The sequence below is a fragment of the Barbus barbus genome (genome assembly GCF_936440315.1).
Source record: "Barbus barbus genome assembly, chromosome: 13".
NCBI lineage: Eukaryota > Metazoa > Chordata > Actinopteri > Cypriniformes > Cyprinidae > Barbus > Barbus barbus.
In genome coordinates, this window is record NC_136741.1 from 6,472,522 (window position 1) to 6,544,610 (window position 72,089).

General features: G+C 38.5%; 3 protein-coding genes across 6 annotated transcripts in view; 2 read left to right on the plus strand and 1 right to left on the minus strand.

The window, feature by feature from the left end:
• Positions 1 to 2,190: 2,190 nt before the first annotated feature.
• Positions 2,191 to 36,295, minus strand: LOC306878786 (sodium channel protein type 2 subunit alpha-like; the record flags this gene model as incomplete). 4 transcript variants are annotated; one of them, XM_079431312.1, is made up of 26 exons in its annotated part: positions 2,191 to 3,386; positions 4,932 to 5,202; positions 5,297 to 5,397; positions 5,757 to 5,898; positions 6,734 to 6,787; positions 6,908 to 7,189; positions 9,089 to 9,211; positions 9,334 to 9,507; positions 9,603 to 9,757; positions 11,518 to 11,650; positions 16,326 to 16,817; positions 18,266 to 18,622; positions 18,896 to 19,069; positions 19,370 to 19,608; positions 20,228 to 20,357; positions 20,502 to 20,789; positions 23,956 to 24,231; positions 26,612 to 26,818; positions 30,727 to 30,868; positions 31,285 to 31,348; positions 31,700 to 31,948; positions 33,781 to 33,872; positions 34,099 to 34,227; positions 34,843 to 34,923; positions 35,702 to 35,844; positions 36,026 to 36,295. In XM_079431312.1, 26 exons carry the CDS (start codon positions 36,293 to 36,295, stop codon positions 2,191 to 2,193), a joined length of 5,964 nt encoding a protein of 1,987 aa, XP_079287438.1. The 4 variants fall into 4 exon arrangements, with proteins under 4 accessions (XP_079287438.1, XP_079287437.1, XP_079287436.1 ...); XM_079431311.1 differs by having other exon boundaries at positions 20,472 to 20,789; XM_079431310.1 differs by having other exon boundaries at positions 20,451 to 20,789.
• Positions 36,296 to 48,818: 12,523 nt separating this feature from the next.
• On the plus strand, positions 48,819 to 59,110 carry LOC306879103 (uncharacterized protein). Its single transcript, XM_079431812.1, has 11 exons — positions 48,819 to 48,957; positions 50,470 to 50,558; positions 52,367 to 52,513; positions 52,622 to 52,820; positions 53,090 to 53,315; positions 53,438 to 53,544; positions 53,828 to 54,049; positions 54,865 to 54,970; positions 56,112 to 56,241; positions 56,391 to 57,616; positions 58,608 to 59,110. The coding sequence occupies exons 3-11, from the start codon at positions 52,422 to 52,424 to the stop codon at positions 58,613 to 58,615; spliced, it is 2,316 nt and encodes a 771-aa protein (XP_079287938.1). The 5' UTR covers positions 48,819 to 48,957; positions 50,470 to 50,558; positions 52,367 to 52,421; the 3' UTR covers positions 58,616 to 59,110.
• A 7,775-nt stretch (positions 59,111 to 66,885) lies between these two features.
• Positions 66,886 to 72,089, plus strand: part of LOC306878884 (fidgetin-like) — a 14,932-nt gene continuing 9,728 nt past the window's right edge. The window contains exons 1-2 of the mRNA XM_079431467.1: positions 66,886 to 67,127; positions 67,962 to 68,136. Coding sequence (XP_079287593.1) covers positions 68,106 to 68,136 — 31 coding nt within the window. The 5' untranslated portion in view covers positions 66,886 to 67,127; positions 67,962 to 68,105. The remainder of the gene's footprint in view (positions 67,128 to 67,961; positions 68,137 to 72,089) is intronic.

A 72,089-nucleotide genomic window follows, 5' to 3' on the forward strand; every position in this document is an offset into this window, starting at 1 on the left:
CCAAAGTCTGTTAACGTTACGCTAGTTTCACGGAAGGGTGGACATCTGTCTCGTCTCGTATGTGCCTCATATGTGGTGTAGAACGTTTAGGGTTCAACTAACAGCTTTTGTTGCATAATATTGATTACCACTGGAAATAATTGCAATTTGCTCCTTAAATAAGCTAAAATCAAGGTTCGAATGAGGCACTTACAAACGAAGTAAACTGTGCCGGCATTTGGAGGGTTTACAGGCCAAGATGTACAGCTTATGTTTTTGATAAAACACTAACATTTAATCTTCTGTAAAAGGAAATTGCACTATGTTTTCGATATTATTCCTGTGGTTGTTGCCATTATTCCTGGTGTTGTTATGCACCTTGTGTCAGGCAAAAACATAGACAACAACTTCTGATTAGACCACTTATGTCTGTTAATATAATGATCATAAATAGAAATTTATCTACAATCAATCAGTTTTAGACATAGACCTAGCGTGAAGGAAAAAAAAAAGATATAAATAAATAAAAACTCTAGTCATTGTGGTACAACGCCCAAGGAAATCGCATCACCTCTTTTTGGTGTCTTTGATATTGTGCGAAAGTTATTGGGTTTACAGGCTTTAACAGGCGTTGTCATGACAACAGATTTGAAAGATAAAAGACAAGATTAGATAAGTGATTATATCACACTATTCTCATGTTAACACCTATAATCTATAATATGTGACCCTGGACCACAAAACCAGTCATAAGGGTAAATTTTTCTCGAAATTGAGATTTATACATGATCTGATAGAATAAATAAGCTTTCCATTGATGCATGGTTTGTTAGGATAGGACAATATTTGGCAGAGATACAACTATTTGAAAATTTGGGGGTGCAAAATAAATCTAAATATTGAGAAAATCGCCATTAAAATTGGCCATATGAAGTTCTTAGCAATGCATTTTACTAATCAAAAATTAAGTTTTTATATATTTACAGTAGGAAATTTACAAAATATCTTCATGGAACATGATCTTTACTTAATATCTTAATGATTTTTGGCATAAAAGAAAAATCTATAATTTTGACTCACACAATGTATTTTGGCTATTGCTACAAATATACCCCAGCGACTTAAGACTGGTTTTGTGCTCCAGGGTCACATATATCATATAATGTTAAAGTTTTGTGGTTTTACTATACACATGGCTGTAAACAGTGTTACATGTAATGATTAATTGCTTGGCCTCTTTTACTTCCTTTATAAGTGCCTTATAGCAACACAAAAATGTTGTCAATTTAGGTGAACATACATTGAACCCAGAACATTCATCAACGGGTTTGAGTCAAAGTACACTGACTGAGTTTGGCTCATTCTGCTATCAACTGTGAAAGAGTTTGTTCAATTAATCCATTTTCATGTTTGTGTTCAGTAAGGCAGTGCAGACATGGTCTACATCTTCATCCATAAATAATAAAAAACATTCTATGTGTGAAAGTCCTGATTAGTACAGTAGCATTCTGTTCTCAGCTTACTGAGCGATTGATTTTTTAGCACTTAGAACCTACTGGTGTGTGTGTGTGTGTGGTTTGTTCTGTATACGCTAACACTAAAATAAATGAGGTCCCGTTCATATAAATCACCACTGGATATGATCGACATTCCCCAGCCCCTTACACAGACGTGCCCTTAAATGAAGTAGTTCAGACAATCAAACCCATGAGTAGAAAAGTTCAACATGAATAAAAAAATGAGCTAACAAAAATGTGCAGGTATACAATATGCCATTCGATAAGAAAGACACCAGCGGTAGTGTTAGCACTAGCTACTGATGACTATAACAGTTTCTTTCAGTCCTCGGGATTGTGTAACAACACTCAAAACTAAAAGACAAACTCACACACCACTCTATACTTGCCATTTTGTTTCACACCAGCGTCCTTAGGGATTCAACAGTCATACTCAAGCGTGTGTGTGTGTGTGTTCGTCGTGTCGATACTGGCACTGTCCTCGAATCAACGCTTTCTGTCAACACCATAAATGCACCCTAAGGCTATGCACATAATAGTCTAGACACACGCACATACACGCACTCTGCCTCACACACACTCAGTTTGGCATTAGTTCCAAAACCGCTTGAGGTGAATTGCACCCCGGTGCTCGCGTTCCACTCTGTAAACAGTGTCTCAGTTGAAAAGAACAGTCTCTGTTTCAGTCACTCGTTCATTTTTTTCTGTCTCTTGCATCTTTTGCTTTGTCCTCCTTTTCTCTCCTCTCCTTTTCGTATTTGTCTTTCTCTGACTTGGCCACGCTGTTATAAGACGGCGGAGAGGCAGAGGAAGGAGTCATATCCGTTTTGTCCGATGCAGAGTTCTCTTGAAACTTTCCAATGACAAGCACCTCTTTCTCCGGGATGTGCACACTCCCATCTTGCAGCTGCTGTCGGTAGGCTTTGTAGGCCTTCTTAACCGTTTGCCTTATACGGTACCGTCGGAAGGCCCTCTGGATGACGACAGCCGACATTTCCTCTTGTTTCCTCCGGAGGGTTGTCGTGATTGGCTCGTAGGAGACTTTGGAGGGATTGGAGGCCATGAAACGATCCTCCATCTGTCCCCTCAGGGCATCCATCTCGCCCTCCTCTCCCAGTACCCTCAGGGTAAAGGCGAACAGGATGTCCAGGCAGTGGATGCGGTCGCCACTGACCATGGGCAGGTCCATGGCTATGAGCTGGATCTTGTTTGGCTTGGGGATGCGTAACGGAGGGTCCAGAGCATCCGCAAAGTCAGAAAGCTTGTTGTACTCCACAAACTGCGTGGCGTTGGGATCGAATCGCTCCCAGACTTCGTAGAACATTTCAAAGTCGTCCTCACTCAGCGGTTCGGCGCTCTCCTCTGTGGCTACGCTGAAGTTCTCCAAGATCACGGCGATGTACATGTTCACCACAATCAGGAAGCAGATGATGATGTAGCTCACGAAGAAAAAGATGCCGACCGAGGGGTTTCCGCAGTCGCCACGGTACATGCTGCCTGGGTGCTCTAATTCGCTGTCGCAATCCGGATCTTGTTTGTTCAGGATGGGTGCCAGGAGGCCATCCCATCCTGCTGAAGTCGTAATCTGGAACAAGCAAAGCATCGAGTTCCCGAATGTCTCAAAGTTAAACAGGTCGTCGATCCCCGCCTCCCGCTTCACATAGGCAAAGTTGGACATTCCGAAGATGGCATAGATAAACATGACCAGGAACAGGAGGAGGCCAATATTGAACAAGGCAGGAAGTGACATCATCAAAGCAAACAGGAGTGTACGAATGCCTTTGGCTCCTTTGATGAGACGAAGAATGCGGCCGATTCTGGCAAGTCGGATGACTCGGAATAACGTTGGCGATACAAAATATTTCTCAATCATCTCAGAGAGGAACATGCCTGACAAAAAACAAAACACAAGTCCAATAAGTGATCTCAGGAATCCATGAATTTTCCACACTATTTGAGCTTAAAGGGATAGTTTGCCCCAAAATCAAAATGACCCTGTAATTTACTTACTTTCAAGCCATCCTAGATGTATGTGACTTTCTTCTTTCAGATGAATACAATCGGAGTTATTTAAAAAAATGTCCTGGTTCTTCCAAGCTTTATAATGGCAGTGAATGGGAATCGAGATTTTGAAGCCCAAAAAAGTGCTCCCGTGGGGTTAATAAAGGCCTTATGAAGTGATGTGTTTGTGTAAGAATAATATCTATATTTAAAAATATAGTGTTTTATATACTATATATAATATATATATACTTTATACACTGTAATCTCTAGTTTCCGCTAACTGTTGTAGGTGTGTTCATGAGAGAGTGGCATTTCAGCGGATGACGTAGGCGAACGTGATGACGAATGCGGAATAAACAAAACACCGGTCATGAATTAGAAGTATAAAACGAGGATTTGTAAAGAAAAATGTTGGAGGATTTCGATCAAAGCCAAGAGGAGACTAGTTTTCCTTTGCTGAAAACAAAACTTGCTAGACTAGCATATTCTCATCAAAGCTTACGCTGCGCCTATGTCATCCGCTGGAACGCCACTCTCTCGTGAACCCGCGTACGACAACGGAAGCTATAGATTACATTATATAAAGCTTTAAATAAGGATATTTTTCTTACACAAATGCATCGACTCGATTCATAAGGCCATGTGGAGCACTTTTTATGATATATGAATGCAGTTTTTTGGGCTTTAAAATCTTGACCACCATTCACTGCCAGCATAAAGCTTGGAGAGCCAGGACATTTCTTAATATAACTCCAATTGTATTCGTCTGAAAGAAGAAAGTCATTTACATCTAGGATGGCTTGAGGGTGAGTAAATCATTGGGTAATTTTCATTTTTGGGTGAACTATCCCTTTAAATGTGATTTATGGTCAAAGCATACTCGACTCAAATATAGTATAGCATTTCCAGCATTACAGCAAAGGATCACTATACCAGACATTAGCCTAAACTGTCTTCTTTGGACACTTTTGTCTTTCAGATCAATTAAGGTGCGGTCACATGGGACAAAATTAAGGTGCGGTCACATGGGACAAAATTAAGGTGCGGTCACATGGGACAAAAAAACGTATTGTCTATTGCCAATAGTGTAGCAATGTTTGAAGTGCAGCTCACACAGAAGTCACGTTCAAACCATGCAGCTTTCTGTTGTTTAACACAGCGAATCCGTGTGACCAACTTGAATCCATTGTGAAATCTGTACAGGGAAATCTTTCACTCTCCAGTGAAATTACAGATCGCCTAGATTAAAAAAGAAATTACTGGATTTTGTCAGTGAAAATTCACAGAAAACCATTAAATGCAATCGCACCTTTTCTGTCAAGAAGGAACATGTACGGAATGTTTATAAAGTATGTTTCTGGCCTAAATCTTCAAAATGTTATTATAGTTTAATGATAGTAATAGTTTGTAGAACCTCAAAGACTTTCTTACCAACAATTGAGAGAATCACCACTACAAAGTCAAACACATTCCAGCCAATGGTGAAGTAGTAGTGCCGCAGGGAGATCATCTTGAGCACACATTCTCCAGTGAAGAGGATGATGAAAACCAGGTTTATCCAGTACAGAATATCATCCATGTCCGGTGTCTGGCCATCGGTTTCCACCATCATGGTCACCATGTTCAAGCAGATCAGGATCATAATCACAATGTCGAAGGCTTGTTTGGTGATAAAGTCAAAGATGAGGCCTTGAAACTTGTTCTAGAGTGAAGTACGGAGAAATTGCCATTTGGCATGTTGTATGAAATATAATGGAACTTTTTAGCGGTTAGGGGGAGCGAACTGTGTGTCATACCGTAGGCCTGGGAATTGGCTTCTGAGGCTTCTTAGATCCCAGTTTCTTCATGGCATTGTAATATTTCTTTTGTTCTTCTGTCATGAAGATATCCTGACCTCCTAGGTAAAGAGCAAATGCAGAAGGCTGGTTACAACCACATTTTCATTATGTCACAACACAAACATATTGCAACCAGGCCTCTGTTTTTCACCTCTGAACTTCAGGAAATGCCAAAGAGACAGTCCAAACCAGGTCCTATTTATCTCTCAATTCATTACCACTGTGTGCGCTTTACAAACAAAACCAGTTCAATAAGTTATCATTGTGTGCTCACTAAACAAAGCCACAGACTGTGTACATATCACATTACATCTCTTTGAAAGTAAACTGAACAAACACACAGTGGTTGATTGAGACTGCACACTGTAATTTGCACTATATTCCTTATCACTAAATTCACCTTGCTCAGTTTAAATACTTATCTTTTTCTTCTGCTGATTGAAGTTATCAATGATGACACCAATGAAGAGGTTAAGAGTAAAGAAGGAGCCGAAGATAATGAAGATGACGAAGTACAGGTACATGTAAAGGTTTGATTCATAGTCAGGCTGTTTCTCCACCTGCGGGTACAAGAAAATGTTGTGTGTTATTATATATTTGCAATCCTAATGTGCATCACAACTTACTCATCATAAGCACACTCCTGCTTAAACATTAAAAACTGCTCACAATTGTCTGTGTATTACATAGTCCATGAATGCAGCAATACCAGAGGATTTGTGAGATTTTCAATGCAAAATAATTTTTTAGCCATTTGATTAAATCACAGTTATTACTCAATTATTTACATGTCATTTAAATTAAATTATTAAATCGCAATTATTATTTGTATTAATTAGTTTCCTTTCAAACAAGAATACAGTAAATTGCCTTTTTGTGTATCTATAGTTATTAGTAAATTATTTAAAATATACAACTATAATGTTCATTAAGTCATATAATTACACATAGTATTAATTTACATAATTAGATAATGAATATATATATATTAAACAATTCTAATGTGAAAGTTATATATTATTTTTTAAAATAGTTTTGTAAATAGTCACAGTAAAACTAAATTAAAAACACTGAAATGCCCAATGAACAGATATACCCTTTGTATGGTGTTTTTTCAGTTGGAGTAAACCACAACAAATATACTGTAAATCTAAATAACCTAAATAAATTTATCCTTAGTTTAAATATTTTTTCATTTCTGGATCTCCTCCAATAAAGATAGATAGTCTAATAGTTCATGATGCTAATCCTCAAATGCCATTTTAAATTGTGTAGTCATTAAGCAGACAGTAACAAGAGAATTATGGAAAAGGGTCAAAGGTGGTTTGAATGTAATAATGCAGTCTGAATGGTTAAAAAGAAGATCTGTTAACTGCACTGAAGAGAAACCCTTACTTCACGAGAATCCACAGCTGCGTACATGATGTCCATCCACCCTTTAAATGTGGCCTTGTGAAAAAGAACAAAATCAATTTCAATAATAAATATATTGTGTGAATATGCTACAAATACAAAACCTCTTACTAAGCAAAACAAATCCTAGTCGGGCTATGCGTTCAGCTCACTCACCACTTGCAGTAGCGCCAGGTATCCAGCTCCCACATTATCGAAATTAATCTTCACGTTTTTCCAGCGCGCCGATTCATTGTTTGCAATCAGGGCAGAGCAATCAGACCTGTTATTGACCACACTGATGGGAAAAATCTCATCGCTGGTGATATTCACACAATGGTAGTATTTCCCCGCAAAAAGGTTCACCCCCATGATGCTGAAGATCAGCCAGAAGATCAAACACACTAGTAGCACATTCATGATGGAAGGTATGGCTCCCAGCAGGGCATTTACTACAACCTAGAAGAAAAGAAATATATCATGTCACACGCAAATATATTCATATATATTCACTTCTCACTCTTGCTATGGACACAAGAGCTGTGAAACTGCAATGAACTTCCTGAGCTTTTACAGTGGATGGCTTACTTGCTGGTAAAAACTAAATCCGTTCCATAGATTTAAGATAATGCAATTCTAGAAAATTACAAGATGATTTTCAGAAGGTTAAGAATAGCAAAGCTAAGTCTATTTTATCCTTCATTAAGACTGATTAGCTAAAAACGGAGTAGGCCTATTTGAAGAATGGCTAATGTGTCAATCTGCCTAATTTACTCTATAATTAATAGCTAAATATATTTAATTATCAACCTACTGCAATTTTGTTAATAGAACATAGGACTTTAACATATAAACATCTTGCAGGGACATATCTTTGAGCTACCAAAATGTGGAAAAAACAAAAAATGAAAACAGAAAAAAAACCTTGTGGAGACACGATGACGTCACAACATTTGTTTACTGCAAATGAAAAGAGACACATAACAGAGAAAGAAATGTAAGATCAAGTCACAAACACCACAAAACCACCACAGAATCATCAGAATAGATCAGAGAGCTCTCACCACAGCACATGCAGAGAGGCATGCACACTAAAGAGAAAGGTCTAAAAATACAACAGTCTACATACAATATTCATTTATTCATGTGATTAGGATGTTCTCATTAATATTCACCAACAGCATGCAACAGCTTCCCAACATTTCAAAAATGAAACAGTATTTTTGTGTGCGAGTGTGCTGTTTTTCTCAAATAGGACATGTTCTAGGATCAACTTCCTTGGTTCTGGGACAGCACTGGGGATGAACTGATCAGATTTTAGGGTTAGGGCTGATGTTAAAGAAATAGTTCACCCAAAAATAAAAATTTGCTGAAAATATATTCACCCCCAGGCCATCCAAGATATAGATGAGATCAGAAATTTAGCAGTACATAACTTGAAGTGAATGGGTGCCATCAGAATGAGAGTCTAAACAGCTGATAAAAACATCACAATAATCCACAAGAAATCCACACACCTCCAGTCCATCAATTAACATCTTGTGAAGTGAAAAGCTGCATGTTTGTAATAAACAAAACCATCATTAAGGCATTTAAACCTTAAACCTTGCTTTTGCTCAATGTATCGATAATCTATAATAACATGAATGAAAAAATGAGAAAAAATCAATGAAAAAAGTTAATCCCCCGTTGTTCTCATATCAAAATAGACAGAAATATTTGTTTTGGACTGTTTTCGCTTGTAAATGGTGCTTGATCTGTGCATATTCCTCTCTTGATTCAGATGAGATTACTTTTTCACTGGTAAAAGCATAATAGATAGAAGACCAGTATTTTAGTTGGAAGGAATGGTTTGAAGTTAAAAATGTGTTAATGATGAATTTGTTTATTACAAACATGCAGCTTTTTTGCTTCGCAAGACTGACACTTAATAACACTTAATTGATGGACTGTATCAATGTGAATTACTTGTGGATTATTGTGATGTTTTAATCAGCTGTTTGGACTCTCATTCTGACGGCACCCATTCACTGCAGAGGATCCATTGGTGAGCATGTGATGCAATGCTACATTTCTCCAAATCGGTTCCAAAGAAAAAACAAACACATCTACATCTTGGATGGCTCCAGAGCGAGTAAATCTTAACAAATTTTATTTTTTTACCAATTACATATGGATTTGCAACCACTGAAGCATAACTGTAATGTCATTTGTTACATCACTAATCTTACCAGCCAGTCGTTACTCTGTAATTTTAAGGTTTAGTTAGAAATAAGGTTAGGCATCCTGGAAACAGGTCCTAATTGGTTAAATCATGCCACACGTGTGTGTGTGTGTGTGTGTGTGTGTGTGTCTTACCCTCATTCCCTCAAAGCGTGACAATGCTCTCAAAGGTCTAAAAGCACGCAGTGTTCTCAGGGACTTAATGGCAGTTAGTTCAGAGTAACCAAGAGCATTTGCTACCAGACTCACTAACGACACCTGTAAAATAAAAACATGCAGTCAATCATGAAGGGACTGTGTTTAGACCCAGAGAATACACACTATCCACTTACACACACACACTGTACAGTTGCAAAGCAGTGTATAAGGTCCATACATACATCAACAATCAGGAAGTCAAGCCAACACCAGGCGTTGGTGAAGTATTTGACGAAGCCATAAGCAACCCACTTCAGAAGCATCTCCAAAATAAAGATGTATGTGAAGACTTTATCGGCATATTCCAACACTGTCTTTATCGTCTTGCGTTGCTCGATGTAAATGTCCTCAAAAGCCTGAACACACATACACATCAACAAATTTACTTGTTGAATGTTAATAAAAAATGATTGTGTGGGTGAGGATATTGTGTTTGTGTGTGGGTGCTCACCAATGCTCCACTGCTGAGTAATATCATAAATATGATAAAGGACTCAAACCAGTTGTGCTCTACAATGATGAAGCAGGTTTTCCTGAGAATCCACCACCTCTTCCCTTTTCCCTTCTCCACATTGACCTGACAGCACTGAAACCTCATCACACAGCCTGAACAAAAGACACAGGGAAAAGTAACAAAGTAAGTGGACAGCAGAACAATTGAGCTCAGTGAAAGTCAACACTCCTAAAACGTCCTAAAAATTCAATACTAAAAGTCTTGCTTTGGGACTATTTATGACATAAACGGGTCAAACTAGCTTTAGCTGTAGCATTTTTTTACGCTTCATGCTTTCATTCAGATCCATGTCTTCAACCCTTAAACAGGCTGTTTTGTTACTGTATTTTATGTACCCTTTAACACTTTTAATTTAGTTGAATACTAAAAGGTGATATGTGAACTTGATTGTCTTGTTAAAAAGTTTAAGGCCGGTCAGTTTCTTTTAAACATTTTCCTATGCTCACTAAAGCTACATTTATTTGATCAAATATACAGTAAAAACAGAGATATTATTACATTTTAGAATATTGTTTTCTATTCTTTAATATATCATTTTTATAATGTTTACAATGTAATATATAATGTAAGTAATGTTTTATATTTTTATATATTTTGTATTATAAAAAATGTATTTTAAATGAATTTTCAGCAGTCATTACTCTAGTCTTCACTGTCACAAAATCCTTCAGAAATTATTGTAATATGCTGATCTGGTGCCCAAAATTTTATTTTTTTATTATTAATGGTGAACAGTCAGCTGCATAATATATATATATATTTTTTCATTATTTATTATTAGGATTCTTTGATAAATGTAAAGTTCAAAAGAAGAGCATTTATTTGAAATAGGCATTTTTGTAATAATTTAACCGGTCACTTTTGATCAATTTAATGCATCTTTGATTAATAAAATATCTAATTTCTTATTTAAAACATATAAAACATTATTTCAAATAAGTATATTCGTTTGAGTATATTAGTCTTTACATACTGTAGTACATTTAAGTACTTTTTCAGAAGAACATCAAATAAATCTGGTTTCCCAAGCTGTGCTCCCCTTAAAGTTCAATGAAGTATTCACAACTAATTTAACTTCTGTAACATTGTATTTGATGGTGAAACAAGATATTCGAAGAGAAAAAATTAGCAGGGACTAATTAGAAATTGATCCCAATAAACGGCCATTCCATAACCACAATGGAGTCAAGAAGAGTTTTCAGCTGATTGTGCAGCATTAGTGCCCTCTTGACCTCAATTCACCCACAAGACCATCTAGATATATGACAACAGTAATGCTCAAATCTACTGCTATAATTGCAGTTTTCTCTAATTAATATTAACTGGAATGGAATTGGTGCGTTAACTAAGGGCAATAATTTAGAATGGCTGTATTACCTACAACAATAGCCTAAAATAAAGCCCAAATAGCTTTTAGGCTAATGATTAACATTAACCAATACTGGTTGTAGGTTAACATTAACCAGTATCTGGCACAGCCCATTGTCAGCTGGAGAACAATCATTTCAAAGGCGGAGCAAGTTATGATGTTTGAAATAACATGCACTGGTGAATAAACCCAGGAATGTGGATTAATGAGGTACATTTTGATTTCCTGTTTGTACACAAATGCACACACATTGGTTTCCATGATTTATGGGGACAGTTAATAAATGTAATGGTTTTTATACTGTACCAACTGTATTTCTATCTCCTTACCCTAACACTAACCCTCACACCAAACTGTCTGCATTTTTAGATGTATAAACTGTTTTGTCAAAATTTACTGGTATTACTATCCTTGTGGGGACATTTGGTCCCCATAGCATAGGGAATGCCAGGTAAACACACACACACACACACACACACACACCTTCTGTGAAGCAGGCCTCTGGGTCCAGGGACTCTTCCGGCTCCAGCTCCACAGACTCCGCCCCCTCTCCAGGGGGCCTGATATCCACTGTGCTCCCTTCTGAGGAACTGAGAACCGCATCAACAGGCAGCTTCTACCCAGGCATCCATGCAGCCACACAGCCAGACACAAAAAAGCAGACACACACATATACAGGCACAAGATTAGGCTTAATTGAAGCACACCATCTCATCCAGTTTTTGCAGTTATTCTCAGTCTCATGCAGTTTCAGATCATTCAAAAGTACCTACAAGCCCGTGGATTTAGAGATTGATTTGATTCATTGAATTAATTTTCTAATTAACAGCCAGGCATGAAGACAAGCGTCTCTGGCTTCACCGTATAATCTCACAGTCAGCTGTGGGTACATTTGATGTGCCTTCATTCCGTCCTCATGCATGTTTTTTTTGTTTTTCAAGGTGCATTTTTTTTCTCATCCAAGCTTGTGATCTTGTCATCAGATGTTGAGTGCTTTGAGTATTTTCATGTCCAGTGCAAATGTCAACCCCTTACCTTTCCCCGCCCCTTCCAAAACCAAATGGTTTCTATTGGATAATCCCAATACATTTGGATTGGCATGATTCAGATTATCACATGACCCCACCCCATTGAGTGCAATCCCTTGATTGACATGAAAACACAGGCTGGAAGTCCATTCCGTTAAGCAGTGGTCAAGCTTCGGTCCGCCAGTCAGTTTGAAGAGGAGGGGAGCCGCATTAGCGTTAACTAACACCAGAGCCACACGCTAAGTCTGAGACAGCATTTCATTAGCGTTGATTGGGGAAAAATGACTTTGACTGGATCTTAAAACGCAAATAGCAAGCTCTTATGAAAATATATAAACTCGTCTATGAGATTTTATATTGGATGGCATCATTTTCTAATGTTATTAACCCTTGGGACGCTTGTTCATCAGTGGTTAAAGACTATTGTGCAGAACAGTAACATACAAAAGCTTCTCGCAGAAATAAATTTGTTGATGCAGGACTCTAATTATATTTTCTGATGTTATTGTAGATCAGGGTCTGGATGCAGACTTGGACTTGCACTCTCAGACTTGCAGTCTTTTATATTTTGTTCTATTTATTGATTATTTTTGGTTTTAATCTCTCAACATTTTACAACAGTAGCCAGGTGGTGAAGACAAGAAAAAAGAAACTAAATTACAATGTCACTTGCAATCACCGCTTGCACTTTCCGCTACCTGTGACGTCACTTGCATTCGACACGAATCGTGTGCGTTGCCAATGGAGACGAGATTCTGTGGTGGTTAAACGATTAAAACTAATTTAGTACAATAACGAACAGGGTCCTGCAAGTCATCTGTACGCAATGCGTTAAGCGGTTTCCTCCCGCAGAAAACCATAAACACTTAATATGGCTTAGTTAATGTGTTAAGTGCTATTAAAATATCAAATTCAATATACAGTTTATTAATATAATGAATATGTACATAGTATTTTCCTCCCATACCGCAACATGGGATAATGTGGCATAATGGACTAAGATGATAAAGAGCAAACTCGATATGCTTCTCATCATTATTAAAATATACATAACTAATGTAAAGGCAGGTGAGCCCAGAATAAACGCAACATGCAAAATTTCACGTTAAACGTTTTTCCAGATAGAATAAACGGTCTACAGCTCTTTTATATCATTGTCTTTGTCCATTAAGCTATATTACGTGTTTTATTTAAAATGATTTTCTATGTAAGGAAAACGTTTAACGGGCAATTTAACGCATTGCGTCCTTTTAATATCACTTAATGCATTTCATGATGCACGTTCATATCTGCTGGTCTGTATCTTTGTGTCAACAAGACTTATAGGCTAATGAACTGTCTTTATCATCTTAGTCAAAGACTGCAGAATACCCTTAAGTCCCTTATTATTATTATATTATTATTAAATTTGGTCCATTATGCCACAATAAGCATTTTGCTGTATGGGAGGACAAGTGAAAGTTTGCGTATTGTGTTCATGGCCGTCTGCTTGCTTGTAGTACATTTAATAATAACTATACATCAAATTTTATCTTTTAATTGCACTTAATGTATCTTAATACATTAAGCCATATTAAGTGTTTATGGTTTTCTAGAGATTTTTCACATTGCGTTCATATTCTACTGTTCTGCCACGGATTTGCAGGTCTTGTCTTTTTCTCCTACAGATGACTTGCAGGACCCTGTTCGTTATTGTACTAAATTAGTTTTAATTGTTTAACCACCACAGCGTCTTGTCTCCATTGGCAACGCACACAATTCGCGTTGAATGCAAGTGACGTCGCAGGTAGCGGAAAGTGCAAGTGACATTGTAATTTAGTTTCTTTTTTTTTGTCTTCATCACCTGGCTACTGTTGTAAAATGTTGAGCAATTCAAACAAAAAAAATCAATAAATAGAACAAAATAAAAAAGCCTACAAGTGACGTCACTCGCGGAAGCGCAAGTGTCTGAGAGTGTCTGAGAGTGCAAGTACTGAGAGTGCAAGTTCAAGTCTGCAGCCAGACCCTATTGAAAGTACTGGGTAAAAACTAATTTCCTGACCACAGTGTATTTCTTAAAGCTACTGACCCTTCTGACGGGTTTGCTGCTGCTGAATTGATAAAACGGTCAGTTAGAGGCTAAAAAATACATAGAGGAGGATGCTGTCTAAAACTGAGCTGGAGCACTGGTTGCCGTGGCACCCAGCTAATGCGGCGCGGGGGAATGATGTAAGCATGCTGTGTGCAATTTCAGAATCTTCCAGAATGTCTCTAACATTTTAATCACAGTAGGAATATAAGAGGCTGAGCAAACCTGAACAAGCTGCCCTGACCCAGACTGAATGGATTCACTGGAGAGTCTCTAAACTTTAAATAAGCCTCTCATTAATCTGGAATAATTTTTGATGGTGAATCCAAAGCAAGTCTAATGGATGGATTAAAGTCTACAGATTGAAACGTTCTGATTTGCTTCCTAATCCCCTGTTACTCTCTGGTACTCCCTAACTTCCAGTTCATATCTTCAAATCTGATTAGGAACATATCTCATTGGCAGAGAAATATGAGGTGGCACGAGGCACAGAAGTTGTAAAGTCATGAAATATCTTTCTAAATTAACCATTGGCTTGGGTCCTGATTGCACAAACAAGTGTCATAAATGCAATTACACACCTCAGCAGATTGAGAAATGCCTTCTTATGGCCGACTGCTATGAAGACAGATTCCAACTATTGCAGAAGTTTACGGTGAAATATACTGTATGACTGAATATTTGCAGATTTATAAAAGCAAAAATATGAATATAATATTAAAAAATAATTATTTGCAACTCAAAAGCAATTGTTTATCATAAAACCCTATTTATACCAAGCTTGTAGCTGAATCGACTAACTTTCTGGGTCATTTAGGGATGGACTAATTCTAAACTGACTGCAATAATTAAAGTTTCCTGTTTTTCAAAGCTCACCTGTCCTCACACACATACACACACACACACACATGCACACTCAACTGCTTCCTATTTTCAGGTAATGTAGCTCTGAATGCTCACTGATAGCTTGTACGAAAAAATGAAACATACAAGCTAATGTAACAGAAAGATGTTCGATGGGCTATTGATGTAAAATGATGATCTTGCTCATTCCATATGACTGAAGGTACTGCAAAGAAGCCCAGTGCTACAACAGAAACACAAAGTCATGTAGAAAACAACAAACCAAAACAAAAAGGCTGACAACTGTCTCTCTTCGGTGCAAAATAGGGTTGTTTAAGAGGGAGGGAAGGGCACAGGCATTGAGAAACGAAAAACAAAAGGGCAATCTGATCCAAAAAGAGAGATAAAATGAGACAGAGACGAGAGTTTGATCTGATTTAGATGAGAAAAGGCAATCTCCATGGTTAGTGTGGGTGAGGAGGAAGGTGAGTCTCTTACAGGGCTCTCTCAGAGAAAACCTGGGGTTCGTCTGTCATAACGCTGCAATAACAGGTCACACACAGAGAGGAGATACACACTTCACATAACATGGATAATAACGTCTGCAACTTCAACACTGAACCACTTAAATTAGATATAGATATAGTTAGAAGAGGGGAGAGAGAAAAGATTAAGCACAGTGACAGTACTGCTGGAAAAACATGGAAATGTGCTGGAATACAAACACACACACACACACACAGCCAGACAAAAACACATACATACAAACACACACACACAGTTAAGCATACTCAATTTCACCCTGGGCAAGGATGCTGAATTTAGCAATTTTCTCAACAGCCTCATTCATAGTCTGGGATGCATGATGCCATGCCTGCTCAGTTGGTCGTAAATAATACACATTAGAGTGTGTAAGAGGTTGTGTGTGTGTGCAAGGCTGTGCGTGTTTATGAGAATATTGTACTGATATAAATGAGTATACTCAGCAGGTCTACCTGCTACAGTGCCCAGAGGTTTGTCTTAACTAGCTGCAGATGAACAGGGTCAAACTGCACTGAAGCCCATGGAACAGTAAACACACACACACACACACAATGGGCTGCGGCTCTGAGCAGAGAATGATGCAATGGTAATATGACTCAACACAACTGTTTGTCCCCTACAGGGAAAGAGACATTGACTTCTGATGAATTACAAACAAACCTATAACAATAAATTAAACCATTAAAAATTACTTTTTTTACATTATGTTACATAGCAACTTTCTACGACACTGAAACACAAAAATTCAGAGCTGTGTTTCATGCAGATTAAAAGTGAAATTTCTGTTTAGCCATAGAAATCCGGTTTACCTCTTTACTGCCCTCGACGTCAGACGAGTCACTACTGAAATCTTCCGTGTTCAGATTTTCAAAGTCCGATTCTCCCACCGCAATCGGTACTGTAACAGTGAGGCTGGGATTGTGTATGAACGACATGTAGTCGCCTTCCTCAATTCCATACTTTACATGACCTTCCACCCCATTACCAGGGGAGACACAGCCCTCCTTCAGATAGTCTTTAGTGAGGTCGACGGCCACCGGAGCGTGATTGGACAAGCAGTTCTCCTTGCCATCGCTGTGGAGGTCATCAAGGGGTTTCTCTTCGTCTAGAGCGCAAGGTTTGGAGCCGGCCAGGCAGAGGCTTTGGAGGAACTGCCGTAAAGTGGACTTGACCAGAGCGATACCTTTCTGTATTCTGCCCACAGCGATCTGCAGGTTGTTCATTTCGCTGTCGTCATCCGTGGCGGCCAGGTTATCGGCACTGAAAGAGCTCAACAGCAAGGCCAGGAACAGGTTCAACACCTGCCACACAATGACACACACTTTCAGAATCAGCGAGATCAAATGGCAATGAGACGAACAGATTCAACTCAGAAATGATTATGATGTGTATGGGTAAATCTCTTGAAACCTGTTAAGAACGTGTCTGGGTCAAAGGTTTTGGCTTAGGAAGACTTTTTTTTTTTTTTAAGAAATACATATTTTAATTGAACCAGCTTGCATTACATCGATTAACAGGGACAAAAACAAATTATATTTCACATACATGCTGCTATTTTAACAATTTTCAACATTGATAATAATAATAAATGTCACTTGCATCATAAAATTGTTAAAATTTAGTTTTGCATGACATTTTTTTCAGAAAACAGTTATTAAATTGCAATAATATTAAGAAGTATTACTGTTTTTACAATATTTTGATCAAATAAATGCAGCATTGGTGAACATAAGAGACTTCTCTCAAAAACATTACAAATCTTACTGACCAAAAACTGAATGGTAGTGCACATAAAAAAATAAAAAAATAAAAATAAAGCAAAAACTTTCAGGACTCATTCTCACTCCTGTGCAAAGATAAAAATAATGTTTTAATTTAAATGTGTTTGTTATTAATGTCAGTACAAATACTATATTACAGTAATACAAATATAGACTCACCATTAGGAATAATAACTACCATAAAAACCTAAACTAAACCCATGCATCATGGTAATGAGAAAATGAAAGGAAAATGCATTTAATGAAAATGCAAAAAAAAAAAAAAAATAGTTCTAAAATAGGCTTCATTTATTTTATCCACATAATAATTTCTAATATTTTTCTTTGTTGGAAGAAAATAGGAAATGTCAATAAGATTCACTCTTACAACAGGGTGAATCAGTTCTGTTTTGATTCGACTGAACAATTGTTGACTTTAATTCATGCTACAACTGTGGTCTTGGGCTTTATGCTGAAGAGCATGCACGCAATATCATGCAAAAACAAATATTTTTGCTTAACGGTGCCACTGTAGAACACCACATTCACATGTTCACTAGTGATAATGGTTAATTTATTCCATAATCGTCTGAAATATCTAAAATGTCTAAACTATCTAAACAAGTACATCAAATGACTAAAGTTGCAAAGTCCCCTGGATTAACATCCTGTCAAACAATCATAGTCCTAACCCCAAACCTTAACCATTACATACCTAAAATCAGATGGACAGGACGTTGCTGAAGTCAAAGCATTACCATTACTTTACACTCAAAATCTGATCAATTTACAGTATGTGAATGTTGTTGCAGGACCAACAAAGATGTTAATCAAGTAGCATGTCCTACTTGGCAGAATCCCATCAATCATAAACTATAAAATTGCAAAAGTAAATGTACATGAAGAATAAAAAAAGAAGACAGGAAGAAGAAAGGGAAAGTGGGAAAGCCTATCTTCCAGGTTTCTCCGTGTGGCATGATTGATCTTACCACCAGATTCCCAATGACCATGACCATCATGAAGACGATGAGACACATTGACTGCCCCGCCACTTCCATGCAGTCCCACATGGTTTCGATCCATTCGCCGCAAAGCACCCGGAACACAATCAGGAAGGAGTGGAAGAAATCGTCCATGTGCCACCGCGGCAACACACAGTCATCCGAGATCTTGCAGACATACTCACGGTAACTCCTTCCAAACAACTGCATTCCCACCACAGCGAAGATGAAGACGATGATGGCCAGGACGAGGGTTAGATTTCCCAGAGCACCAACTGAGTTACCAATGATCTTTATCAGCATGTTCAGGGTGGGCCAAGACTTTGCCAGCTTAAAGACTCTTAACTAGGAGAGAGAATGAGACAGGAAATGTTAGAAAAGAGATGTATGAAAATTTGGGTTTCTGAAATGGTATCAGCCATTCAGTCCAAAACTTGCAAAAGCATGTAGAGTACATTAAGCTTAAGTGTTGTTGTCATGTATTTTACTCAACTTGTTATGTTCATGACAATTTATAATGCAACTAACAGCATTAAACTAGAAAATGCAAAACAGAACATTTTCACTAGTGGCCTTAAAGCTTTGAACCCCATTGTACAAGAGAAGAGATTTGCTCACCAATCTAAACGACCGCAATACAGAAAGTCCCTCAACATTGGACAGGCCCAGTTCCATGAGACTCAGGCTCACGATGATGCCGTCAAAGATATTCCAGCCTTCTTGGAAGTAGTAATATGGGTCTAGAGCAATTACCTTCAGACACATCTCTGCTGTGAAGATTCCTGTGAATACCTGCACAGAGCGCAACATGAACAAATCAGCACCTAAACAATCCTACAACTACCAACGGAACTAAATATCTCAACACAAAACCGAAAATTACACAGTGCACTAATATGTGTCAAACCTGCATTCTCAATGTTTAAACAAACTATTTTAATGCATCATAAGAGTTTGCTTGAACTTAGTATTGTAATTACTACTAACTAACGGTTTTGTATTGGTTGTACTGTTTTTATACTGATTTCAATTAATCAAATCAATCTAAAAATACTGTATTAGAATAATGAGAATCTGGCATTGAAAGCTCACCAGGTTCCCAACTGACAGCACATGGTTGAACCCTTCTGTCATAGGGTAGTGCTCCATAGCCATGAAGAGGGTGTTGAGAACAATGCAGATGGTTATGGCCAGGTCTACAAACGGATCCATCACCACCATGTTCACAATCTCCTTCACCCTCAGCCAGGCTGGACAGCAGTCCCAGATCAGGTAGCTGTTGGCAAACTTGTACCAACATGGAGGACACTTCTGCCGCGATTCCTCAAGTTCTGTGAACAGAAATCATTTGATGTTTAGATCCATTAAATGCTCAAATAGCTTTCAAATCAAGGTCGAATTGCAAAAACATTGTGTGTTTGTGATGACTGAAAATTAAGTTGAGAGTGCATGTGAGGCGTTCAGAAATAATTAATTGCACTGGCATGTCAGCAGAGTCAGCAACTATGTGACTTAATGTCAGTGTTTAAAGGTCAGTAGATGAGTGTGAGAGTGTGTGAGGGTGATCTTCATTTTCATAGCTAATCATATGGAAATTGTACGATTTTTAATGATTAGATCTACAATGGAATATATAATATGAACATACTGACAGCATCTAAAACAAACACTTTTACATATATGTAACTCATTTAATACTCAAGACACAATTGAACAAATTACTAATAATTTACTTTTATCAGTATATAACAGGAACTTTGCCAGAGAAAGCCAAATTTATTTATAAATGAAATTCAAATGGGGCTAAAAATTAAAGAATATTACTTTATTTTCTTTATTCTCTTAGAAGTCACCGAGAGCAGAATGAAGCCATTATGGGAAATCAAAAAGTGTTATTGTATGTGATTTTAACACATTTGTGTGTATGTGTGACGTCAGTGTGTTTCAGACCTTCCATAGTATTTGTCAGAATGCTGGCCACACTGAGAGCTCTTTTTCTGGCTACTGTCTCATCCAGATAATCAGATGGCTGGTGTGATCCTGAACGTTTTTTACGTGCCTCAGACTCAGTGGTCGTGCCCTAGAAAGAAAAAGAAAAACACATCTTGAGGATTGAGCATATTATTGTTAACATAATAAGGTGTAATTTCATAATGCATTTCAATTACTCTACCTCAGGTAACAAACGTCCGATTGGTGATGTTGGCACAGATGTCCCGCCCACCAGGGAGACCACTCCATTGCAATCAACTGTGCAGTGCATTTTCCCATTGGCTGGGAGCATAATTCTGGGAGCAAGGCTGCAGTGACTGACTGTAGAACTTCGTCTCTCAATACAACCAGGTACAAAAAGCGATCCGCGGCGACTGTCGCTATCCTCAAACGTGCTGTGCTCATCGTCCGCAAAATCATTCTCTGAGCCGAAGTCTCGTGCTCTACCGTGAAAACTGAACAGACTCGCGCGACTGTTCCTCCTTGGGGAGAAGAGAGATCCACGAATGCTGAGAAGAGACTGAAAAAGAGATAAAAACAAAGAGAAAATGTAAAGTATGATACCGATTGACTGTTTAAGTGTCCGATAACCAGTACACAGAACAAATTTGTATTTGTTATTCCAGTCCTAATATTCCTGGATTAATAATTGAATCATTTATCACTAAACTCTGAAGGTGAATAACTTGCTTTACGACATTAGTACTGCACTGAAAAGTTGAATAATCTATGCAAGGGACATTTATATAGCTATATAGGAATCTAATTTAAATCTAATGTATGAATGTATATATATATATATATATATATATTAGTGCTGTTAATAGATTTTAAAAAATTACTAATTAATCGCACATTTTTCTGAAATTAATTGCGATTAATCCCACCTAACTTTAAAGTTTTAAATATACTTTTATATTGCAATAATTTCACATTCAATCTTCAACTTAATGTACAAACAACATCAAGACAGTATATTTTTAATATTTGTTTAATGGCTTCTTTATTTTTTTGACTGAAGGCCAGTATCACTGATACCAATTAATACTGATTTCCCTATAAAATGTTTCTCCCTAATATTTAACCATAGATTATAGCCATTCAACTTTACATTATATTTAAGCGCTATCAATTTTAACATTTATTAGACTTTAAAATTAACTTCTAATTTAAGTGAACTTAAAACAATCTTCACATAGGCCCATTATAATAAATGTCATATTTATCTACCTGTGCCCCTCAGCAGAAATATACAGAAATGGAATAAAGTTATCAAACACTAAATTCTAAACTAAATACAGATGAATCCTATGAAAACTATAAAAGTTATTGATGTCCTCTTTTTCTTTTGTTCTTGATGAACAGACATCACAGCAGCTGGTTATTAGGTTGTTTTTGGTTTCTATTTCTTTAAGAGCTGTCACTACCGAACATGATGCGGATCTGACACGCATTGTATTTTCTCTCAACTCTACCTTTTCTGACCCATTTCAGGTCGGACCATTTCAGTCTCTTCTAATGAGCTGATGAGTTGAATCGAGTGTGTTAGATGAGGGAGACAGTGCTAGGATTCTCCAGAACAGTTTTGAAAACCATTTCAGAGACATGTTCTTAATGTAACTCATATATAACATATTACATGCATGCACAGGTTTATGGCAGCTTTAATCGCCTTTTTTGGTAACTTCATGACTTACAGTGCTATGCATAAGTTTAGGCACCCATGCTAAAGTTGACTAAAAAGAGGAATAAAAAATCATCTTTTGGAAATTGAACTTAATGCCTTAATTAAAAAAATTTGGAAAAATCCAACCTTTAAGGACACCAATTTTCTTTGTGAATGAATAATGTATCGTAAATAAATAAATGTTCTTCCTTAAAATACAGGGTGCATAAGTCTGGACACCCCTATGTTAAATTCCCATAGAGGTAGGCAGATTTTTATTTTTAAAGGCCAGTTACTTCATGGATCCAGGATACTATGCATCCTGATAAAGTTCCCTTGGCTTTTGGAATTAAAATAGCCCCACATCATCACATAGCCTTCACCATACCTAGAGATTGGCATGGTTTTATTTCAGTTAGCCTAATAGCTGGTTTGATTTGCATTGAGAGATGATCTTATGGAAAGTACTCCATGCCAATCTCTAGGTATGGTGAAGGCTATGTGATGATGTGGGGCTATTTTATGCACACACATTCTTAAATTTGCTTTCTCCTTTGACATGTTCAAAATTAAATAGAAATAATTTAATAACTACCATTTCTGTCCTTTAGTGTGATGTAATGTCCTATGGTGTGACACATAAAAGAACCACAGATTTGTTTTTGTCTCAAAATATCTTTAAAAAACAGTTGAGTATTGTAATAGGTGATATACAAATGGGGAAAGAAAATATGTTAATTATAATTTCATATTAAATAAACAGCACTATATGAAAATAAGTGTCTAACAATGAAGATATCTATCTCATGCTATTTATGTATTATTAAGAGTTTTTTATTTTTGCTATGTCACACCATATGACAAATTTATGGTACAGTTCAGTAAAAATTTAAAAAATTTAATTAAAAAAAAGCAGTGAAAGAATTGACAAAGTTAATGACCCTTTATATTTTCTCAAAGATCAGACTTCACACTACATAAACATATGCATTTCTTTTTCAAAAAAGGTCTTTTACAGAAAAAGCATTTTTACTGCCTATTTGTCAACTACCCATATATATATATATATTAGTCAACATTTGAAGTGGATCAAAACCTTTTATCAAAGTTGTCCTAAAACCTAATACCAAAATGCGTTTGGTATTAGGTTTTGGTATTTGAACTCAACAACTTTGAGTTCAAATGTTGACTAATATATGTACATATAATATTAATAACAATATTAACATTGCTGTTCCTGTAAAATTGGTATGGTAGGGTCAAAAGGTCTCTAAGAAGCCTGCCTCTGACTAGCAAAAGTTGCAAGTAGCAAATTATGGTTCATGGCTGTGATATAAAATAAAGGCTATTAGCAATTTAAAAAACCCTTCAACCCCAAACTCCAAAATGCAACAACACATGAACAAAATTGTCACATGGTCTTCTAAGTTTCTCTAAGTACTACTATCTTTGTACTAAATAGATTTGTAATAACTAAATTTGTTTGTGTTTGTCATGACATCAAAATGCCTGCCCTTAGTTTTGAATTGTGCATGCTGGTGCAATAATCTGTAAAAACGAATTCATTTTGTTTCTCTAGTTTACGTTTGTTATGTCATGTGCTCATATTGTCATATTTCAAAACTGCATATGCGATTTGGTCTATATTGTGAATAATGCTGTTGGAGATTAATGTGCATCCACATGCCATAACTCTTAATGCCGTAACCCACAGGCAATAATCTATTTCTAGTGAATTCAGATTTGTTAGAATTAAATGAAACCACATCTCAACCACATTTACATTTGGATTACAGCTGTGTAATGCATCTGTGCCACCTTTAGCACTGTAATCCTCCTGTGTATAAGTGCATAACTGAACATTTTAATGAGCTAATATTTTCTGTCTCCTTATCACACTTCTTGAGTCGATTAGCACTCCGCCCACCTGACCTCAGTAACAATATAGTTGAGAAGTTAAGAATTATCTGATGAACACAGAAAGCCTTATCAAACTATTCCACAAAAAGGAAGTAGTCACCTGATTGGGAGTGGAACACTTCTTTTCATACGAGAGTCGGTTGGCATCGATAGAGAATCGAAATCCAGGCTGTCTGATGCTGTCCTCTGAGGCGGACTTATGGAACTTTCCCTGATCTGCTTTCTCTTCTTCTTCCCTTTGTTTTCTTTTCTTCCTCCTGTTCCTTCGCTCTTTAGCACTCTTGGAGCTGAGTCTGGACCCCCCAGAGGAGCTTTCCTCTGACAAGCCCCCCCTCCCGCTGTACTCCCCACTCTCTGTTGTTGCTGCCGCCGCAACCTGCCAACCAATCACAGCACAAGCTCCGTTGTCAGGGGCAACCAGGGGTAGACTTAGTTAAAGTTTGCATACCGAAAGCAGAGACAAGAGATGGAAAAACAGACTAAATTACAGGTTTTGATCGCATTGTTGACATTTGCCACTTTATTCTATTCTCACTAATAACTTTCTTTTTTCTTATAATGTCTTCTTGTCTAACTTTTGGAATCACACGTAATAAGCCCAATTACTAGTAAACAGCTCTATCTATCTATCTATCTATCTATCTATCTATCTATCTATCTATCTATCTATCTATCTATCTATCTATCTATCTATCTATCTATCTATCTATCTATCTATCTATCTATCTATCTATCTATCTATCTATCTGCCACCATTCAAAATGCATAGTTGCAATCTTGGAGTTAATCTACATCTTGCTCTTTTCGTCTTTTTCTCTGATTCTCTCGCTTACTGTCTTCCTCTTGTTTCTCTCTTTTTCATGTTTACTAGGAGAAAGGACACTCCCTCACTCGCTCTCATTATCTGTCGGTTTCCATGGCGACAGGGCAGTGTTATCCACAGCAAGTGTGGAGCTGAGAAACTTCAGACATGGTGAAGGCAGAGGAAGAGCTCAAAGATCAGGAAACGAGAACAACATAATGATCAAAACTAAAATAACGAGAACATATAATAACTGTAAATCAAAGTGAAAGTGAACTTGTCTGTGCAAGTGAACATTACGAGGGGTGAGAACCAGAAAAGCGTAAGTGACATTTCACCAACTTTACAGGAGAGCCAAAACAAAAATTTTACCATAGTTTGATCTGACTTTGTGTACTGATTTAAATTGTTTATAATAAAAATTTGTACACTCATGGATGACAGTACGTTTGCCAGTAGAAAGAGCTCATTAACAGCTTTCATTTGATATATATATCTCCATTTCACCTAAAATGTCACTTACGCCCTTCTGGTTCTCACCCCTAGTTTGTGTACAGAGCTGAGTAGATTACTTACAAATTGTAGTTTGTTACTGGTTCCAAATTACATTACAAAAATTGTAGTTAGTAACGTAATCCATTACACGTTTTAGGCTACTTTTTGATTACTTTTAGGTTACTTTTGCCCTTTATTACATTGATTTAAATAGGATAATCTTGTAGTCAAATGCTGTGTAGCTATCTGACTAATGACTGATCTCTGTGTGAATGTCTTTCTGAAGACTTTCTGAATGTAAATAAGTGGTAGGCTATTTTAGAAAGGAACATTTAAAAGATGAAATCAGGAATTAAGGAGAATCAATCAATTGTGACCAGTTCTGGCAAAATGAGTCACAGTGACCAAATCCTCAAAAATAAGTTACAAACCACAATCTCCATTAAAAGACCTTCAAAGTGCTGTATGATTTGTTCGAATGGGACGAAAAATCGAGAAAGTTTTCTGAAGGTTCCAAATCAAAATCACCTAGCAACTTCGCATCTTTTCCTCCAGTTCTTTTCTTAATACAAATTACTATATTAGTAGCTATTTTTATTTTATCTTTGTTATTATGAATAAGAACAGATGCCAAAAAACACACATCTTACATCCAAACAAAAGCAATCAAGTAAGAAAAACAAATAATCAAATGTAAAAATCCGTTTAGTGTGTTCATTAGAAATAAACCGATTATTAAAACCACAAAAGCAGTTCAATCAAGAGCAGCAAGTGGTTCCCTCTTTTCTTTTATTGCTAGATTAACATTAATGAGACAGACGGCCTATATATTAAAACCTACTGTTATGTTACACATTAGATGTTTTTCCCCAAATGTTTACTTAAGACATAACAGATTATATTTGCTTGAATACTTGTAATTCTGTGTATATGTGTATATTTATTAGGATCTCACGCTGGCAGAAATGGCTTTATGCATGCGCTTCGGATGAGAGTCAGTGCGAGAAGCGAGAAAGGGAACAAGTATTCCTCTCATAAAACATACAAATAAAGATAATTTTAGATGCTTAATTACTATCTGGAGTACTGGGATTGCTAGACGAGGACATAATTAACTAATTTTTGTGAAAACCTCAAATTTGACTAAAATCGACATTTTTCACTTTTTTGCTTGTAGCTCAAAATAAGCCTGTGCGCACTCCGACTTTTTCCAGCACGGGTCACAAATATGAATAAATAATTGCTATTGTGTGAATAATATATAATCATGTAATAATCAATAAAAAAGTAACTGTAGTCTGATTACAAGTGGTTTAAATGTAATTTAATATAATTACAAGTACTTAATTTTTGGAATCTGATTACATACTCAAGATTACATGTAATCAGTTACTACCCAGCTCTGTTTGTGTATTCTGACATGCTAGTATGAGTGTGTGTGTGTGTGTGTGTTTGCTACCTGTGCCTCTTCCTGCTGTCTCTTTAGCTGTTCTAGCATGGCTTGAAACTCTTCCTCTTTCTGTTGAGCCTCTTCTATGGTGGCCTGGTTCTGCTCATCATATGCCATGGCCACCACAGCCAGGATGAGATTCACCAGATAGAAGGAGCCCAGGAAGATCACAAGAACGAAGAAGATCATATAGGGCTTTCCAGCTGCACGCAGGGTCTGTGAGAGACAGAACACACATAAATGATTTTTTTTTTTACAAAAATGTTTTTTTGGAAAAAAGAGAATGAAAAAACAAGTGTAAGGATATTGATTAGTTAATGGAGAGATGCTGATGTTTTCTAATGCATACAGGAGAATGGGTCAAACTTCATAATGTTTTCTTTATTTTTAAAATATCCCCTATCATTTAAAAAAATTGCCCTGTGTCAGAATACGCTTGGTTCCCTCCTATATAGTAGGCGAAAACAGTATGTGTGTCATGAATCCTGGCCATGAACTTCCATTCGCTCACCACCAGAGGTCACTCACTCACCACAGGGACTCTTGCACTACACTAACTGTTGCATGCCACCTCAGACAACAATTCCCATCATCCATTGCACTGACGACACACACAGTTGATTGCACTGATCACACACCCTACATAATCTGTTTGTGTTGCAGGCGGCCATCTCCCCTGTGTGCTTCAGCACACTAAAAGAGCGAATTCTAAAGGCAGCACGGGGGTATACGGAGATCCTGCCGGTGCAGCGGTTGGTTGCGATGCAATTGTGTCCAAATACCGCTGCCACCTGGCATGGGAATCCGTCGCTCCCCTCCCGGGCTTGTAGGTACTCGTCGGCCCATGTTCATCAGGCCAAGGCACTGAAGGACCTGCACGAGGGTGGGCACGACCCAGAAGTTCTCAAAGAGCTTCGTACCGCTACTGACGTACTACTTGAATTCCTGATTGGTTGACAGCAAATTTCAAATATTAAATGTAACGATAAAATAACATTATTAACCGGTTAATGGCCATTTAAAATTTTCGATTCTGTTCCAGTCAAAATTTAGTTTGTTTCCGTTTTTTGTTTTCGTTCCTTTCGAGCCCTAGCCACGTTCGACAGGCTTTAAGTGTTGGGGGTTTGGACGGGCCCCCAACTGCACTGGCACATCAATTGCCTATAGTTGCTGGCAGTATGCCTGGCCTTGATCTGCCTCAATAGGCGTTTATGAGGCAAGCACGTACTGGTCCGCACGGACAACACTGTGACCGTTGCGTACATCAACCGACGAGGTGGTCTACACTCCCATCGCATGTCGAAACTCACCCGCCACCTTCAGAAGCATCTGAGGTCGCTTCGTGCCATTCACATTCCGGCCTTGTTCAACCGGGCAGCCGACAAGCTGTCACGAGCTGCGCTCTGTGGAGAGTGGAGACTCCATCACCAGACGGTCCAGCTGATTTGGAGACGTTTCGGACCTGCTCAGGTAGACCTGTATGCGATTCTAGAGACCGCTCATTGCCAGTTTTTTTTATAACCCTCCTTGGCAGATTCCTCTGAGGAAGGATCTACTGACTCAGAGACGGGGCACCTTATGGTACCCGCGTCCAGACTTCATGTCTGGTCCCTGGACGGGACGCGGAGGTTCTAGGTGACCTACCCCAAGAGGTAGTTGACACCATCACTTCGGCAAGAGCGCCGTCTACGAGGCATGCTTATGCCTTGAAGTGGAACCTGTTTGTCGAATGGTGTTCTTCTCGTTGAGAAGAGCCCCGGAAGTGCCTGATCAGAGTCGTGCTGTCCTTCTTGCAGCAGGGGTTGGAGCAAAGGCTGTCTCCCTCCACCCTTAAAGTCTATGTGACTCCAATTGCTGCCAACCACGACCCCGTGGAACGGAAGTCGGTGGGGAAGCATGACTTGGTCATCAGGTTCCTTAAGGGGGCGAGAAGGTTAAATCCTCCACGGCCCCCCTCTATACCCTCTTGGGACCTGTCTCTAGTGCTCAGAGCACTATAGCAGGGCCCATTTGAGCCTTTGCAGACAGTCCAGCTGAAGTTTCTTTCAATTTAGACTCTGCTCCTGCTGGCATTGGCCTCCATCAAGAGGGTAGTGGACCTGCACGCATTTTCGGTCTGCGATTCGTGCCTAGAGTTTGGGCCGGCTGACTCCCAGCTAATCCTGAGGCCCCGGCCTGGCTATGTACCCAAGGTTGCCACTACTCCCTTCAGGGACCAGATGGTGAGCCTGCAAGTGCTGCCCCCGGAGGAGGCAGACCCAGCCCTAGCTTTGCTTTGTCCCGTCCGAGCATTGAGATGCTACGTTGACAGGACACGAAGCTTCAGGACCTCAGACCAGCTCTTTGTCTGTCACAAAGGCTGGCAGAAGGGGAATGCTGTCTCCAAGCAGAGGATGGGCCACTGGATAGTGGATGCCATCACCCTGGCTTATCAGGCACAGGGTGTGCCCTGTCCCTGTCAGGTTGAGAGCCCACTCTACTAGAAGTGTTGCATCCTCCTGGGCGTTGGCTCGTGGCGCCTCGCTGGCAGATATTTGTAGAGCTGTGGGCTAGCACATTCCCCTAACACATTCGCTAGATTCTATAGCTTTCGTGTGGAACCGGTCTCCTCCTTTGTTCTCACCTCAAATGGGTAGAAGCACTGAGAGACTCCGGTTTCAAGTCGGCTTGCTAAAACTGCTCCAGAGAGTCCGTACTGTAGACCCTGTCGAGCTCCTCCATCCCCTCGGCAGCCAGACGTGGCGGAGCGTCCGGCGCCAGGCCCTCACTCGATGAATCCGTGAGAACCGGTAGAGGGCTGGGTTCCATATGTAGAGCCCTAATTGGATTCCATATGTGTAAGTCCACGGTATAGCCTCCGAGCCCGTGTTTCCCCGGCAGACGTTCTGCCATTATCCAAGAGGCTACAATCACCTCTAATCTTCCATATGCACCTAAGCGGCCATGGCTGCTGTACCACCTGAATATGCGCTGCACCTGCTGCCTACTTATACTCATGCTGTGATCAATAATCACATGCCAATATGCATTGGCTTGTTTAGTTACACTCGAAGTGGATGGGTCTCTCTAAGCGAGATCCCAATTCGCCAGTCACCCGACGTGACATCTCCGTTCCCTCCTTCAGGGAATGAGGGTTACATACGTAACCGAGACGTTCTTCATCAAACTTTGTTCCTACTCTGACAGTATGTGATATCAGATGAAGCTTTGGTTGGTCCAGTCAGTAAAGAAACTGAATTAAGTTTACCAAACTTACTTCATTCTGAGAAATTGTCATTAAAATAATCATAAATAGTAATAATTGTGGTAACTCATAAATGTGCAAGTTTTTTTGAAGAATTTATTTAAACAAACAGCACAAGTGACCCTTCACAAAGACTCGCCCCCTTAGGTACTCTTGCTACATCCGACAGGCCATAGCGCTCTCACGCCACACATCATGCTCTTGCGGAGCAAAGAGGACACTGACAATGCATCGACAGACAAAAAAGAGCAGGTTATTTTGGTATGAAAAAAGTCTCAATTTAAAAAAAATTTTCATCCCTGCAGTACCTCAGTTCAAGTGTCATGTGAAGCAATTATCTTTTCCTCTTAACTAGCCTAGTTGTAGCACAAAATAAACATGAATGAACATCAGAAGGTATCTTGTTTCAACTGCAGAGAGATGTCAATACATACCATTTTTCAAGGTCAAGTCCACTGATGTAAATCTAATCTCCTGTCTGATTTGTTTGTCGGAGAAATTAGCAGATTCGGCATTATGATTGGTCAGATCGCCTGTCAATCAAACTCCAGTGAAGAGTCAATTCCTATTTGTTTGTTTATGACATTAAACTTTTTGACCATACTCACCATGCTTTTATTTCAGCCCATGTGGATTCATTTTGTCATTATTTTGTGTCAAACTGCCTTTTATCTCATTGCATTCAATTAGCTCACAACTCAGACACAATTAAATTTGTTTTGCTATTGCGCTGGAGCTTTAAGAAACAATGGTGTGGTATAATGTTTATAAGAAATAAATAGCCATGGCCCAGACATTGTAGAAGAATATAGGGTGTCTTTTCATGTCTACAGGAGGATATTGAGACCAGATGGATGGTAAGCTGATGTCAGGGCTGTACCTGCTGGTAGAGGTTTTCCCAGAAGTCTTGTGTCATTAGTCGGAAGAGTGAGAGGAAGGCCCAGCTGAATGTGTCAAAGCTTGTGTAGCCGTAGTCAGGATTACGACCTGCTTTTATACACGTGAAGCCCTCTGGACACTGCCTGTTATTCCAAGGAATATGAAAAAATATTTTCAGTATATTCAGTGAAACAAATTAAGCAATTTAGCCCAACAAGGCACATCATATCAGTGGTTATCAACCAGGATGCCAGGGCCCACTATAGGGCCTCACCAAACTTTCAGGGGGGTCACAATAAGTCTAAAAATTAAGTTATAGTCGCATACATATTAGTTAAAATGCTACAAGTACCAGAAGTGAAAATCAGCTTAGAATAAAAAATCCTGAGAACCAAAGCATTATATACACTTAACCAATTAAAAATGAAGATGTTAGATCAAGTAAAGCCGCAATTCTTCAACTGAAAAAAAAAATTTTTCTTTATGTTGCAACATCTAATCTATCTTTATTCTTTATATTCTGTTCACTAGCATGTGAAATCTAAAAGAACATATTCACCCTGCATCGCTTGAATTTCCACATAACAAAGGATCTCTGCGGCCTGGGAGGAAATAATAATTGCCTAAAAAGGGGAAAGGCACAAGATAAATGTCAATAAACAATATAAAGATAAGAAGCTGAAAATATACACACAAAGATGTACAGTAAATATTTCTAGCCCTGAATCCTGTAGCTTGAAGTAAGTGAATTTGTCTAAACTGTCTAAAAAGGCTAGCCTTTAAACCACACTCACTGTGAGGCAACACAAATCCACACACACAAACATAAGAGTGCTTTGAGCACTAGATGACTCATTTTTCTTGGGCCAGTGGAGCATTCCTCACATCCTCAAGGACACGTACTGTCAACGAGCATCTCAATAACACACACAGAGAGAGAGAGAAAGAGAGAAGCACACGCATTCTTCACTTACTCTCATCATTAATATACTCTGTCCAGTTAAAGGTGCTGTTCAGCTCTAAACCGGTGCTATAATTCAGAGTGGCGGTCAGGTTTTCAGTGACATTGACCTCCAGAATCTTTACACACTTCTGCCGCAGGTTTCCCATGAAGAGCTGCAGTCCGATCAGAGCAAACACACTCAGACAGAACACAGTCAGGATCATCACGTCTGACAGCTTCTTCACCGATTGGATTAGAGCGCCAACGATAGTCTTCAGCCCTGAGGAACATGCAACGGTGGTCAAAAATACTCCCAAAACAATTCAACCGCAATGTGATTACAGCTACATAGATATGGACAGGCTCTTATGGTAACACTTTAGAATAAGGTCTAATACGTTAACATTACGTGGAATGATAGCTATATTAACTTTTACAACATTTAGGTTAATATAAATCCAAAAGTTTAATGATAAAGTTAGTTATTTTGTGTAAATTAACATTATTTGTCACAAACATGAATAACAATGAACAATAGTGTATTTATAAATCCTAAATACTGTAAAATATTGTTCGTTGTTAGTCCGTAATATGTAATTCACTAACTGATGTTAACAAATTGCACCTTATTATTAAAGTGTTCCTCTTTCTGTCTTCCTGATGATTTTTTTTTTAAATTGCAGGAATGGTTCACCCAGAAACTCATTATTTATTCACCCTCATGTCATTCCAAACCTGTATGTTGTTATTTGTTTCTGTTAAATACAAAAAAGGAACTTAACACAGCTCTATTCTACACAGTGAAAGTTCATAGCAAGCACAGCTGTCAAGCTCCAAAAAAAAAAAAACACACCCTGAAAGCACCATAAAAGTGTCCTATACAACTGGTGTGCTATATTTCAAACCTGACAACCGAAAAAGAAAATTCATTTAGATTTGGTGTCATCTTGAAAATCTTGTGTAGTGTATATTTAAATTAAGACTCAATTTCTGATCTGTTCTTTGCACAAAGCTATCTTAGAAAAACAGCATACAGGTTTAGTTTGGAATAATGAGGATGAATAAGGAAAAAAATGTCAGAATGTTCATTTTTGGTTGAACTATTCCATAAAATCTGACAACATTATCAATTTAACAATATAGTTACTTCAATCGTTTAAAAAATAAAATAAAAATCTAGAATAACACTACAAATTTAGAAAACATTCGGCTTTAGATATAATAAATTAGTCAAAAGAAAGCAATCAGAAGCTTTTGGTGATTAAAACATTGTTTTAAATATTAGTACGCATGTTAGTTGAATAAATGTTTGTGAAATTGCATATAAACAACATTAAAGCATGCAGTGTAAGACAGTGAGTGTGAGTGTTGCCACACACACACAGCAGGCATACAACGGGCACGGCCGACGGTGCGCATGCACATAGAACTCAGACAGCAGACAGAGGAGAAGAGAAGAGCAGAGGGTCTCAAGTTCTCTGTCTCAGGCTATAGGCTTCAGCAATGTCTCATGCAAAAAAAAACAACACAACTCAAAAATGCCCAGTTGTCTATTTCCCAAGGCATGATGGGAGACCTTTCCCAAGGTGTGATGGTCTTTGGGAAATAACAGAGCAGAGCCCGGCAGAAGGGAAACTACAGAATGTATTTTTAAAAGCCTGGAATCCCGCTTTTTACACCCGAGCGGATTCCTGCTTTCTCTGACCTCTGGGAGCGACAGAATGAGAGAGAGAGAGGCCAGCGGAGGAGGGTAAGGAGTGAGCGAGAGCTCAGATGGAGAGAGAGGCAGCCTGTGAGCTAGCCCTCACCTGGAATCACTGATATAGTTTTGAGTGCTCGTAAAACCCTGAAGGTTCTCAGTGCTGAGACATTGCCCAGATCCACAAATTCTGTTACATATCTGTAGGGAGGGGGAGGGGGGAGGGGTCACACACACACATACGCACGCACAAATACACACACACACACACGCACGCATGTTAGGACAGGACAGGGTAGCAGAGGGAAACGTCACACAGAGACACACACCTGACTGACACCTGTGTTTACGTGCACACGCATGCGCACGTCTATACACACACACACACACGCGCGTGCACACACATCCCTTACCTGGGATGACTGAGATAGTTTTCAAAGCTCTGAGCACTCTGAAAGTGCGGAGAGCTGACACATTGCCTAGGTTTACAAACTCAGTTACATACCTGTAGAATCAAATAGAGAGTTACAACAAGCGCACGCACACACTCGCTCAAACGCACACAACCGCAACCGACATGGATTCACCAGCTTTCCTTCATCAATGTGTCCAAAACTATCTGAGCAAACTCTCATTAACAGTTCAGGAAAAACAGTGTATGGTCTCATTTGTCTTATGTTTTTAATACAAAGTAATAAGCATGAGAAGCATCTGCCTTCAGAGATACTCACGCCATCAGAATGACACTGAAGTCCAGCCAGTTCCAGGGGTCTCGCAGGAAAGTGAACTTGCCCACGCAGAAGCCCCGTGCCAGGATCTTTATCAGGGACTCAAAGGTGTAGATCCCTGTGAACGTGTACCTGAATGCACACAAACAAAACTTCACTAAGAACGATAATGTTGTATGAAATTGAAACAATCGAGTGTTAAAGGCCCCATGTAATGACGCTATTATTTTGCTAAGCTGACAAACTACCTATTGGGGAAAAAAAAGTCGGGGCAAGGAATGCTGATGGGCTGAAGTTAAAAAAGATGTACTTATTCTCAAAAGTTTATTTCTATGAAACAACAAATAAGAGGAGACAAGACATATGTTAAGCTGCACAAAACAAAACAAAAAGCACCATAAGATGATTGGTCACTTTTAAAAATAAAACTATGCATTTTTGTTCCACAGAATAAAAAGTGGAAGAATTTTCATTTTAGGATAACTTATTTTATAACTTGTCATTTTCTAATTTTAAAAGTCCCAAAAAACCCTGATTTGCTACTCGGTGTTGTTAGTCAGTAACAGCTGTTATATCAATACAGTATGTATAAATAAGGGGGAGAGGACACAATCTACAGGTTACTTTTTTGGACAAAATTATATCCATACAAGTGTTTACAAGATCATCAATATGTTTAGTTCATTGTCCCAGAAGAGAAAGACTGACAATTTTGTCAAAAGATTAAACTGTAATGATGTGACTTACTCCACATTCTTGGCCCAGTCCGGGGGACTACTGAGGGTCATGAAGGCGCAGTTGGTCAAGATTGTGCACATGATCACAAAACTGAACATTGTGAGCAGCAGTCAAGGAATATACACAAGGAAGACACAGACACACACAAATATTGCATGTATACTCACCCAACTACACCTAATGTCAAGCGCACACTCACACGCACACTCTTGATATTTTCAATGCTTATGAGGAAGAAATAATTTATGGATTTGCCAGGTTTGTAGCTTCAAATATTTGAAAGATATTAAAAGTTATTTTTGAGGTGCTTGGTAGCAAACAGTTAAACTTACAGAAGTGGAATTGGTCAAAGTAATAGTAAAGTTCATACAAATGCTGTTCTTTTGAACTTTCTATTCAATAAAGAATCCAGAAAAAAACGTATCAATATCTAAAAAAACATTAAGAAGCACAACTGTATTTAGCATCAATAATAAGAAGAAATATTTCTTGAGCACCAGCATATTAGAATGATTTCTGAAAGATTATGTCATGTTACTGGAGTAACGGCTTCTAAAAAATTCAGCTTTGCCATCCCAGGAATAAATTCCATAACTAAAATAGTTAAAAAAAGAAACAGTTATTTTAAATCATAATGATATTTTACAATACTACTATTTCACTGTATTTTTGATCACATAAATGCAGCCTTAAGAGACATCTTTCATCAACATGGAGTCCAAACTTTTGAATGTTATACAGTATGTATGTTGGTCAGATTGTCAGATGTTGGTTCCTGTCTAAGTGTTCTATCAAAATAAGACAAGAATGTATGCTGCAAGTGAAAAGTCTGGAGATTAATGTATACCTTGTTTAGATGCTTACATACATCCATTCAGCTGAAAAAGGATATGAATGCACCAGGACCTTGATGGAGATTCTCCTCAATGGATTGAAGGGGCTCAAAATATACAAAGCCGGCGTAGCATTAAAGCGGAATATAGTCTTCCCACGATTCAATACTATAAAGGTCTGAAGCAGAGAAAAAAGTATTGTGGTTACAGTGCACACAATCTGCGCCTATCTCTTTTCAAATCTGTTTCACAAGGTGTTAACTACAGAGAAAGATACACATTATAACACCAGACTGAAGTCAAGCTGGCCGTCTAAATGCAAATAACAAGCTTCCCTTTTAAAATCTTCTCACACATACTTTTTGGTTGCTGTAGTAGGTGTCCAGGTCCTCCAGCGGGACGGACACAAATTCGGACGGAAGGTCTCCGTAGATAAAGGGCAGGGATTTTCCCGCCTCCAAATCGCTGTTGGGTTTAGGCCCGTTTTCGTCATCATCATCAGGCCGTCTCTCGCCTTTGGGCCGTTGGGCCGCCTCCTCTGCGATGCGGCACTCGATTGCAGCGAGAGACTCAGGCAAGAAGGGCCGGAAGCTGTCAGGTCCGGGTGGAACGAGCAGCTGAGCAGCCATATTGACATCCTGCTCTGGTAGCTGCACCAGCTAATCTCCGGTCACTCTGGGAGCTGAAGGAAGGAAATCACACATTCAGTGCACAGTGGCTGCGAGAGGAGATTGATCATTAAAGTGGAAGTTGTTCATTTTTATGAATTGAGTCAATCTGTGGCAATTTAAAACATGAAATAACCACTGTCAATTTATTTACACGATGATCAGCATCACACTGGAAACTCGGGAGAAGATTTCATATTCTAATTATTACCAATAAAGAGGGTGTTAATATTCATGCAGTGCCATTAGATGCATCTTGTGTGTGTGTGTACTTGTTTATGTTACATTTTGGGGACCAAATGTCCCCACAAGGATAGTAAAACCTGAAATTTTTGACATTGTGGGGACTGACCTGCGGTCCCCACAAGGGGAAAAAAATAGTAAAAATAGTAAATAATGTCTATATGAAAGGGTTTCTGTAAGGGATAGGTCTAGGGTTAGGGTTGGGTTAGGGCAGTGGTTCCCAAACTGGGGGTCGCGACCCCAACTAGGGGTGGCTAAAGATTTACAAGGGGTCGCCAAGCTCACTCTAGTTTGACCACAAGATGAAATTCTTGACAGTTAGTGCTACCGTTTAATATTCTGTATTATCATTAAACTTTTTCAAACTTAAACTTTATCGTTCAACTTTTTCTAAAAACAAAAATCGCAACACATAGCAATATCGAATCGCAATACTTAAACAAATCGCAATACATATATTGTATCGGCACCCAAGTATCGTGATAGTATCGAATCGGGAGGTAGGAGTATCGTCCCATCCCTAGTATAAAGGTAATAGAAGTCTATGGAAAGTCCTCACAATTCACAGAAACAAATGTGTGTGTGTGTGTGTGTGTGTGTGTGTGTTTGTTTACAGAACCGGATGGTTGTACCAGCTCTGTATGTTACAATAGAGTAGCAATGCCTGCGGGTCACCAGGCATAAATAGCCAGTCTGGCGTGCTGCCCTGAGTGCCGTGGCCAGAGCTGTAAGCACCAAACTGGGCATGTACTCAGAGCGAATCAGTTACATTCCCAGGGGCTCCATGACCCCTATGAATTCCCCATCTCCTTCAAGATTCATAGTCTTAAAGAATAGACGTATATGTAAGATATGAGGGGAAAAGAAGAAAGAGATATATAGATGAAGAAAGCATGAGGGAGGGAAAGTGATGAGTGTGAATAATGAAATGCTCATACTTTGTAGTTTGGGGTCAATATATATATCTTTATCTCTATCTATCTATCTATCTATCTATCTATCTATCTATCTATCTATCTATCTATCTATCTATCTATCTATCTATCTATCTATCTATCTATCTATCTATCTATCTATCTATCTATATATCTGTCTGTCTGTCTGTCTGTATATATTTTTTGTTGTTGTTGTTGTTGTTTAAAAGACATTAATTTTATTCAGCAAGTATGACATAAAAAAATAATGTAATAACTTTTAAACTGTTACAAAAAATCAATTCAAATAAATGTTGTTCAAAAATGTATCAAATTATTGTGCAGCACAACTGTTTTCAATGCTGATAATAAGGTTATATGGCACAAAATCTACATATTAGACTGATATCTGAAGGATCATGTGACACTGAAGACTGGAGTGATGGCTGCTAAAAGTCAGCTTTGCCATCACAGGAATATATTGATAAAACAATTATTTTAAATTGTAATAATATTTCATAATATCACTGTTTTTATTTTCAAATATTAAAAAATCTTACCAACACCAAACCACTAAACAGTAGTGTATTTTATTACATGGCAATTTGTAGTACTTAACTGTGATTGGTCACTCACAAAATTCCTCAGTCTAACTGTATAACTGACTAATTTCCTACTTAGCTTTGTTTTTTTCTCACATAATTTCAAGTCAAATCAATATTTTATTGCTGTGTAACACACACTCTGTGTCACAGAACTCACACTTGACTCCAAAACCCAGTTTTGGTATATGATTACATTCATGATTACATACATAAGTGGAACCTGAGCATGCATCTGGCTGTCTAAAAATGGATTTTGAAATTCAATCCCCCCGTCCCCCCAAAACATGCAGATTCATACATCTTAAACAAAACAATCTTACAATTCAAACTGGTGGATTCAAGTGAAAAAAAAAAATTAAGCCCTCATTCTTGTTTTCTAAACTATGGTTTCTAAGCCATGTTCAAGATGCTATAATTACAACCCATCTCCAGCTAACGTATGCCTTTTCAAATCCAAATGCTCAGGCTCAATTCTACCTTTTTTTAGATAATCCTTTTTTAAAAGTTCAAATAAAACGGACCTGAATCAAACTGAATCAATATGGTTGACAACTGTGAAAATATATATTTTTTTTACAAAAACAGTAATTGTTTTTGTTTCTAAAATTTTATAGAACTAGGATTTCTTTTTACACAAACAACAGTTGACACTGCTCCAAACCACCCACGAAGCAAAACCTTAGTCCTCATCCAACTGGAAAGGCATAGCAGTAGTTGCAATAAACATTTCACCAAGCAAACTGAAATATCAGTAGTCTCTTTTTTTAACTCACTGTAATCAGTAGTATCTTTTTAACTCACTGGATCCTGCATAGATCATGTCTGCCTTTAATGAATGAAGATGAAATGATTTGCAAAACTGTGAGTCTGTGACCAAATAAAATCTGCTATTCACTCTTTCCTTTTTCACAAATAACTACCACACTGAGAAGCAGAGGTGAAAAAACAGTTTCAAGCTTGTTTTACTAACAACCTTATACAAATCTCATGAAAATTACATGCCCAAAGTATGAATCATACCTCAAATAAATCAACACTTATAGATATAAATATATATATTGATATAATAATTTGAAAGATATTTTAAATGAAAATATTTTAAATTCACTCAAAAGCTTGCTGAAAATTTACTCAACCTCAGGCCATCCTAAGATATAGATGAATTTGCTTCTTAATCAGAACAGATTTGGAGAAATTTTGCATCACTTATTTACTATTGGATTCTCTGCAGTGAATGGGTGCCGTCAGAATGAGAGTCCAAACAACAGATAAAAACATCACAATAATTCACAATTAATCTCACCATGACTCCAATCTTGTAAAGTGAAAATCTGTGTGTTTGTTAAAAAATGAGAAAGAAATCCATTATTAAGGTGTTCTGGACAAAATACCACAATAACATCCATAATCCTTAAGAATGCTTCCTCCATGGATAATAACAGTTCCATCCCCTTTTGTGAAAACGTTCATCCCCTGTTGTCTTCTCACATCACTGACATATTTCTTTAGAACTGTTTTTACTGTTTGATGTGCATATTTCTCTGCTGATTCAGACAACATTACTTTTTCATTGAAGAAAGCAAGGAAAAGGACAGATTTTTATATTATTAACGCAAAGCTTTTCGAGTCACAAGAAGTAAACTGATGGGCTGGAGTCATGTGGATTTTATTTGTTTATTACTGTTATGTTTTTTATCAGCTGTTCAGACTCTCATTCTGACGGCACCCACTGCAGAGGATCCACTGGTGAACAAGTGATGCAATGCTAAGTTTCATCCAAATCTATTCTGATGAAGAAACAAACTCAAATAAACCTTGGCCTCAGATATATATCAATATTTTTTTATGTGAACTACAGAATTCCTTTAAGACTCAGTGTGCAATGGCCAAGTTTGAGTTGCATTAAACTGAAAAGTGCAGTTTTTCCATGCAGAACTCCTGCTAACAAGGTCTTCAAGGGTGCCCTGGTCAAATCTGGGCTAGATTTCTGTGTGCAACTGTGACTAATATTCAGCAAGCAATTGTTTGTGTGTGTGGGTCTGTGAGTGAGCACTGTGAGCTCTCTCTCTCTCTCTCTCTCTCTCTCCCTGCCATCACCCAGCCAGTTCAGCCTGTTCCCTCTGAGGACAGAGGTAAAAAACAACTCCCTCATCCATGCATCCACGCACTCATCCAATGATCCACTTATTCAACCCCCCTCCAAAAATGAGCCAACCCTCTGGGGTGCCATTACTCCCAGCCCTGCCCTAATGCACACCTGTCTCCAGGGTCAAACCAAACCTCAGAGAGGAGGTGAGGGGCATTGGCACAATTTAAATATACAGTAGGTAAAATCAAGGTTGCTACTCATCATTTTGATGAGCTGTCAAAAATCAGACAAACACTGAGAAATTCTGTAAGCTCCCCGGGACCATGATAAAACTTTTTAGATACAGATTATACCGCCATTACCATGAAAAAAGTGTCATTAAGACATGATCAAAAAATTCTAAACTAGCATAGACCGTCAGTATAAAACATGTCACCTTAGTGGATCCTGCATGCTACTTCATGTTACTACGATATTAAAAGATCCTGACACTATGTCACTGAGAAGGTGGATTAAAATATTCAAAGTCAACTCTAGGCATCCGAAAAGTGTCAGAATTTACCATCAAACCTTTCCCTCAAATGTCAAACAGGCATGCATACATATTCAGACACTGTATGTGTTTAAATGATGATTTCAGACAGATGTGGAGGAAGTGACCCTTCACACTCACACAGCATCTAAACTCATCACTTGACATTTCCTAATAAGGCTGTTGCTGTTTTCTAATCAAGAATTTACACATTTTCCTCAACTGTGCGTTAGAATCGTTCTGCTCCGTCGTGGATAATAAGGAATCACAACAGCTGCTCTCCATGGTGCTGAAACACAGGTGCGCCTGGGCTCATATCAGGTCAGCCGCCACGCGCGTCCTCCAGCGCGTCACATTCGCGCGTTATTCTTAATGCCAGTTTTTCACACACACTGACGCTGACTTGTTTAACACGACTTATTCAGTGAATTAAATAACAGCAATTTAAAAGGCTATTAACATATACACAGAAATGCATAATTCATAAAATGAGTTTTCAGTCGGTACAGGTTGCTCCTTAGGATTTCACTTATTGATTTATATGATTATTTATAATAACAACAACATTTTTAAAGAGTGCAAAGTCTAAACAACTGCCCAAGACGAGGCTCGAACTGGACTAATGTTAATTTTGGCGTTTTCTTATAAGTACTGTTTCAATAAGTTCAGATCCACATTCAACAAATACAAGGTTCCAGTCGACGGATAATGTTTAGCACGATTGTTATTTTAGGCATTGAGTGGCGACAGAAGCCCAAGGTGAGCTTGAAGGCCCTACCTTTATAGATGAGGATTCATCTCGAGCAGGGGCGAAGCAGCTGTCGCCATGTTGACGTCTCCGGTTATTTCCACCCAAACCGCAACCAACTCCGTACATGACACCATTTACACGGCCATTTCTAGAGCTTTATGTAAAAAAAAAACACCCCCCGGGGCTATAACAGCTCTGCATTTCCACCCCTGACGACACCGACTGAAGAACCGAGATTGATGTAATTCCACGTAAAGAGAAACCCACCCAAAGGGTTAAACGGTGTCTAGGCGACAGAGAAAACGTCTCTGGGAGTGCCTTTTTTCACTGACCAAAAATATCTCCAACGTAAACGCGTTTTAGATGCATTAGTGTTCGCATTAACACCGCAAATTGGCAGGTTTTGGCGTCCTCGGATTGTGTTTTTCAACCCCTTTTCGTGTAGTGGGTGTGGAAATGTGAGGGAAGGAGGGGGTCGCAATTGCTCCTCTTTTCAATGACAATCATTCTCAATATAATTAACGTGCTATGTGGAAATCATAGGACGTCCTCAAAACAAGAGCAGTCCTTCGTTTAAACAGCATCTCCCTAATTTTGATAGATCAGCCAAATTCAGCACCACCACCATCATCATCTCCACAGGCAACCAGCGGACAGAAACCCAAACATCTGTCCAGGTTTTCACAAATCCTTCATAAAATCCCTGATATGGCTAAAAGCGATAATGCCAGCGATCTAAATCCCGTTTAAAGTCGTTATAAATGGCAGGATGATCCGAATTACTGCGCAAACATATGCCTCGTGATCTTTATATGGATACGATTCATTATTTTGTTTTACGTCAATTGATTATAATCCCATTCTGTTTGATGCTGAGCAGTCAGAGGATGACCTTTAAATGAATGCATCATCATATTCTTCATTTGCCTAAAGGACACTAACTCCTAATCACCCACCTGTCTACAGACAAACAAATATCTATTTGGAGATACATATATAAGCCTATTTATATTAGCTTTACAACATTACCTTCACGATATTCACGGTCGTAATTGGATATGATGGGTTATAAGCCAAAACATGATTTTCTTTTTCCAGGCCTTTCTAGACGTTTCTTGAATTGATCTTTTACTCACCATAGCAATGCCTGTCAGGCTCGAACCTGGATGACGGTAATTTCCGGTAATTTCGGTAACTTCCGTCTATTGTGTTTTTCTCTCTCTAAACGCTGTTGTTGTCAAACAGATCGCGAGGACGCGGCGATGTTGTTATCCATTGAAACGCGCTCTCAGCTGTCGTTCGTCCCCCAAATATCACGGATGATAGTCGCTTCCGGTTATCGGTGTCTTGGGTGGTGGGAGTGACGCGTGCGCGCGCCTCACGACTCGACTCCAGACCCGCACGTGAGGCCCCGGCCGACCTCCGTTACGAAAACACAGAGGTTTAGACAGAGAAGAAATGTCTACCTATGTCAAGCTTCTTTTTATTATTATTATTATTTATTATTGGTTACGTCATAGGCATTGCACAGGTAGGCTAGTCTTTGTGGCATCAATGGTTAATTCACACTTTTTATTGAGAAAAATGCATTCTAATTAGAGGAAATTAGGCTATTACTCTAACAATTATTATTTTATTAACTTTCTAGAATAATAGCTTATTGCTCCCAACGAAAATGTTTTAAATGTTAAAAATGCATATAGCATTTTTACATATTACCTTTGCTCCAGGAATTACTTTATGCATCATATTTGTTTTACTATTTATATTTTAAAAGGGTATAGGGCATATAAATTGCTAGGTGGGGCATGTTGTCACATAATATTAAGGTGTGTTGAGTGGAAATGCTCAATAGTTTTTTTGTAGCCTTTAATGTGCCTATGCAAAAATTTACATACTTAAACACTGATAAATATTCCTTGGGAAGTATTCTCTGCATTAAAAGTGTGATAACTAGCTCTGGTCTTTCCTGTGTTTCTTTGCTTGAAATGTCAACAGAAATGTCCAATATTTGAATGTACAGCACTTCTTTTAAAAAAGATATAAAGATTTTCAGATGTTATTTTTTTAGATGCTATTTCTTAAGTTAAAATGCTGTTATTGATATTAAAATTGTGTTGATAACACATCCATTTGAAGACCAACACAATGATAACTAATAAATAGTTTTAATTTTATATGCAGATATAGCTTATTTAGCATTTACGTTTACTTTCTATATCTAAAGTTGCATCTTTTGTTACTATTTTACACTTTATTTTGTAAGTAAGCCTACGCACTCAGAATAATATTGTGTCCAATGTTTTCATGCAAATTAGTAATAAAGGGAAGAATAAACTATAGAATAAATGACCCTAAATATACTATAAAAAAATAATTACCACAGAAGAAAAGTCTATTTATATTCTCTCTGGGGACAAAAAGTTTCAAATAAGATTAAAATGATTTCTAGCCTGTTTCTATGCCTATCCAATACTGTATTTTACTTTAAAACATCTACTGTACAGGTTCAGTAAATACTATTGTGTTATATTGTATAGGGATTGAGGCCGTTAGATTATCAAATCCCTAAATTACCCAGACACAGTCAAAATGAATAATCCGTATCCATGCTTGACACTGCACCTGAGGCATGGGAGAGGCGCGCTGCTCCAAACAGTGCGCGCGTACCCTCTGCTGGCGACAAGGAGAGATGGTGGCGTTTCTCACGACACCTGCACTATCACTTGGAGCTGACTTCATTAATTGCTAAGAAACTTCGCGCGTTCTCTTCGGTTGTTCAATACATGTTTAGTATGGATAAATGCACTTTGCACGGTCTCAGTCTTAAAAATACACACTCAGAAAAGATCAGTGATTTACTGCGTTACAGTGGCTGTAGTGCCAGCGCGTCGCGCCTCCGCAGGGCTCGTGGTGATGCATGACGCATCGCGCTGGTTTTGACATTCACTGAGCTTCCCTCATTAAGAGCTCTCGCCCGCGGGTTGTCATCGAGGCACAGGGCGTACTGAAGGATCACCAGCCCGCCGTGCGGACAGAATACGGGGAAACTCTCTCAATGGAGCAGCTGAGCTGGCTACAGAAGTGTTTACCCTGCAGAAAGGATGAATAACCCGATAAATACGTTCAGTGAAAGGGTCCTGCGTTCCTCAGCCACTGTGGCCTGGACAAACTATGAACGCATTTAGAAAAATACATTTAGATGAACGTTAAACGTTTAAAAAAGGGTATTTAAAATTACAGTAAAAAATAGTTTGTTTTTCTGTTATTCTTCCATGTGGCTTTTGTGGCCCTGTGGACTTTTTGAAAGTGTTTGAAAAAAATTATGTGAAAATATATTTTTTAAATCAAATACATTTGGCCGACAGGTACTAATATTTGGCACTAGCTTAATTAGAAATTACCTATTTTTTTTAATTGTTTACAAGTGATATTTTCCTTGTATTTTTCAGCATCACATATCACGTGCTTCCTGTTTCTTCTCAAGTATGCTCTACCAATCAGGCTTGGTAAACAAGTACACTAGCCTTTGAAAAAAAACTTTATTAATTGTTGTGGTCTGGATGGAAAGGACACAACTCTACAGGAAGTGTAATAATTTGATTTACTTTTATTCATTTAGGGGATACTTTTTATCTAAAACAACTTATGAGGAATAGGCTACAACAAAGTATACATTTTCAAATAATAGTGAAAATGTTTTTATTTCACCCTTTGTTTAAATCATCATAGTTTTAAACAATTTATAACTGTAGTCAGTTTTGATGTTAATTACATGATAAAAAGTGGGGCAAATAAGTAATTGATACAATGCCGATTTTTCAAGTTTTCCCACTTACAAAGAATGGAGAGATCTGTAATTTTCATCATAGGTACACCTCCACTGTGAGAGACAGAATATATAAAAACAAATCCTGAAAATCACATTGTATGATTTTTGAATAATTAATTTCCATTTTATTGCATGAAATAAGTATTTGATACAATAGAAAGATAGAACTTAATATTTGGTACAGAAACCTTCGTTTACAATTACAGAGGTCAGACGTTTCCTGTAGTTCTTGAGCAGGTTTGCACACACTACAGCAGGGATTTTGGCCCACTCCTCCATACAGGTCTTCTCCAGATCTTCCAGGTTTTGGGGCTGTCGCTGGGCAACATGGTGTTTCAGCTCCCTCCATAGATTTTCTATTGGGTTCAGGTCTGGAGACTGGCTAGGCCACTCCAGGACCTTGAAATGCTTCTTACACTCCTTAGCCCTTGCTGTGTGTTTGAGGTCATTGTCATGCTGGAAGACCCAGCCACGACCCATCTTCAATGCTCTTACTGAGGGAAGGAGGTTGTTGCCCAAAATCTCACGATACATGTCCCCATCCATCCTCCCCTCAATACGATGCAGTCATCCTCTCCCCTTTGCAGAAAAGCACCCCCAAAGCATGATGTTTCCACCCCCATGCTTCACGGTTGGGATGGTGTTCTTGGGATTGTACTCATCCTTCTTTCTCCTCCAAGCACGGCGAGTGGAGTTTATACCAAAAAGTTCTATTTCGGTCTCATCTGACCACATGACCTTCTCCCATGCCTCCTCTGGATCATCCAGATGGTCTTTGGCAAACTTCAGACGGGCCTGGACATGTGCTGGCTTGAGCAGGGGGACCTTGCTGAAGGATTTTAATCCATGACGGTGTAGTGTGTTACTAATGGTAACCGTTGAGACTGTGGTCCCAGCTCTCTTCAGGTCATTGACCAGGTCCTCCCGTGTAGTTTTAGGCTGATCCCTCACCTTTCTCAGGATCATTGATACTCCACGAGGCGAGATCTTGCATGGAGCCCCAGTCCGAGGGAGATTGACAGTCATCTTGAATTTCTTCCATTTTCTAATAACAGCACCAACAGTTCTTGCCTTCTCACCAAGCTGTTTGCCTATTGTCCTGTAGCTCATCCCAGCCTTGTGCAGGTCTACAATTTTGTCCTTAGACAACTCTTTGGTCTTGGCCATAGTGGAGAGGTTGGAATCTGATTGATTGAGTGTATGAACAGGTGTCTTTTATACAGGTAACGAGTTCAAACAGGTGCAATTAATACAGGTAATGAGTGAAGGATAGGAGGGCTTCTTAAAGACAAACTAACAGGTTTGTGAGAGCCAGAATTCTTGCTGGTTGGTAGGTGATCAAATACTTATTTCATGCAATAAAATGGAAGTTAATTATTTAAAAATCATACAATGTGATTTTCTGGATTTTTTTTTTTTTGATTCTGTCTCTCACAGTTGAGGTGTACCTATGAAAATTATAGATCTCCATTCTTTGTAAGTGGCAGTGTATCAAATACTTATTTGCCCCACTGTATATTATTTTGTATTATAATATTTAAGTTTTAGTTAAAGAATGAAATCCTTTACACTAGGAAAAAACAATGAACAATATTTAATGTTAAATCTTGAAAATCTTGAAATTCACAATAAATTCACAAAATCATAACATTTTAATGTGACCTTCATATAGAATAAGACTGATCTAATTTAATAAATATCAACCCTTCTCTGTAAGTTACCATGCCATTTATCATGAAAAATTGTAAATGGTTTAACATCCCATTAAAATGTAATTTTACTGTAAAATACAGTAAACTGTTTTTACAAGTAAAAACTATGAATTACCAGATGATCTGTAGTGGGAAAACTGTAAAAGGACATATTTTTAATAGTCAAGTCACCTTTATTTATATAGCGCTTTTAACAATACAGATTGTGTCAAAGCAGCTTTACAGTATCAAATAATAAATAATTTTGTTTTCTTCTTGTTTTTGTTATCTGTAATGTACATTAGGGTGTTTGTGTTACATTTTCTGTTATTTAGTTAATGTTTATTTCATCATTGTCATGTGTTACCCTGATAGCATTTTGTCTCTGTGGTCCTGTGCACTGTCAATACACAAGCTTTGGCCATATTTTATGGACAGTCCACTTACGATGAACTGAATTATCATGGGACTTTCTATTTTAAGATAATGTTACAATAAGATATAAGACAGGCATTCCATAATACTGGAAATTTCGCTACATTATTTTTATAGTGAATTTCTGACAACCACAGCTGCCATGTTTTTACAGTAAATCTAGCTGCTTTTTTTTTACAATACTGGGATGTAAAATTGCTCTACCTTAAAGAATCACCCTTAAATGACCTAAAAATGAAGTGCTGTAAATGCAAATTGACTTGAGATTCTTCAAATTCGTATTTTCTTCAAAGAAAAATACAGCATCATAATTTTTCATTAGATTAAAATGGTCTATATTTGCTAATATATAAAATACCCTAAAATATAAATAGCCTAGTCCTAAAGTATACACACACAGCACAGTTACATTAGCACTAAAGTGTGGCAGTACATGCCTTCATTAGAATGGCTCTGCTGAATATCTCTACTCACCCACTGACACTAAACATACACAAGTTCATGAATATCACTTCAGATGCCAGAATAAGCACATGACCAGAAATGCAAACAGACACATGAGAAAAGATTCAAGGCCTGGCTTTTCTTTGTGGAGCTGGCCGCTGGTCAGAGGATGTGTGAAATAAACAGTCTATTGAGAGATGGCATTGTGACCCGCCAGTGAAGGGAATGAGGTCATGTTATCAACCCCAAATGTAAACACATGTACACAAGGCTATATTTGTGCATCTTTGTGTGTGTGTGTGTGTGTGCTCCTTTGATACAATGAACTCACAGTCCTTTAAATGACTGAAGCATTTTTGTAGCATACATGTTACATAATTACTGAAGAGTCCTTGACCGTGTTCTTCAAAGCTGTGGAGAATAGAAACCTCTGTCATGCTTACAGAAATACCAAAAAATTTTCGTGCTGGATGAAAGTGATGAATTACTGCACTTCTGTGTGGCCCTACTGAGCAAGCAAAATGTGTTGAAATTAATCAACGACCGCAGCTGACTCTTTTGCACACTCTGAGAAAACACCATAAGCTGATTACTCATCCGTCATGTGATTGGCCACCAGTTCTTGAAGATTGCTAGTGCATTAAACACAAGTAGCTTGATTCATTCATGCCCACGCACCATCTTTCTCTCACACAGCTTCCCTCAAACATTTAAAACATTATTTAGTGACAAACATCACTAACCACATTCACTCATTAACAAACAAAATGTTTCTTTCATATATTTTTCTTCAACAAAAAATATTATTTTTAAATGTAGTTTTGAGTAAAATCTAAATCATGTCAACTGAAAACAGAATGTTATATCACTGTCTCGCTTTCTTTCACACACGCGCGCGCGCACACAGGAAACAGATTTGTTGATGTCACAGCACTGGGCATGTCCATAAGGTAGGCTACTGACAACACTAGAGGATTACCAAAGCTTGTCTTTGCAGCACTTGTTTCTTTTCTCATTTAGTCCTTCTTTTGTTTTTAAGCGGCAGTTGTTGGAAGAACCACCTTATAGAGGACTGAAGATAAGTAAGGTAAGGATTTGAATAAGATACAGGTGCCACACATTGCGTAATTGTGTCCAAAACTTTACGTGCGTATCGGTGAGCTAGCTACTGATAGTACTCAAGTTAATCCTGCTGCCATGTAACAAACCCTTTAAGCTTGTTGTGAATGTGTAGTAAGTATTAAAATTTCAATTTGTGAACGAACGAAGAATTAAATTAGCATAGGTTTAATGTCTGTGTATTTAAGAACCAAATGTGGATTTCTGAGTGCCCTTACTGAGGGTTGGATTGCCATGGTCGCTAAATGCGCACCAGGTGCACGTGCGTTTGGCGTTTTAATAGGCGTTTGTCGAGTTCATTCTCGTGGGAAATACGCGTGGGTTGATGAGCATTTCTCCGCTTTGCACCGATGATCAGCGGCGGGGAGGCGTGAAGTAGAGCTCACTCCCAGATATGATAAACGTGACGCTCCAGCAAACGAGCACCATACACACCCAAAGGCGATGGCTTTCCAACTTTATTATTATTTTTTTTCGTCACATTCAGAATAGCTATTTATTAATTAAACTCCTTTTTCAGTTATTTTGTTTTACTCCAATTTGGAGTTAGTTGGGATATTGACGTGATTTTGTTTGGGTATGTATCAACGAAAAGGGTAAAACAGGACCTTATCACGGTTATCAATTTAAAACATGCCTGAATGCACTTTAAAACCTTGATTTGTGCATTAATTAAACATATATATATATATATATATATATATATATATATATATATATATATAAATAAATAAATAAAATGTAGGTTAAAGATTTGGATAAGATAAGAAAATACTCCAGGATTAGTAACAAGGTTGCACATTTCAAGCTGAGCAAGCTGCTTTGGCATCAAATATTGGTGTGTAGAAAAAAAAAAAACTAAAATTGTTCTCTTTTCTTGTTAAAGTGTTGAATAGTTTGGATATTGTAAAATTAACACAATTTATGTGAAAATATACACTACAGTTAAGTACACCGCAATTTTAAAAATCTTTAAGGCTGCATTTATTTGATCTCAAATAAAGCATTAATTATGAAATATTACAATAAGATGTTCTAATATATTTTAAAATGTAACTTATTCTTGTGATGGAAAAGCTGAACTTTTAGCAGCCAGTCTTTAATGTTACTTCAATTTGATTTAATGCATCCTTGCTGAATAAAAGTTTTAATTTCCGTAAATTGAGCGGTAATGTACGAATTAGGAATTATTAACTTGTCTTCTGCGTTGGAGGTTGTGAGAGAATTGTGGGACAGAGTTAAATGCATTTTAATCAAATTAATAACTAAAACAATTATATTAATTTCTACAATTAACTGTTGTTTGGAGGGGGGCTTTGAGGCAATCGATGTGTAACATAACATTAAAAGTACATTTAACCAAGTTTGTTTTAGTTGATATACTAAGCCAAAGACATCAGAGTGTTATTGCTCCAAAGAACATGGGATTTGTGCTTTTACTGCTTAAAGCAAATGTAAAATGTGATTCCATGTCTAACAGTGCCCACAGCAGAAAGTTCAGTCAATGGAACATATCTGGAAATTTCCCCTGCACAGCTGTAGCTGAGAGACGGAGCGGATTTCACACAGGTTGGTGATGTGATTCATCCAGTAGCCCCTCACTGCAGAACAAAGATCCAGGGGGCGGTCTTGGATCCACATCTAGGGGGTGGAGATTAGGGCTGTCGCGATTCGAAAATCCATAAAACACATTATTAGACTATTTTCTAAGGCTGCACGATATTAAACCCATTTAAAAATCATAATTTAAACATGAATTCACAAACGCTATGATTTAATTAAATAATTATACGCGATACAGTTCTAATACAGTATATGCTTTAATTATTTCCATGCGTGCAGGTTAAGTACGTGCGTCTCACAGTTCAGCAGAAACTGTTATTATTTACATGTGGAGCGTCTCAAACTCATCTCTGCATGTTGTTGTGAGTTTGGGTTTATTATAGCGTTCATCTGGGAGCGCAACATTCCCATTTCATCGGATTTGTAAGGTAAATCATTTATAAATCTACACAAACACAGTGGCTAGCATATCTGTCCTAAAGAAATGGCCAAACATTAAAGATTAAGTGGACATTTGAATTAAATGGTGCCTGGTCAATATTAAACAATGATTGGATCGCGCATTAATGTGTAAAAATAATCATCAGCCTGTTGGCGCCCCTGCAGGTCTTTGTTGTAATGCGTAATGTACATTAAGTTTTTAATATATTTATGTATTTTAACAGTTCTGTTCAATAAAACCATATGATTTCTTGCTTTTGATACTTTATTTGAACTAATTATCGCATCATTGCTATTATATATGTATTTTAAGTCTTTTTAAAAGCTATTGTTCACTTACATCGGTTTATTATTACCACAAAACGATTTATTATAATTATAGGGCCCTATGAAATCAGTTTTATTTTCAAATTCTGTTTTTTCCATTTACATTTTTCTATACTCTGTTTTAATGGTTAGATTAAATTATATTAATCAAAAAGCCTGTCTAATTAATTGAGTTTTACAGTTTTATCTTTACCAAATTCTGTTTTCCATTATTTTCTGGATTCCATTTTAATGGTTCCATTAAATTGTAATAATCAAAAGCATCTCCAATTAATTGATTTTTATATAAAAAAAATTTGTTTCAGAAACATTTTTCACCTAAATAAATTCTGGTAAATAATATTTCTGGTAAATACTCTAAATTAAAGTGTTTTTTTTATTTATTTATAATTTTATTATTATTAGACTAGAACATGTGGATATGTTGTCATTCTCGCACTATAATACTGAACTTTGATTTCACTGATTTGAACTATGAGATGGACACTTACTTGCACTCTGTTGCACTTTACTTTTGCTTTAAAAAGGATTTCATAGAAATTTGGATTTCATTTGGTTTAATAATATATTCTTAAGTAAAATTATAGATTTTTTTTGCGGGAAATTAATCGTCTAGATTAATCGATTAATCAATAAATTATCGATAAAAATGGCAGCCCTAGTGGAGACTGGTAGGTTTAGGGGTGGGGATGGGTGGGTTTAGGGATCAGGGGGTGGAGACGGGTAGGTTTAGGGGTGGGGATGGGTGGGTTTAGGGATCAGGGGGTGGAGACGGGTAGGTTTAGGTATATTTAAGGTGGGAGGAGTTGGATCTGGATCCAACCTCGCCCCCTGGATCTTGTGTTCTGTAGTAAGGACCATCTCCATTCTGCCATGAGTGTGTGGTTGCCGAAATTGCCTCTTTTCTAAAGAGCTACAGTACATCCAGAAAAGCAAATCCATGAGTGACTGTATCTGGATGGTTTCCCATATCATTCCTACTTGGATGAATTATATAAGGTGTTCTTTGAATAACCCATCAATTAATTTTTCTGCTTCATCAATAGGACAACCCAAATCTACACTGTCATCTGTCCTTCATACTATCTATAGCACGCATCTATGGATCCCCAAGAAGATCTCATAGACAGGGACATCACTCTGACTGTACTGCTCCCAGGAGGACAGGAGACCACAGCCACAGTGCATGGCAGGTGAGCAAGAGGGAAACAATAAGAGTGATATTGCACATTTTCACCAATTTTTGCACTGAAATGACCGTCCGGTCATATTTTAAATGATTTATGTCTGTGCACTTGCAGTAAACCAGTTATGGATGTTTTGGTTATACTGTGTGCTCAACACCATCTCGTTCCATCGGATCATGCCATTAAGCTTATTTCCACAAATCAAAACCACATCAATTTCAAACCCAATTCCATGATTGGGTCTCTTGAGTTTGAAAGAGTTGTCCTGCAAACTAAAGGATGTGATAACAAGAAGAAACCTCATGTTCCTGTGGTAAGTCTAATTGAAAGCTTTATATCCATATCTTATCATTTTACCTTGATTGCATATCATCTTAAAATAATTTTTTTAGTGGGTTTTGTAAAATATCAAGCAGTTAATCTTGGGATTTGGACCCTTTTGGTGCATAAAACAAGTGTATATTGCTGAGTCTGAATTGTCATACTTTTATAGTAGGTCGCCCAGGTGTTGAACACAAGGTGTGTCTAAAGTCACTTTAAATCTGTCATAAGATTGAACACTTTAAAAATTTAATTTCCCAGGCAACAGTTCGTCTTCTGGTAAACTACAAGAAGTCCCATAAGGCAGTAGCACGGGTCAATCCTACAGTGCCACTGGTTGAGCTGATGCCCACAGTGTGTGAGAAGTGTGAGTTCGACCCTGATGCCACCATCTTACTGAGGACCCATCAATCAGAGGAACCTCTGGATCTCACCAAAACACTCAATGACTATGGAATCAGGGAGCTGTATGCCAAAGAAATTAAAGGTTAGGAAATTAAAAAAAAACATTTTGTAAGAAAAATAAAATCTTTATATACTGCACCAGCAATTTCCGCACTGCTGAGGTTTGTCCACAAAAGTTTGAGAAGCTCTTTTGTGTTTGACCAGGTGGTGAGGATGAGCAGAAATCCTCAGTTAAAGAGAAAAAACACAGAGAGAAGGGAAACAAAGGTTTCTTTGGTTTATTCAAGAAGAACAAGAAAACACCTGAGCAGGTTTGTACACCTGTCAGTCTGTCTGGTTTTGCAACCTGCTGGTTGTCATATTTAGGAAATGATAAGGGGAAATATCATAACCAAACTGTAACATTGTAAAACACTTGTACCGGTCCACCCATCTGTCTCTGCATCTGCTTATGTTTCGGCTTTCCTTTGCATCTGTTTATCTTGCCTCATGTTTATGCACATTGATATGGTTTGCATTTTGAAAAAATTGTCCTTTTCTGTAACTTTCGACTCCTATAAACATTCAGTGATTTGTTTTTTTCCTCTTCTACAGGCTGTGATTGGCAGTGCTCCAAACTCTCCTGAACGGAACGGCCAATGTGCGGACAGGGTGAATGGTGTTAACGGTCACTCAGCCTTACCCATGGTCCCTGCCGACATGCCAAAGAAGAGACGTGCTCCACGGCCTCCTATGACGGCGTCCCTGAGTGTCGCCTGTGGGCATCACACCAGAGACTTTTACGACCTATTAGAGAGTGACTCTGCTAGAAAACAGGTGGGATTGCTGTGGGCATCTCCACACCAGTCCAAACACACCTGTACCCTTGGCCATTCAATATTCATATTTGCATGCATCAGTGTTGTTTTATTATTATTTGCATTCTATTATAGTATTCATTGAAATTTTGAATTAACTTGTGTTTTGGGCTTTTTTTTTAATATTCCTATTTAGCTTTGATTATTTTTTAAATGATTTTATTATTGCACATTCTTTATCTAATATTTAATTTCAGCTTTAATTAAATGAAATTGAATTGAATTTAAATTTTCGTGAACAATAACAACACTGTCATGCAGGAACGTGCAGTTTTGCTGATCAGAATCCAGTTTTATAGTTAAATGGTAGTATAATTAAAATAAAATAGTTTGTACGTGTATGGTTCTGAGGCATGTTTTGAATGGCATGCTATTTTTCTGCAGTGCATATTATCCATAATATTCAAATTTGTGTTTGGAATACTATATATACCTACTTAATTTGCAAAAAAAATAGTATAGAAGAAAAAAACTGAATTAATTATTGTATCCCACAGTGCAATGCGCTCAGTTTGACCCTCAATGTCCACTGTGACGAATGAGCTTGTAACAACAGCTGCAATTTTTAACATCTTATGTTTTACTCATTATTTTATTTGCCAAAAGTTAATACATTTTCAAACGGAATGAAATTTTCTTAAATTAAACAACTGACAATTTATTGTTTAAATTGAATAATGCATACTGTTTCACTTCAAGTATTTACTGTGCAATATGCATTAAGCAGTGTGTTAGTATTTTATACCAAACATAACATATTTGTGCGTTGCTCAGGGTCAGCTCAGCCGTATCTCATCCACAGAGTCCTCCCTTAAAAGGACTAAACGGAGAGCTCCGCCGCCTCCGTGTGATGGCCCCACCCCGTCCGATTCAGATAAAGGTACGCATTTATTTTTGTTCATAAGGGTTCTCTTAGTTTTCTGTGTTTAAGCATTTGCGAACACTTGTTTGCATGCTAGTGCTGGTTTAGATGCCAAGTACTTGCAATTTCAGCATAGAATCAAGCTTGTGTCACAAATGTGAGAATGAATACTGTCTTTCTGTTTCCCAACTGTGTTGGATTAATTATTTGCTCTTGTTTTACACTGTACTACCAGGAGGGGGAGCCTAACAGGCAGCGCTGTCTCCTTTCCTCCTCCTCCTCCATGCATGCTTCTCTGTTCCTGCTTTCATCGGTGATGGGCTATTTGTCCTCTGTGTCTTTACATAGCCTTCATGTCTTATGCACATTGCTTGTTCTGTTATTTAATTGGCTTCCTTGTTTAATGTCACTGTTGCTTTAAACTGTAATGTGATGTCTCTTTCACCTTGTTAAATCACCTTGTATAAACAATGTAGTATTGTAGACTAGAGGATGAAGTAACACACTCGGGTCAATTTACTGCCTTAGACATATGGGTTTCAATGTAGTGTTTGTATGTTTTAGTTGTTTTTTTTATTGTAAAGTCATTTCAGTGTTTGTCAGGCAAATCTGTAGCACTTTATCACAATATTTGTGCCTTAATCTTGAGCCACAGCTCCAAAGACGGTTGTAATGAGTCTATATAATTGCAGTTCAGCTTTATTAAATGTAAATTATTATTATTATTATTATTATTTTTTTTAAATATGTCAGTGTCATAAGGGATGCTTTTAAGAATTTGTCAAATTATTAAAACTTCAGAAATTCCAAATGTATTAATCAGCCCCATCCAACATCTTTAATTAAACCGGTTTTATAATTTTGCTTATTGTTAGAAACATTTTAATGTTAAATTTGTATTAACATTCTGTGTGATTGTCTTGTTTTTTTTTTTTCTTCAGACAGAATTTCTTTTTTTTTTTGCCAAATTAACTTTTTGAAATGAAGATTACTAATGTTGATTCATATTTGAATAAATTAAATACATACTGTACACTGTGCTGTTTGTTTTGCCAAGGTGCTATATTAGTGAGAGGTTGTAGATGAGATGGTTTTATACACAAGACAGACTCATAAAAACACTACAGCATCTTTGTCATAACACTGTGTTTCGCTTCAGTAGGAGATGACAAGAGTTCAGACAAATACAGAGCTCGCATTCCTGACCACTGCCCTGCAATCGCTAAAGTTATGAGTGAACTTGCAGAATCTCTGCAGGCACGGCAACAGAGAACGCTATCTTCTGCTAAGTAAGTTCATTTTGCTGAATTCATTTCTTGATTTGAACTTCCTTTTAGAAATATAGAAATTTACCTTTTTAGATATTTGTTTTTTCACTGTTCATTTCTTGTGTTCTTGAAGTAACTGATTACTGATTTCTTCTCATTTTCCTCTGTAGTTCTTATATATCCCAGCATCAGCTATCAGAAGATTCTTCTACAGGTTTGTTTTCTGAGCATCACACCCCTGAGGCTGAGCTTAAGGCACTTTCTGGCTGTCAGCTGCTGAGAAACCCCTTTGAGAGAGAAGGTTTGACCTCCTTCACTGTGGTTCCCCAGAGACGTCAGCAGAGCAGGCAATGTTTTGAGGTGCCACTAACCTTACAGACACCCGACACCGCTAAAGTCGAACAAGAGCTGTGCCCTGGAGACCCAGATGCACTTGAGATCCCCACCACAGAGCTTTTGGAAGCAGTCCCAACTGAACCTTTTAGAAGTGGGTGCAAGGGTTCAGATAAAAGCAACCACTTACCAGAGGTTCTACATCTACTGCCTGTGGAGCAAGAGAATCAAACTTGGACAGATGTAGAGAGTGAGAATTTGGAACTTGAAAATGAAGAGGACCAATGTATTTATCCAGAAGACATGGAGCTAGAGAGTTCAGAATCACGCCTAAGAGGCCTTGGTAAGCTAGAACATTTAGGCAGCACGATGAATAATCTAGAACTAAAAGGCAATTGGGCTTATCCTTCACAGCCAGCTGATAAACTTGCTGACAGGTCCCAAATCGATCCAAAGTCAGGCCCTGTGGAGCAAGAGGAGATGGAAGAACATGCTTTGGTGGAAACTGGAGAAGAAAGGGATTGGGTAGAAAAATACAAAGAGAGGAGAAGGAAGCTTCTAAGTGGTGATAATGGTGGTTTGAAAAAATTAGATGTTTGGGGAAGGATTCAAAGAGAATTAAAAAACAATCAAGAAGAGACAATGCAAGAAATGGACTTCCCATCACCTCCACCACCTGTCTACTGTGATGACAATAATAGTCAAAATAAAGAGGACGAAGAAAACAGGAGTAAGCAGGAAATGCGGATTTATGATGAAGACATTGACCAATATGCAAACTTGGACTCTAAGCCCAACTATGCATCTTATCTTCACTTCTCCAAACCGAAATCCCCCTCAACCCAAACTGATCCAAACGTCTCTAGTGCTGAAAACATCTGCAGCTCTAATCCAGAACCTCATAGAACCTCCTTTTTATCTAAATCTCATTCAAGCTTTGACCCCTGCCCTCCTGCAACAGTGTCTCTTTTCGCCTTGGCTGTATTTCAGAAAGCTAAGCGCTCCAAACCAGGCCTGGATCCCAACTGCTCCAGGAGACAGGAGCTGCCCATGAACACACACAGTGAGTAAACCGATAGATATCACTGAAATATTAATATTGAGTGGGTCAACATTTTTGTTTGTCAATAATTACAGGGAGCAATTGCCAAATTACACTGAAAGCCCTTGCTTTGCATTGTCAACCAACACACTACCATTCCAAAATTTATGCTGAACGTTCATTTCAACAAAGAATTTTTTCCACAATGTTTTCAACATTGATAATAAGAAATGTTTTTTGAGCAGCAAATCGGCATATTAGAATAATTTCTGAGGGATTTCTGAGGGAATTTCTGTCATTCTGAAGACTGGAGTAATGATGCTGACAATTCAGCTTTGCAAATGACATTTTAAAGTAAATTAAAATGGAAAATATATCTTCAATTGTAATACAGTATTTCACAATATTTGTGTTTTTACTGTATTTTTGATCAAATAAAGGCAGCCAGTGAGCATTTGGGACAGTAACGTAGTTTATCTTTTGTTGCCTGACCGGAAACCTAACAGGATTAAAAGAACGTATAGGCGTCTTCCAGATGTGTTGGTTACTTCATTGTCGCAAGGGCAAGGTGTGTCTGGGTCAAGGATGAGTTATGTACGTGTAGTTTGTAATGTAAATGATGTCTGACACTCATAATAGTCTCATTTATTTAATGGGCATCTTCCTTCCTTTAAGCATCCTTTTGTGTGCGTTTCACATTTATAGTTTTTGATGTAAACTTTGACTAATTCCAGCGGTCATGGCGTGAGTGTTTTGAAAATTACTTTTTGAAATGACTGAATCTAATGACACCTCAACTAAATGTGTAACTTCCATCACTGATTATGGAGTAAGTGTATGTTCAGTGTACAACCATATAATGTACTGCATGTGGCTTCCTGAATGACTGACGTGTGCTAAAAATGGACCTGGTTCTGGCTTTCAAACCTGGCTCCAGAAAATATAAAGCTGCCGGTAAGAGTCTTGCAGAACGATGGGACTTAGTATGGTGTCTTGTTTTTTTTTTTTCCAGGTAATTGATGGCTAGTCTGAATATGGGAGTGTTCATAAATGAGGAAGAGGGGTTCTTCACCAGAATGAATGGGACACTATTTAAACTACTCCTAAGATTATCTGATTCTTCTGATTCTATGTTTTTAGCTTGATGAATACTTTTGAAAGACGACGATAAACATTTTGAAAGCTTTACCTGCATTTTCCTGTTTTGTTGACTGGTTTCACTGATGCTTTCAGGAAGGATTTTTGCAGCCTTTTAATTGACTCACAGGAACAATATGATGCCAAGAGTAAACTTTGCCTCAACGGGATACATGCATGTATTCATGTGTAATTTTTTTATTTTTTATTATTATTTTAATGAAAGATTGTATTGCAGGGTTAAAGTCTTTGTTTTTATTGTATTTTTTTTTTTCCCTCAGAGAAATTAGTTCTGATAAACTTGTCAGGATACTGTTTTCTACATGTTGTCTTTTTGTATTTTTGAGCTCAAATAAATAACATTTATTCGTAAACTTCAATTTGTTCGTTGTCATCTTTTCAGATTTAGAGAAAAATATAATGCCAAGTGGGCGGTGCTGTTAAAGGAATAGTTCACCCAAAATTTGTCCAGTTTACTGAATTTACTGAATTTACAATTTACTGAAGATGAGTTTCCTCCTCCGTCATGACTGATTTTTGAGATTTATTACATCACTTGCTCACCAATGGATCCTCTGCAGGGAATGGGTGCCATCAAAATGAGTCCAAACAGCTGATAAAAACATAGTAATAATTCACAAGTAATCCACACAGCTCCAGTCAAAAAAGAAAAAACTCCAAAAAGCACCATAGCTCCAGTCTAATGTGCTTTTCCATATTAAAATTGTGAAAACCATGATGGTAAAATGTTGTGAATTGTAAGAAATCCTGAGTGATTGTTAGCACATTGTCAGTGTTGCTCTTTGGTCCCAAGAATCTATTACATATTCATCCTTGTATATGGCTTGGGTTCCAGCAAGTCTATAATAGGTCTATACGCGGAGAAAGCGATGTCTGTTAGCATTCCCAGTGATTGATCATTCTTGTCACATGTTTTTTAACCATACTGTTGTCATATCTAAGTGCAATTTGTATGGTGTAAACTCATTTAATGTAACTGTAAGGATCACCAGGGGGCAGTATATACCAAGAGTGCTAAAAGTGCTTGAGAACTGTGAATTGTGCATGTGTGTTTTTGTCAAAGACAAGTCAAACACTTTTTCCCTCGCTGATCCAGATGTAATTCACGTACTTTGCAGATCCATTCAACTGTCACTTTCTTAACGACAAACACAAAGGTTAAATCACAGACGAGCGCTTTTTACCAAGCGAGACAGTGTTTTGTGTGTTTTTAAATACCTACTGCTTTCTGCAAGTAACATCTTTTCTGTCCGTCAAGACAAGTTTATAGACTTCATAAAACTGAGGGAAAAAGCTTTCGGTGTTGCTTTATTCTCTGGGCAGTCAAAGACTGGATGTAGAAAAAAAAGGATGCAGTTTATTTATCTACCTGGCTTTTTGTTTGAAGAGGACTCTCTCAAGGCCGCAACAGCCTGCAGAGTGGTTGCATCTCCACCTTTTAGACCTTCAGCCATTTCAGATTTTCCTCCTCTCATTTTCAAGGCGTGTTTTCCTGCCCTCTGAGACCCCTCTCTGTGGTGTGTACAGGCACGGCTGATTGAATGGACCCCGCTAAGCACAATGAGGGGCTTTTCATCAAATTGGCCTATTGAAACCCACGTGTGGCCGTAAACACTGCGGGTATATGTTTGCCAAAGCCGATTGGGGGTTAGGTGGGCTTTATTGGTCATCTGACCCATGCATGTTTTCTATTTTATGAAGCTAGTTTGGTTTACGCGTGTGTAAGTATGCAGAGGAACTGATCGAAACGCTCTCACGTTAAAATATGCACCTTGTGTAAAGTCCACTGGTGGTGCATGAGATGGAGGAAGCGTCTAGTTCTCCCTGGTGGACTGGTGCCTTTCTCACCTCCCTCATCAGTATTCTGGCAAGTTTGTGGTGCGCATACTTCCTACTGGTCACTGAAGCCAGATCAGCACTCCCCCAACCCCCGCGCAGCACAGGCACACCCGGCGAGAGCAGTGCACCATGCACACTCATGAATACTGATCACCTAAAGCCCTAATTAACAATCAGAGCCAAACTTATTTACATAAAGTCTGTCTCAGATGGAACAGGCCTCAGATGAAACTGTCTGACAGATATCTGCACTTAAAAATCCAGTGAAATCTATTAGACTATGATGGGTCGCTGAGTTCAATGGCACAGCAGCCAAAAGTAACAGTTTTGACCTGTAGTTTAACATTATACACGGTATATGTAGACTCTGAATATATTCTCTTTCACACACACATATTAATAACCATGTACATATAAGTAATTTAAATCCATTTTAAATTAATTTTCATGGTATCATCTTGGGATCAACACACAAGCATGAAACGTACGATAAAAACAAGATTTTGTTTGAAATCCGTTAGACTATGATGGGTTGTTGAGCCTAACAGAAACAATTCAGGACAGTGGTATTAATAATGTGTATGTATTATGTCATATTATATCTTCTCTCCATGAAAATGAATGTAAAAATACTAAAGTTTACCCATTAAAATAAATATATCAACATTATGCACATATTAAGTGTGTGTGTGTGTAAGAATTAATGATTTATTCTCCTGGGAGCATCACACATGAGCATTAAATCTTGAGCATGAGCATAAAATCCTAAACAAAGTCGAGTAAATATGATATCTATACATGCATACAAGTAATTTATACCGTATACTTGAGTTTCATGCTCATGTGTATTGCTTCAAGGAGGACACCACAAATAATAAATGAAACTAATATAATATGAATTTATATAAATCAACTGGTGGTGCATACATATATATAAAATCATTTATTTTCATGGTGCATTTATTTATGTAATACTGTATGATATATGAATTGTCATTCATGGTTATGGAGCAACACACATGAGCATGAAACGCAAATATGGTAAAAAAAACATGATATTATTTTACCCAGCTGTGTGTACTGCAGAAGGAGTAATAGTTTTCATCTGAAGGTATGCCTGACCTTTCCGACTGTCCAAAAATGTCAGTTAGGCTTTCAGGCATGGAGCTGAGTTTCTCTTTAACGTTACCTCCCACAATCTCTGACATTTCCTCTGATGTCACCACATTCTAACCCCCACAATGCTGTGCGGATGGCCTCTTCTCCCTGCCCTTACCCAGACAGACAGACAGAAAAGACAAACAGACACTATATTTAGTCTAGAAATGGACAATATAATCTAGAAATTGTTGTAATCACAACATGCATAGTTTTTCAACCTCAACTTCACATTTAGTCCTGTTTTCTTTAACTACATGCAAAATATTGCTGGTTGTCAGTGTTCTCTATCTTGAATTCTTTGAATTTTGCTCATACTGCTTTTAGATGCGTCTGTGTATTTAAAATGAAAACTAGCTCTTTAAGTAATTAAAACAATTCTAAATGTCAAGGTGCTCTTTCTTTTCTCAGTCTCTTTCAGTGTTTATTCTTTCTATTTTTCATTCTGTCAGATTATCTCTCTTTCATTTTCTCTGCCATTTGACACCAGGGCCATTAACATGTCATGGCTTCTCTGGCTAATATGCAGAAATATTCGTAATTTATGCTAAACTTGTGCCTTTTATGCGAAATGATAATCGGAGACAGGGACATGAGTGGCTCTGTAATTAGCAAACATAAGAAATGTGGATTAGAATGAGATGATGTTGAGGTTGGTGAATGGAGGCTTGACTTTTTTCCGCACACTGAATGCATGGTGAATTTGTCTGGGATGTCTTAATATGAATTATCATGCACATTATATATGCTTGACGTTTATTTAATATACAGTGACTGGTGCATTACACGCCTTAATATACTCATTTAAATGCATATATGCACACATTTACAGTTTAGTACAAAAATGTGCACTCCGATTATAATGAACATCATTTCATTTTTCGAGGCATGTTAACAGCAGAGAGCAAAAAGAAATAAAAGAAATAAAAATGTATATTATTATGTATATATTAGGCCCCTATGTATATTATTCATTACAAATTTGTAAATCTCAGGTCCCTCTCTCGGGTCTGGCCTTGACGTGGCGAGGGGGCTTGCGTGTTCCAGTGACCCTGGAGAGCGATACCGTCGGGAGCTTGCTCCTGGTAGGGTCCCCCTTGGTGGGCCGGTCTCCAGGATAGGTTCCAGACAAACTAAGGCCCCAGCGTGTCGGTACGCTGTGAGGTGGCAGCCCCACCAACCGACTATCCTGCGGAGGGCTAACACCCCACCCAGGAGAAACCCTTTTGTTACGAAAGCGATCAGAGAAAGAAGCCGGACTGCCCAACACGGTAACAGACCCCAGCCTGCCCCCGACCAACGAGTACGGATCAACCTTCGTCGCAGGACCCGAGTCGCCACATGGAATGTCCAGACACTCCTTCGCCCCGGAGCTGCCACCCTGCTGTCCCGAGAGCTCTGCCGCTATAACATCACCCTGGCAGGGCTCTGTGAAGTCCGATGGAAAGGCAATGGTGAAACAACAGCAGGCGACCATTGCTACTTCTGGAGTGGCCCCGAGAGACGGACAGGACTTTATGGCGTGGCACTTGCCATCCCAAAGACCCTCCAAAAGTCCCTCATCAGCTGGACACCCCTGAGCGACAGATTACTGTCGGCCCGCTTTCTTCACTAACACGGCAAGATGACAGTAATCGTTGCTTATGCCCCCACCGATGACGCTGATGAGGATGGGAAGGATGCCTCCTTTGACAAACTCCATCAGGCTGTTGGCCAAGCCCCACCACACGACATCACCATCATCCTCAACGATGCCAACGCCACTCTGTCTAGCAGCGATCGGTCCACAGGCTTACCTGTCGGCACAACCTTTGCTGACAGGTCCACAAACGACAACGGTAACCGCCTTCTCCTTCTCTGCCACCACAACAACTTCTGTGTCGGTGATACCTGGTTTCCCCGGAAGCTCATCCATCACTGGACATGGTACAGCCCAGATGGTAGAACCAGGAAAGCACTGGACCACATCCTCATCTCGCGACGCTGGAAGTCGTATGTCACCAACTGCCGTGTGTACCGAGGAGCAGAGCTTGGCAACACAGACCATCGTCTGCTGGTGGCCCAGCTCAAGCTAAAGCTGCAAGCCAACCAGCACACCAAGACTCAGCCTCGCCTGGACTCCTCCCTACTCAGTGATCCAAACATCGACACAGACTTCGATAACCTGGCTACTGACAAGGTGAACTGGCAGACCTTCAAGGAAAGTGTCATCCAGTCAATTCACAATGTATTCGGATGCTCTCGACCTTCCCCAAAAAAGCCTTGGATATCAGAGAGGACACTCGACATCATCGACCGGCGGCGTGAGGCCCGGCTCCGAGGTGACCTGACGGAGTATCGGCGACTGAACCGCCAGCGCAATGTGGCTATAGCCGAGGATAGGGAGAAGTTCTGGCAAGCAGAAGCTAAACACCTAGAGTCCGCAGCCAATAACAACAACATCAGCCGTGTCTTCAGTCTGCTGCGCCAAGCCCGTAATGGCCCACACATCAAGACAGCCCTGGTGAAAGATTCTGATGGCAACCTTATAGCAACTGAAGCAAACTGCCTCGAACACTGGAAAGAGCACTTCAGCCTCCTTCTGCAGCATGGTACCTCCCCGGCTGATCCCACCATACCATCGGCCGCTAACGCTGCAGCCCCTAGTGTTGCCTGCAGTACAGACCCTGTCACATCTGAGGATGTCAGAGCCACTCTAAAAAAACTTAACAACAGGAAAGCCCCCGGCATCTGTGCAATATCCGCTGAGATGCTAAAATCAGGAGGTGAAAGCATCGTCGAGTGGCTTACCCACATATTCAATGAGGCATGGGAGACAGAGAGGCTTCCTAGCGACTGGACCAGAGGAGTCATCCTGCCCTTCTGGAAACGTAAGGGTGACATGCTAGTCTGTGGCAACCACGGAGACATTACCCTTCTCTCCATCCCCGGCAAGCTCTTTACCAGGATCTTGCTCACTCGTGCTCTCCCAGCCATCAGAAGCAGCCGCCGTCCCCAGCAGGCTGGCTCCATGCCTAACCGCTCCACAACAGATCAAATCTCCGCCGTTCATTTGTTGATAGAGAAGACCTACGAATTCCGTAAAGATTGCCATCTTTACATCGGGTTCATAGATCTGAAGGCTGCCTTTGACACCGTCTGCCACGCTTCACTGTGGAGTATTCTACACTCCCTTGGAGCACCACCCAAGATCGTTGCCCTGTTCAAGCTGCTTTATAGCAACGCTCAGAGCTGTGTCCGTATCAATGGCAGAGACTCAAACTGGTTTCCCATCTCCAGTGGCATTCACCAGGGCTGCGTGGCTGCTCCTGACCTCTTCAACTGCATCATTGACCATCTGATGTCCAGGGTTTGTGAGCGGGTCCCTGGAGTGTCCTTCGGCAGCTACCACCTGACTGACCTGGAGTACGCTGACGACACCATCCTGTTCAGCACGTCCTACAGCCAGCTGAGAGATGCTCTGGGCATATACAGCGAAGAGGCTGAGAAGCTTGGCCTCCAGGTGAGCTGGACGAAAACCAAGTTCATATATGTCGGTGACGGACCGGATCCACTTCCCCTGCGGCTTGGTAATGACATTGTAGAGCCTGTCAAGAACTTTGTGTATCTGGGATCCATAGTGACAGACAACGGGGACCTAAAACCAGAGATTATCCGCAGAAGAGCCCTGGCTGCATCAGCCCTGCAGTCTCTCTGGAAACCACTCTGGCGGCACCAGACCATCTCACGCAAGACGAAGCTCCGGATTTACAACTTAGCAGTACTCTCCATCCAGCTTTACGGCTCAGAGACTTGGTCCTTAAACAAGACTCTGGCTGCAAGATTAGATGGCTTTGATAGCAGGGCTCTCAGAACCATCGAGAACATCAGGTGGCCCCAGCGGGTTTCCAACCAAGTGCTTAGAGCCCGCACGTGCCAGCCTAGAGCATCCTGCCTGACTGCGCAACGCCGCACCTGCTGGTTTGGCCATGTCCTCCGCCTTCCTCCTGACCATCCGACGAGAGCCATTCTCCAGTTTGACCCGAGGGCCGCAGGCTGGAGACAACCACGAGGTAAACCCCACACCCGATGGCTCGACGTCATTGCGGGCGACCTCCAACAACATGGAGTTGCTGTGGAAGATGCAGAGCAGCTGGCACAAGACTGGCAGCACTGGAAACTACTGGTTCATCTGGTCGGCTCAACGCACAGGGACGGGACGCCCCCCCCCCCTACCCATCGCAGGAGCCCTAAATAATTTTTTTTTAATAAATCTCAGGTACAGAAAAAGCACTTTGCAGTTTATTTAATTGTTTATCAAATTACATAGCATCAAATGAGTAACACCATATGTGATCCTGGACCACAAAACCACAAAATAAGTAGCACGAGTATATTTGCAGCAATAGCCAACAATACATTGAATGGGTCAAAATTATTGTTTTGTCTTTTATGCCAAAAATCATTAAGATATTAAGTAAAGATCATGTTCCATGAAGATATTTTGTAAATTTCCTACTGTAAATATATCAAAACTTAATTTTTGTTTAGTAATATGCATTGCTAAGAACATTTGGACAACTTTAAAGGCGATTTTCTCAGCATTTTGATATTTTTGCACCCTCAGATTCCAGATTTTCACATCTCAGCCAAATATTGTCCTATCCTAACAAACCACTGAAAGCTTATTTAGGCCATTCAGCTTTCATATGAGGAATAAATTTTTTTTTAAAATTGACCCTTATGACTGGTTTTGTGGTCCAGGGTCACATTTAGGAATTAATTATAATATAGAGTCCTATAATCAAATTTACACGACCTTTTCATGACCCTTCATACTGTGGGGTTGCAACCCATGAGACTTGGTTGGACAACAACATAAATAATATTTTCTCACAGCTGTTTTCAATGACTTCCCGTCCTTTGTCACAATCTGTGTACAACATCAGCGAATGTTGTCCTTTGCCACAAATAAATGATAGGAATTATATTTATATGTTTAATTGAATTCCCAAAGGATGTTTAAACCCGCTAGCTTTGATAGTGTTTAACATGATATATTACGTGTGCGTGAGAGAGAGAGAGAGAGAGAGAGAGAGAGAGAGAGAGAGAGAGAAAAAGAGAGAGAGAGAGAGAGAGAGAGAAACTGGACTCTCGGTTGGAGTCCGGTAGGGCGCATGCGCAGTCGGAGATGAAGCTTCTCCGCTTTCTTTTCGGCAGCTGGCGTGAGGTTCTGGAATTCCAACATGGCAGTAGATGTGGTCAGTATTTCTATGGTGGTCAGTCTCTCCAGTCCTGACTTGGAAGCATTCCAGAACATCACCGACTCGGAGTAACCCTCATCCTTCGCTCTCAGCAGCACAGCTGGACGCTGTCGCCGTTCTCCGGTGCAAAACAGGTAAATCTTTCACTTTGTTTGTGTCCACCAGCTGTCCGTTTGTACCGGATAGAGAGAGAGGGGCCATGCCACATCACGGACAGCGCGCTCGGACACTCGGACACAGGCCCGAGCAAAACATAGTGCGCAGTTTTTGTTCGGCGTGACTCTAAATAGCATGAAATTATGATAGTTTGAGCACTAGGCAAGAAGTTTTATTATTGGAGCAGAGTTTTATAATAAGGCAGCATTGATCCGTGTGTTGTGTTGTGTGTCCAGGCGAGAATGACAGAGACATGCTCACCTATCAGCACAATTCAACATGATCTCTGATTTAATTTATAAATCTCACTTTAGCTATTATAGCCTATCAGTGATGAGACTAGGCCATTCAAATATAGAATTGCCAAAACAATCCAGAGTGACTAATACTAAATATTATTTAAATGACATTTTAATCAGATTGAATATACTTATTAGCTAAATATTTATCTGCAATAATTATAACTAAACTGAAAAATCGCCTACAATGTAAAATCCTAATTAATAGGCTACGTCTAGTTTTTTTTTTTTTTTAAATAGCTAAATAGAAATAAATATTCAGGATTTACCTGACTTTTTGAGCGCACTAATATATGGAAAATAATATTTGTATAAAATGTTTATAGCTATAAAATATTTAAATAATAATAATAATATAAAACAGTTTGGGGGGTAAATGGGAACGTTAAACAAATAAATATGCCTAGCCTATCCAATGATAATTACTAAGAATTTTCATATAGGCCTACATTTAATTGTAGGAACATTTTGCCGCTGCATTATATTCATCTCTCCTTCTTTCTTTCTCCACAGTTTGGGATTCCTGTCCGCTCAAAAAACTGTTTATTTGCATGTGGTGCGTGTCCTTCAACTTACTGGAAAGTCTTTCTCTACGCTTTGTGGGAATCATTGAAGTGAACCTTTCACTCCTTTTTGTCACTCTTAATTACCTTGCTGATGTCAAGCAATATGATCAGCGGTTTATATGGTAGGTCATATCTCTATTTTGTTTGTAAATGCAGCATTTCTATAATAATTTCTGTATGAATCATTTGAATGTTTTTTACTGTCAAATCCCAATCATATGCATGGATGCATTAGTTATTTTAATTATTGCCTGGCAGAAATGACAAGAAAGTACAGTCCCAGGAAAGAGGGTAATGGGATCATGGCCCAGGATGGATTCGAATTCAGAGACGCTACAAAAACAACAGTTCTCTTAAATAAAAGTGTTAGAACATTCTAAATCTGACCTCTTCTCCTCACTTTTTATAGCCAATATTTTCCTACTTAAACGTTTTCTCATTCGGATATTACATTCATACTGGTCGCGATTGATTTTCAGTGCTATGATAGCGTTTTCCTGGTTCGCGTCAGGGGATGGAGAGTTGAGATTGGAGGTTACAGACCGCAATCATGTAGCGCTGTATCTCCAGTCGGGCGCGCGGGCAGAGCGACTGCTGCACGAGCGCGTAATAAATGCTCGCGCTGTGATGGGATTCTGGCGGAAATCAGCCGTGAGCGCACAGTGGCGCGGGTCGTTAGATGTGCATAATTTGGACGAAATGACAACACTTCATTTTCCAATATTCTAGTGTTCCCCTTGTCTCTCTTTGTCTGTCTGCCTCAGTCAGAGCTGTCGACTTGTCTGTATGAGGGTTGTTTATCTGTCTGAATGTGGTGTCACTGAGCAAGTCACACAATGAATCACAAGTTTGATGGGCATTCGTGAATTAGAAATGGACAGTTAAACTACCATGTGTGTGTGTTTCTTACTATACTTTCACATGGCCAACTGGCTAACATCAATCATTGAGTGACATTGTCTTTTATTGTTCTGCTTGTGTGTAGTCTACAGGTTTAGCTGTTTTATGTCCTACAAATGTAGTGAAGTGGTCTTCGCTATTTGAAATGCTTATAAATCAATCAAATCATGTATTAGGCTACTTAAATCTGATTAAATCAACAGGTTTGTGTGAAGTTTAGTGTTTCAGACTTTAACAACCATGGACATTTTGAGGGACAATGAGATATGGCTACATTTATTTAATTTTAATATTATTATTATTATTATTATTATTATTTGACATGAATCAAATCAAAATGACAAATAGTAATATCCTGTAATGCAAATTGCTCAGTTTCAGTCAGAATTTATCAAATAGCTCAAATGCATTACTTTACAATAAATTCTGGTTCTTGTATGTTCTTTCTTTTCTCATTTATTCCCTTAAATCCTTTTAAATCCTTTAATTGTTTTAAAATTGTACAAGACACAGTTACAGCCGTGGTAGTGTATAAATAGCCATCTTTATGAAATATGCTGTTCACTATAGTTTCAGAAGTGTGTGTGTTTGTGTGTCAGAGGCCTTAATTATTGTTAAGCAGAGGCTCATTTAAAGGTAGAGGGTCATACCTTGAATTCTACATTTTAAAAAATGAATATGTTTGTGTTCTGTGAGGAATTGAGCGTGAAGTCCATTGCTGATACTTACTGCTTTTCTGTGCTGTTGTTTTCCCTACACTTCCTGTAGGATGATGTAGTTAAGGAACTGGCTTTTGTTAGCTGAACGGATATTGCAAAAGATTAACAGGATGGAAAGTGATATTGAGGACATTTAATAATCTATAAACTAATATTCTACAGAAAATGTTTTATTTTCAAAAAAAAAAAAGTGAAATCTTTTATAATCAATTGATTAATTGTGATTAATTAGAAAACAAATTAATGTAATTTCTGTTTTTAGATCATTATCCAGTATAATTAAGCCTAGTGTTGTCAATTTAAAAATGTATTTATATAAAAATTTAATTTATGCCATTATATTATTACATTACATTGAGTACACATTACAAAAATAGCTGTACACTTGTGTGAACAGCTTGTTCTGTAAGTAAGCAAATGCTGTTTGTCGAAGTGTGTTGCCTGATAAGTCTGAGCTGACACACTTGCACACTTGCAAAAACATATTTTAATTTTCATTTACTCAGACAGTAGGTAAATACCCTTTTTTTTTTTTTAAATAAAAAAAAACTTTGGACCCTTAAGTGTGTTTGCCCATGTTGGCTACATATTAGGGATAAAACAACAACAAAAAATATAGTTATATATAGTTTTATATATATAAAATGAACATATATAGTATCTCATTAATTACCTCCCTTTCTCATCTTCCTCTCCTGTCCGTCAGCCCCTCCTTCTTTTTGACAGTCAGATTACGGTAAAAGTTTGGTGTTGACAGTGTGCGTGATGAAATTATCCCTCTATCCTTTACATCTAACACCACTTTTTTTTTTTTTTTTTCACGTCTCCATACCTCCAGCTCAATCCCTCCTTTCACACATCTAAAGATATTTAGCGACAAGAGGAAAGTGTCTTTGAGTGACTAATGAAGACTTTCTCATGTCTCTCATCGGTCCCTATTACACAGAAAACTAGTGCATCCATCCAGTCTGAGTGTGTGTGTGTATGCATATGAGAGATGATTGAGCTGTTTAATATGCTAAAGCCCTATTAAAGGCCGATGTCAGCAGCAGACGGCATGCGGCTGCCCAGCCTGCCCCGGCCCAGTGCTCTGCATTGTGTCTCTAAATGAACACGGTACTGTGTTAATTAGCAGAGGAAAGTGGCGTGTGGAATTGAATTGGTCATTGACATGCAAGGCGTTCGTCTCGTTTCAGAAAGATATGAAAGTGATTTAAGCCCTTGCTATGTCTTTTATTGAGGTTTTAAATAATCTATCTGCAGAAAAGAGAAGAGAAGAGGGAGGACGTGAAAGAAAAGAGTTGTCTTAGATTGAATTTATCATGTTTTTTTTTATTTTTGCCATGTATGTCTCTCGGAAATGTTTAATTCAGACTGATTCATTTGAGTCAAAGTGTCAGATTTCTATGCCACTACTGTTACCAAAGAGAATTGCAAAATAATGACTGTTTTGAAACAGGTTTCCAGAACACTTTCAACACAATAGTCCTGTCCCAAAGTCACTCCATTAGTTGAGCCAGGGATGCTCATGCAAATAAAGTGTTTTGAAAGTGCTTCAAACTGTGTTTATACTTTCCAGGGAAAATGTTGCAATTTGCAATCCATTTAACCCATAATTTGGTATTTCCAAGTGAAACAGGACAATTAACAGGAAAAATGTAGGATGAGTCTCGATTTTATCCATTGGAAACTGATTTGAAGGTGAAAAGTGGCCATTACACACCAAAAACCGAATTCAGTTTACTAAAACAACATCTTTATATCTATTTGGTTATTGATTAAAACATTATATAATAATGTGAACCAATTGAACAACAACCAACACCACTGAATAGAAATTTAAAAACAGTTGCAGAGGAAGAAGTTCAAGTTTTAAAATTCATTGCCATTTTCTTTTCGGAAATTAATCTCCGAGTATATATGCAAGCGATCATAGAGATGTGAATATGTTTGTACCAGCTTTGCAATTCGGCATTTGCATGTATTCATATTTTTACTTGTGTTTGAGGTTGAAATATTTTGAAATATTGTCACACCTATTCATTCTTTGTTTTCAGTTAAAGTCCATTGGAGTCTTAAAGGGATCATATGAGGCGATTTCAAGTTTTCCTTTCTCTTTGGAGTGTTACAAGCTGTTTGTACATGGATACAATCCCTGAAGTTGCAAAGACTAAAGTCTCAAAACCAAAGAGATATTCTTTATAAAAGTTAAGACTCTGCCACGCCCCCCTAAAACGGCTAATTTAAACACACCCCCACATGTCTACATCACTGTGGGAAGATTTGCAAAACACCACCCAAATGTATACGCAATGAAAGAAGGCAGGGCTATTATTCTCGCTGTAGTATTGTTGCTGCCGCCGGCGCCATGTCGTGGAGATGCTGGGATTCGTTGTGAAAGTGAAAGTACTTTGTTTGGACTTCCAAAAGAGGACACAACTAGAAATAAGGGGTTA

Excerpts from the sequence above, each read along its gene's own strand:
- LOC306879103 (XM_079431812.1), top strand. The coding sequence starts at position 52,422 with ATGGATCCCCAAGAAGATCTCATAGACAGGGACATCACTCTGACTGTA. Across the intron at positions 53,545-53,827 it reads ACAAGAAAACACCTGAGCAG|GCTGTGATTGGCAGTGCTCC; the intron begins GTTTGTACACCT and ends CCTCTTCTACAG. Across the intron at positions 56,242-56,390 it reads AGAACGCTATCTTCTGCTAA|TTCTTATATATCCCAGCATC; the intron begins GTAAGTTCATTT and ends TTTCCTCTGTAG.